At 36.7% G+C, this 72089-nt stretch overlaps 1 protein-coding gene and 2 pseudogenes across 1 annotated transcript; all 3 read right to left on the reverse strand.

The window, feature by feature from the left end:
- Positions 1–20309: 20309 nt before the first annotated feature.
- Positions 20310–20988, reverse strand: LOC114193250 (annotated as a pseudogene).
- Positions 20989–26041: 5053 nt separating this feature from the next.
- Positions 26042–37853, reverse strand: LOC114194790. Its single transcript, XM_028085204.1, has 6 exons — positions 37307–37853; positions 37014–37162; positions 26933–27037; positions 26724–26787; positions 26320–26450; positions 26042–26137 (listed from the first exon to the last, which is right to left on the reverse strand). The coding sequence occupies exons 1-6, from the start codon at positions 37851–37853 to the stop codon at positions 26042–26044; spliced, it is 1092 nt and encodes a 363-aa protein (XP_027941005.1).
- Positions 37854–55542: 17689 nt separating this feature from the next.
- Positions 55543–56383, reverse strand: LOC114194791 (annotated as a pseudogene).
- Between the last annotated feature and the right edge of the window lie 15706 nt (positions 56384–72089).

Below are 72089 nucleotides of genomic sequence, written 5' to 3' on the forward strand. Positions count from 1 at the left end.
ACAATAAAGTGTAGGCACCCAATTCCTAGACTAAATGATATATTGGATGAATTGCATGGTTCCATTATATTTTCCAAGATTCATCTCAAAAGTGGTTATCACCTAACTAAAGAAGTTGATTAATGGAAAACTGCTTTCAAGACCAAGTTTGAATTGTATGAATGGTTAGTGATGCCTTTTGGCCTTACTAATGAACCAAACACTTTCATGTGACTCATGAATCACATCTTAAGGGATTATATAAGTAAATTTGTTGTTGTTTATTTTGATGATATTTTAGTGTATAGTAAGAGTCTGCATGATCATTTAGGTCAGTCCTCTCCCTTCATAGGGTTAATCATTTGTTTGGTAACATAGATAAGTGTACTTTTTGTTTGATAATGTTGTCTTTTTAGGTTTTGTGGTGGTCAATAAAAGCGGGGTTCATGTGGACCCCAAGAAAATAAAGGTTATCCAAGAATGGCCTACCATTAAAGATGTTGGAGAAATTACGAGCTTCCATGGTTTGGCAAGCTTTTTATAAAAGGTTTATTCCAAATTTCTCTAGTCTTGCTTCACCACTTAATGAGTTAGTGAAGAAAGATGTCACATTCATATGTCCAGGTGCGTGAGGATCTGACTATGGGAGTTGGACCAGTGAGAATCTTGGATTCTCAAGTGAAGCAGCTCAGAGGGAAGGAGATCAGGACGGTGAAGGTGCTCTGGGATGAGGCAACTCAGGAAATGACGTGGGAGATGGAGGATTTCATGAGGAGGACTTATCCTCATCTTTTCGTCGGTAAGTTCTCTTTTTCGAGGAAGAAAAATTTTAAAGGTGGGGGTAATGTAAGACCCGCGAAATTTAATTAATTAAATAAATAAATAATTAATAAATGCGGGAGGCTAGTGCATTTATGAAATTAATTTATGTTATGTATGACGTGGAAAAGTGCTAGCTCAAATGGTTGAGAGTACTTTGATTGTCTGAGAAGACTTGGGTTTGAGTCCTATGTATGCCAATTATGTGTATTTTGTTGTTAATGTTTTAATAATATGTTGGGCCACACTCAGTATGAGATAATGCTTGAAGTGTATGTGTTAGCAAGAAATATGGGTTGGCCTGATGGTTTAGAGTTGACTTAACTTTGGGCATGGTGTGGGTTCGAACTTGGGTGGACTCAAATTTAACTTCTTTTTGCTAAAAGGTTGTGTGGCTGAATATGAATAGTTGATAGAGACTTTAGCAGAAGGGGGTGGCTAAAGGAGTGAAGTAGAGAGGGAAAAAGGAAGTGGTTGCACGGTCAGTCCTTGGTGATCAAAGGAATCCTTCAAATTCAAGTTTTAAGCGGGGGTTTTCAGGTTAGGGGAGCTGAACCTGAATTTTCGTTTTAACTATCGTATGCTGGTGATTCTGATAGGTTTTGTACTCTGAATTTCGTGCTGCACATGAGGGAATTTGGGGTTATGGGTTTTGGGGACTGTTTCATTGAAATTGACCTAATGCATGCATATAATGGGGTTGTGTTCGGGGTATTTTGTGATTATGTAAAGTTGGGTTGTTGGGGCATAACTTCGTGTCCAATTATGTTCATATGCCTATCTGAGTTGTGCTGAGTGAATTGGTATGTTTATGTTGCGTTTTAAGTCTTTGGTGCAATGTGGTATGCGTGAATCAGTGCCAGAACCTGCAGTTTTCGCTCAGGCGAGCTAGGCTCGCCTCAGCGAGACATGCAGGGACTCATAAACCTCTCTCTGCTCGAGCAGTTTGCTCAGGCGAGGTGATTTGGGTTTTGGGCGACAGACCAAATCGCTTAGGCGAGGGTCACTCGCCCAAGAGAGAATCCGTGGGTGTCTCGAGTGCATTGGTTGCGTAACTCGCGTAGGCGAGGTTTGTTTCTTAGGCGAAATCGCATCTCGCTCAGGCGAGAGACTCTCGCTTGAGTGAGAGTTCGAAGAGCATTCTGATGGGAGTTCACTTGCAGCCCAAGCCAGAGAGGTGAGTTTTGGGCGAAACGTGATCTCGCCCAGGCGAGTGTGACTCGCCTAAGCGAGGGTTCGTGGTTGGTTTTGTGTATGGTGCTCGCTCAGGCGAGGTAACCTAGCCTAAGCGAGGTGAACTGGAATGCTTAGGCGAAAGTTAGATGTTTAAGCCTAGAGATGGATGGGTGATAGGTTTAGAAGCAATAAATTGCAGTATTGGATTGATCGAAGATTGAATGGTGATGTGTGATCTATAAGGCTTCTAAGATATCTAGATGGTGAGCTTGCTGGTGTTCCATGGGTTGTGGCCCGGAACGTATCCTTGAGTTGTGGCTCAGGATAGGGGTTAAGCACGTGACATTCTATGGGTTGTGGCTTGGAATGACTTCCCTTGAGTTGTGGCTCGGGATAGCAGATGAACACGAGGAATCTTGAGTTGTAGCTTGGGTTGGCGAGTGTGCTGGTGTGAGTGTGCTGTTTGTGGCTAGTACGAATGTGTCCAGATGGATTGCCCTCCTCAGTGGTTGCTGACAAGTTTGGTAGCCCTGGGACGTTGCTTACATGGTTGTGGCCATGAGAAGAACTCAAGCGAGGTTTCCTGATGTACTTATTATGCATGGTGGTGGCCATGTGGAGGGAAGGTAACGTGACTTCCATTAAGTGCATCGGTGCACATGGTGGTGGCCATGTGATGGAAATAAAGTAAGATTCTGTGGGAAGAGAAAAGATACTTGATATGGTTGTGGCCATGCAGTATATTTTGTATGTTTAGCTCACTCTATCTGTTTGTGTTTGGTGATGATCGTGTACGCGGTACTCATACATATCTTTATAATCAATAATAAAACAACTGCACATAATTGGCATACATAGGACTCGAACCCAAGTCCTCTCACACAATCAAAGTACTCTCAACCACTTGAGCTGGTACTTTTCCACGTCACATTAAACAATAGTTAATGCCATAAAGGCGATTTCTACTCGCATTTATTAATTAATTAATTATTTAATTAATTAATTTTCACGGGTCTTACAATTCCCCCACCTTTAAAAGTTTTCGTCATCGAAAATAGAACTTACCAGCAAAGAGGTGAGGATAAGACTTCCTCATGAGGTCCTCCATCTCCCAAGTCATCTCTTGAGTTTCCTCGTCCCAAAGAACCTTCACCGTCTTCAACTCCTTACCTCTCAGTTGCCTGACCTGAGTATCCAATATGCGCACTGGTCCAACTGGCATAGTCAGATCCTCGCGTACTTGCACCTCATCTGACTCCAAAACATGATCTAGACTTGCAATGTATTTCCTCAACTCTAAGACGTGAAACACATTATGGAAGTTGGATAGGTGAGGTGGTAAAGTGATTTCATACGCCGCTGCACCTATTCTCCGTGTAATCTAATAAGGCCCTATAAACCTCGGAGTCAACTTCCTTGATTTAAGAACCCTTCCGATACCTATGGTTGGCGTCACCCGAAGAAGTACATGGTCTCCTTCATCAAACTTAAGTGGTCGTCTCCTCTTATCTGCATCAGACTTTTGCCTACTCTGAGTTGCTCTCATCCGGTCTTGGATAAACTTGACCTTACTGGTCGTCTGTTGCAGAAATTCAGGACCAAGCACAAAGGTTTCACGATCCTGATACCAGCACAATGGGGTTCTACACCTTCTTCCATACAATGCTTCATAGGGCGCCACACCAATACTGGAATGGTAACTATTATTGTAGGTGAACTCCACCAAAGGTAGCACATCATTCCAGTTTCCCATATAATCCAACACACAAGATCTCAATAAGTCTTCTAGAGATTGGATGGTCCGTTCAGACTGTCCATCTGTCTGAGGATGATACGCTAAACTCATCCTCAACTATGTTCCCAAGGCCGCCTGCAACGATTGCCAAAACTGTGAGGTGAATCTAGGGTCCCGATCTGATACTATACTTTCGGGTACCCCATGCAATCTTACCACCTCTCGCACATACAACTCTGCTAACTTGTCCATCGACCACTTCTAATTCATAGGCAGGAAATGTGCACATTTTGTCAGTCTGTCTACTATCACCCAAACTGAATCATGGCCCTTAGTCGACCGCGGAAGATGTGTCACAAAATCCATAGAGATATTGTCCCACTTCCACTGAGGCACGTCTAGTGGTTGCAGGGTACCTCCCGGCTTTTGATGTTCAATTTTGGCCTTTTGACATACCAAACACTGAGCAACAAAGTCTGCTACGTCTGCCTTCATACCATTCCACCAAAAGGACTCCTTCAAATCCTTATACATCTTAGTCATACCTGGATGTATGCTAAGACGACTTTGGTGACCCTCCTTCAGTATCTGCCTCCTGAAATGAGGCCCTCCTGGTACACACACTCTACCTTTAAATCGTAGAATGTCGTCCTCTCCCATCTAATAATCCTTCCCTTTTTCAGTACCTAACCACCCCACAAACTGTTGTAATTCCAAGTCATGCCCTTGAGCCACACAAATTTCATTCAAAAATTCATTAGTAACTCTTAGCAAGCTACACTGTATCGAGTTTGATCCAAACTGCATCCCCAGGTTCATATCTCGGAGTTTCTCAATCAACTCTAACTCCTTTATCATCATACAAGATATATGCATCTTCTTCCGACTCAAAACATCGGTTACAACATTTGCCTTGCCCGGATGGTAGAGCAATTCGAAGTCATAGTCTTTCAAATACTCCATCCACCTACGCTGCCTCATATTCAGCTCCTTTTGGTCAAACAACTACTTCAAACTTTTGTGGTCGCTGAATACTCGAAATTGAGAGCCGTATAAATAATGCCTCCAAGACTTAAGAGCAAACACTATGGCGGCTAGCTCCAAGTCATGAGTCGGGTAATTCTTCTCATGCACCTTCAGTTGACGAGAAACATATGCCACTGCCCTCTTTTCTTGCATCAATACACACCCCAGACCTTGATATGATGCATCACAGTACACCTCAAACACCTTCTCGGTATCTGGAATCACTAGCACTGGAGCGGTAATCAAACACTTCTTCATTTCCTCAAAGCACTCTTTACACTACTCGGTCCAAGAGAACGACTGGTCTTTTCTTGTCAGTTGTGTCAATGGGTTCACCTTCTTTGAGAACCCCTCCACAAACCTCTTGTAGTAACCTGCTAGGCCCAAGAAACTTCGCACCTCCGTCACTGTCTTAGGCCTTTCCCAGTTAAGTACCATCTCAATCTTAGCCAGGTCTACTACAATACCCTTAGCTGAGATGACATGTCCAAGAAACTGTACCTCCTCTAGCCAAAACTCACACTTGGACAGCTTCCCATACAACTGGTGGTCTCTGAGTATCTTCAACACTACCTTCAAGTGATCGGCATGTTCCTCTCGTGTCCTCGAGTAAATAAGAATGTCATCAATAAAGACAACAACAAACTTATCCAACCAAGGTCGGAAAATTCTATTCATGTAATCCATGAATACTGCTGGTGCATTCGTCACTCCAAATGGCATCACCACATATTCATAGTGGTCGTATCTTGACCTGAATGTTGTCTTTTGCACATCCTCCAGCCGCACTAGAATTTGGTGGTATCCCGACCTCAATTCGATTTTAGAGAACACCCCTACTCCCTTCAACTGATCTAGCAAGTCGTCGATCCTTGGCAATGGATATTTGTTTTTAATAGTCATCTTATTTAGCTGCCTATAATCCACACATAGTTGCGAGCTCCCATCCTTCTTCTTCACTAACAAGATTGGAGCTCCCCAAGGCGACGCGCTTGGTCGAATGAATTGCTTCTCCAGTAACTCTTCAATTTGCTTCTTGTGTTCTACAAGCTCAGCCGGTGCCATTCTGTATGGAGCCATAGACACTGGACCTGCACCAGGAATGAGGTCAATGGTGAAGTCAATTTCTCGACTCGGCGGCAACCCTGGCACTTCATCTGGAAACACATGTACATATTCATTAGCCACTGGTATAGATTGGATCACCTCCGCCGCACTTTTCTTCTTTGGCTTGGCCACCACCATAAAACACACAGCCCCGTCTTGTAACGCTTTCGCAGCTTCCCGAGATGATATCAATTCCAACCCTTCATGTTCTGGGAATACCAAATTACGCCGTCCACAATCAATTATGATGTGATTGTTAGACAACCAGTCCATTCCCAATATCACATCCATTCCCTCCAAGGGCAAGCACACCAAGTTCACCTTGTATCTGTGACTTGCCACCACCATTGAACACCCAACATAGACTGAACTGGTAGCTACCTGGCCCAAGGAAGGAGTTGAAACAAGCAACTCACACCCCAAGTCACGTGTCACCAGACTCAATCGTCCCACACAAGCATTAGAGATAAAGGAATGGGATGCGCCAGAATAAAATAAAACTAAGACATCATGCCCCATAAGTAAACAAGGTTGCAATATCAAGTTACCTGACTGAGTCGCCTCAGTAGATGTCATGGCAAAAACTCTCCCAACGGCCCGAGCTCGTTCTGCTGGCGACGCTACTTTTGGTTTCTTCGCACCAAGGCTCTTCTTCTCAGGGCAATTGTTCGCAAAATGACCTAGTTTGTCGCATATGAAGCACTTGTGACGATCACTGGATCCTCCTACCCCGCTGGTCAGCTGTGGACAATTTCTTTTCAAATGGGGTCCTCCATACTGGTAACAAGTAGGACCCTGAGACGTCTGTGGCCGGCTATACGGCTTCTTCATTTGTCGCGCGTCTACGACATTCCTCTGGTGTCTACTCATAACTGGGCCAAGGCCCTTCTCCAGGTGCTCAGCACTCTTGGCCTGTTCCACCAAGATTGGGAATCTTCTCTCTCGCAACGGTGTTACCACCCTCTTCAGCTCATGTCTGAGTCCTCGCTCAAACTTTAAACATCTCCATTCTTCAGTAATGGCTTGCGAGTAATACCTCGCCAGGTGCTCAAACCTGTTCACATATTCTTGCACCGTCATATCTCCCTGCTGCAATGCAAGGAACTCAGCTTCCTTGTCTTGTTTAGCGATGCCAGGAAAGTATTTCTCCAGGAAACGCATCTTGAAGTTGGTCCAATCGACCTGTTCCTCTCAGGTCCGCATCTGTTGTTGCATCCCCACCCACCAGTACTCAGCATCATCATTCAGAAGGTAGGTGGCAAACAGTAATTTCTGCTCATCCGCGCAGTTCATCACTGTGAATATCTTCTCACACTTGCGAAGCCAGGCCTCCGCTTCATTAGTAGATGCTTTGCCAGTGAACTCCGCTGGCTTGTGGCGTAGGAAGTCCTCCATAGTAGGCACCTAATTGGTGCAATAGCAGTCCTAGGCTACGCTGCCACCAGTGTTTGCATCGCATACACCATCCGATGAATGGCCTCCGCAATGTCATCAGCACCACTATTCCTCCTCCTTCTGTTAGCAGCCATAGCCTGGATACGCCACATTACAATTGTTAAAACCACTTCACTTAGTTAAATAAAACCACTAATATCTTACTTACATACAACTAAATCACACACACAATCAAACGGTAAGCGCACTTCCCAAAAGCCCCAAATTTTTTTTTTTTAAATATTTTCAAAACATTTGCTCAGATACCAATTGTAACATCCTAAGGATATTACGAAAATTTCATAAATAAAATCCAAGATAAAATAAAGAACGCATTTAATAAAACCATTTCCCAAAAAAACACGGGAAATTTAAAACTTTAATATCACTATCATAAACCAGGAGTCAATACTCATAAAACTCGAATAAAACTCAATGGCTCCTGAAATGATTACATAATTATCTCACAACTAAAATATATACAAAAATCCCAAGCTAGCCCCCGCTCCGAGTCTATGCATCTCCTGGCCCACCTGTCACATCATCTTCTCCCGGATAACAAGATATCCGATCATCGCCACACACACACAGATAGGGTGAGCTATGCACAATAAAGTATAAACAAATATATGAAATAAACATGTTTCCCAATCCAAAACAACATAAGTACAAAACTCATAATTTCCACATCACCCAACCATGACCTCATAGTCATTCATGAGTCATATGCATGAACTAGGTCTTGGGACTTCCCTGTGCTCCCACGAAACTAACTCATTCGTGGTCCAACCATATGAGCCTATCCCGCTCATAGTCCTGCCCTACAGACTCCTCGTCTGTAGTAAAACATCCAAGTCTCATACTTGGACCCTGGCACGCACGCAATCACCATACTATGGACTCCTCGCCCAATAGTAACCGACAGGAACATCACAGTTCCTTTCCCATCGTGCGCCCGACACATGCAATCACCATACTAAGGACTCCTCGCCCAATAGTAGCCGACGGGAACTCAACCAGTTCCTTGCCCATCATGTGTCCAACCACCGAGCATATCCCAGACCCCTATTGGACTTAGTCCTTCAAGCCCAAATGCCACACCACATGCATAAAATTCCTATACTTAGGATAAAGTAACCAAATCACACCCACAAGCAACTACAACATGTCAAAATCACATAAACTCGCTTAAACCAGGGACACTCGCTAAAACAGTAGCATCAACTAGTCATCTCGCTTAGGCGAGATCTTCCCGCCTGGGCGAGCCACACATTCGCCCAAAACCACTCTAACACCTCGCCTAGACGAGTCTTCAACAAAACACACAAGAACACACTTCAAGAACTCGCTTGGGCGAGCCACTCTCGCCTAGGCGAGAGTGTCAGTCGCTCAAAACTCAAAACATCTCGCCTAGGGGGGATATCGCGCTCAAAACTTCCAAGTTCTCCTCGCGACCTCGCTGAGGCGAGTGCCTCTCGCCTGAGCGAGATACCTTGTCGCTCAACCTTTTTCCTGGTCGACTAGGCGAGAACCACGAACCAGGACCCAATGTGAGACTCTACAACTCTCGCCTAGGCGAGGAGGACCCGCTTGGGCGAGACTTGCAGGTTCTCGAGTCTGTTCACGCACTCGAATCACTCCACTTTGCCCAATTCGCACCACTAACAATACCAACACATAATTAACACATTACCAAGCACAAATAATGGGCATAATCATCAGAACAGGTCCTATATCATCCATTCATATTAACCAACTCGAGATTAAATCATATCTACCCATTCCATACCAAAACTCTCCCTCTAATCACCAAAACGCATAGCGAGGCTTTGCACACAATCTCAGCCAATCAGATTATGAATCTCATCACATACCACACAATTTCCATGACATACAAATTTACCCAATGCATACACCTAAGATCCCCTAACCTGAAAATTTGATTGAAATTGGGAAGAAGATTGGTTTTCCTTGGTTTGCCAATGATGTGCCACAGACTTCCTCTCAGTTCAGCCCCTTTACGCACCCAAACCTCCTCTCTCAGCCTAAATTTCGTACTCTCTCTATAATAGTTCAACACACTGTCCCATTCTGCTAGGCTTTTCTTTACCCCTTCACATTCATACCACAACTATTAGTTAGCAAAAATAAAGCTTATTATTTGCCCACCAAGGTTTGAACCCATGACCTTCCACTCCTAAGGCCAAAGCACAACCACTATACTAAATCACATTGGTGATACACACAAATCCACATAAGTTTACAATACCAATCACATACTCATACATATCTTTAAAATCAATAATAAAACAACTACACATAATTGGCATACATAGGACTCGAACCCAAGTCCTCTCACACAATCAAAGTACTCTCAACTACTTGAGCTAGTACTTTTCCACATCACATTAAACAATAGTTAATGCCATAAAGGCGCTTTCTAATTGCATTTATTAATTAATTAAATATTTAATTAATTAATTTTCATGGGTCTTACACTTCTCATGAGAGTGGTGGTGGTAATAAGGCTCATGGAGTAATCTTGCAACTATGGAAATGTAGCCGTTTTCAAGAATGATGGAAAATAATTTTGGGATTGTATCAAATTTATGAAATTTTGGTTGATTATATTTTGTTTTTGTAATCATTTGGTAATAATAAATATTATGTTATGGCTTTTTCAACAATAGAGTTACAATCCAAATAGGATGGGTTGCAATTACTTCAAATGGTGTTTTGAAGATGTTAGTGATAAATGTGATGCAAATATTGTGAGACAAAGAAAGAAGATTATAAATATAGAGAAAGCTCTCAAAGTTTTTAGAAAAGTGAGTCCAATTATTGGTATGATTGGTTACTTTTATTGGTGTGATTAATGTAATTATAGTGTATGTGTGTTGTTCAAACTTTCGTGAGTTGTGAATGTATTGAGTGAGTAGAGCATATTATCATGTAATGATTTGTTCTTTAAAATACATTTGAATTGTCATTCCAAAACATGGTAAAGTAAACACAATAGTGGATTCCATACATGTGGCCTCCAATTTTGCAATGTTTTATTGTTGTTGGGCTTGTCATATGTTGGTCTACATGGTTGTGGTGGTGGCTAGGTTGGTTGAGAAGTCTAGGATGGATGAGTTATTTGTTGTGATTATTCAGAACATTGGTTGGTGTAGAGGGTTCTTGACCTCCCAATAAGGGATACATTTTTATCCAATAAGTACACTAGTTCAATTATAGCACAACAAAATCATATCTACAAAGATTTAGTTAATAAAACAGTAACTTATAATCAATTTGAATTTGTAAAATCAACCATAAGTCGTCTCTCAACGAATACGGAATTGATTCTTAACAAATTAGTTCTTATAAAACTATAAAAAAGGGTTAGTGAAATAATAAGAGTAATAAGAGAAATAAAATTGGTGAAAGGTAAAAAAATATAAAAACAATGATAAAGAAAATAGATTGATTCCACTACTTTTTCAAAATAGATTCATCATCAGTTATCTAAAGATTATTGCTCAATTAATTATTATTCTATATTTTCAAATTAATAAATTTAAAGTCTTAATTAATTTGTTGGAGTTCTCACTTTTAACCAAAGTACAATCTCCATTACAAGTAAGAACTTTTAGATTATCCACAGTAAATTCAACCAAAGTATAATTTCAATCCAATTTTACTATCCTAATCATGTCTATTATTTTGTCTCTTCACTAAATAAAAAGCTTAATTAATCAAAGTAAAGTCTCGACTAATTTTAGTTAGAGTAAATACTTTTAATCAAAGTAAAGTCTCAATTATTGGTAAAAACCCATTTAATCACATGAAAGTTTTTAAACAAAATCAAAACAAAATCCCAATTAAATTTAAAAACCCTTCAACTCATGTGATTGGCCTGCATATAATTTAAACACTTCGCTAATTAGCTAGCATGTCAAAATCATTACTTTTTACATGATTCAAAGACAAAAGAAATAGATAAATGAAAACCACAAAAATAATAAAAAGAACAAAGAAATTATTTCATTCTAACATCAGAATCCACAATGAAATTATAATAAAACCAACCTAAGAAGTTTATCACTCCATGGATTGCAAAAGTAACATAAAAATAGAAGAAGTGAGTGGAGAGAGAAAACGAAATTAGGCCCCTCTAGGGGTTTCTAAATTCCGAAGTTCCGAACTTCCCTTTCTGCCTCCCCTTGGTCTCTTTATATAGTCCTTGAATGGACTTGAATATTATCTTTTTTGTTGCTGAAATCTTTTATTTGTCGATATAATATCTTTCAAATCATTAATAGATTTTATCAATTTCAAAAATATCTAGAAGATATTTTCAGTTGATATGAATTATCTAAAAATATCTAAATAATTATCAACAACTAAACTTAACCAAAATTCCAATTCAGCCCCTACAATCTTGCGATCTAAATTTGTAGAGAAATAACAAAAGATAAATAATTTCATTTCAGCACTCTTTTTGGCCAAACTTTGACTGTTTTACCAGACTTTAGTTAGTTGACCCTTTGATTTTCCAATTAAAGCCTTCCACGTGGCAACCCTTTCTCTCTCTCCCCTAGGGTTTGTTGTTGCATGATGAAGTAGTTGCAATTTGCGTCTTGGTTTGGTCATGGAATATGGACAACTTATGTGAGACCATTCTTGGGTCAGCTCTTGGAAGATCAACTATTGTCCATGCAAACAAATCGACGTTCTGCATGAGCATTAGGCCTATGGTCGTTTCTCCTTCTTCATTCATTGTGGATCCACATTCAAGTTTATTCCTTCTTGTAGAGGGAATTTCTTGGTGTCTCCAACCGATGCTAGTCGGACGTCGTTCCTTATTATGGGATCTAGATCTTCACCTACCATGGTAATATTGCCGTTATGCACACGTTCAATGTTATTGGTTGTGACGGAAGCTATAAGTTATATATGTTGCACTGACTATCTACCTTTTAATCAATGTGAATCATCACAATATCTTCTAATGCTAACGAAAACTTCATTACGATGAGGGGTAGATACCAAGACCCCTAATGTGTGTAGTGAGGGTCTTTCTAGCAAGATTTTGTATGAAGTATGTTCTTCGATGACCAGGTACCTGATATGTATCATCTTGGTCAAACTACCTTCACCAAAGGCGATATGTAAATCTATGTATCACCTTGTACACACCATTTCCCTTGAGACACCGTATATTGGCTCGTCATATTGCACCATCGCTTCTTCTGAAAACTACAACTTCTTATATGTCTTCTAGTAGAGGATGTCTATTGAGTTTCCTTGGTCAATAAGAACTTTTTTGACAACACAGTTCTCGATTTCGATTGTGATCACCATGGGATCATCCTGCTCTGGGTCCACACCTTTGAATTTAGCGACTTCCTATCTCAACTCGTACATGCTGGTCAAGGGTTTTATGCTGAGGTTCTTAGTGAAGGGGCCTACTTTTAATGCCACCATCATGTACTGCAGGATAACTTCAGGGTTTAAATTTTTTATCTTCAGTGCTACCTTGCTAAATCTCTCAATGAAGGCTTTCAATGTTTCGCCTTTCTTTTGTCTAATAGGGGGCCTTTAAGGGTTGTAGGGAAGGCCTTGCACATGACTGTCATTGGTCGAGTAGAGGCTCACTTGGGTGACATAGATAGAGATGTGTTAATTAGGATCAGTGCTTCCATCGTATCGGTACATACTGAAGGCTTCCCACTATTTAGGAAGCGGAGTCTCTGTGATGCCATCTATGAAGTGTCTTAGCGCTTTGGTCTAGTTGCTATATTAGTGGTTGTGGCCATTGTCTGAGGGGTGGGATTGTACTTGCTTACTTCTTTACTTTCGCGGGGTGTGCCGGTATACAGCGACGCTTTAAGATCGTTTGGACTTTATCTTTCCTTTTAACATTGACTACTTCAGTCTCGAGCTTCCTTCTAAGCTTCGAGTTCTCTTAGCACAAAGCGTCCATCTCCTCGACATAGTGATTGCACAGTATGCCTCGATCAAATGTTCTGATATAATTAATTCAATCATTGAGATTCTGGTTTTTGTCACTTTTTGTTGATCATTTATTTTGATTTTTGATTTCAATTTGTTTATTTTTATTTTCAATTTCAATTTGCGTGTTGAGTGTTTGAATTCAATATTTGTACTTCCTACAAGTTTCTTTCACTTCATTTAACATATTTGAACAGTTGATTTTCGATTTAGACTTAGAAATCACAAATTTACGATTTGGTAGTTATTCTCGTTACATTCGTTAATTTTGTTAGTTTAAGGATGCTGCTTCATTTTTTTATTTTTACATTCTATGTATTTGTTTGATTTCGTTTAAGTTTCCATGTTCTATTTATGTTTTATTCGAACTGATTTGCATAACCAATTCCTGTTTTGATTCATTCCATAGCTTAAATCAATCATGTTTTGCACATTCATAAAAGTTATTTCATAGCACCTTATGAAGGCTTGACAACACAAGAAGCAATGAAAGCTCTCCTAAGAAGGATTAAAAGAAGCATGACTAGAGGAGAGACTTTTATCCTTCTTCCTTGTCTTTATTTAGTATTTCATTATGTTGATTTCCCTAAACTTGGCTTAGTTAGATCAACCTTAGTTGACTTGTTGACCTTAACTAAGGTTGATTAGATTTGACTTGGCTCAAGTCAACATGTTGAATTATTTGTCATGTGATGAGATGGCCACAAATGGAGACAGATTAGGGTAAGATGGCCACAAATGGAGACAAATTAAAGTGTTCCCACATGGCAAAGCATCATTGGACCACATGGAAATGTGATGAGAGAGAAAAGGCATAAAACATAAAGTAACTTGTACCATGGTGGTACATGTGGTCCTTGCGCCTCCCTTCTCTTGGCTGAGAATCATCTTTGGAGTGCTCATTTCATTCCATTTGTTGATTTATGTTAGCCTACCTTCTAGCTTCTAGAATTAGGGTTTTGTAATTGCTATAACACCCTTTTTGTACTTTTTCTTTTTGCATAGAGGTTCCTAAACTCTCTATTTAAGGGGTTCTCTAAGACATGTGCATTAGTTGATCAACTTAAGTAAAATAATATATTGTTTCAACCATATTACTGTGAGCTCTCCTCCAAGGAGTGGAGTTCTATCTTTGGCCTTATCTTGAGCAATCAAGTGACAACATTCATCACTCATCTCTAAGAAAAAGTTGGCCTTTTAGTCTTCACCTAAGAGTGACGTGTTTTCTTGATGGCAAACCTCTAGCCATGGCCAAGCACTTTTAAGAAGTGCTAGAGGCATCTATCCAAGGTGATGCAAAGCTCTCTTCTTTTGGGCCATAATGGAGTATCTTTAATAATTAGGAATATTTAGACCTTATATTAAGGGTCAAGTAGTGTAGGTTTCTTTTTAAGCCTTGTATGAAGGGTCAAGTAGTGTAGGGTTTAAAATAATCTTGCTTAAGTATGGAGCATCATGTGCACTAGTTTAAGCAACTCTTGGGGTGATTAATTAAGTTAATAAAGCATAGCTTAGCGAAAGTCGTCCCACATGCCACATGGTAAACCCTTAATGGAGAGTTCTCTTATAAAGGTAGTGGCTATGTGTCATTGTCCTAGTGGAGAGACGTTTCATATAGCACCTTTTCACATGGCAACACATGAGTGATGCGTTTTTCATGAGGGTGAGACTAACACATGTCAAGCTCTCCTTCATGGACCATTTGTGGGCCACTTTAACAATTATTCATCCATTGGGCCTACTGCCCAATTCAATCAGCCTCAAATTTCATTATCAATATCACCTATTTGGGCCAAGACCCAATGTCCTCCAATAGGCCAAATATCTTGCCTCCATTTTGCCAGCAACAATGTCTCTTATGCATAATAAGCAAGCAACATCTTTTGTGCCTGCATCATGGTTCTTCCAACAGCCCAATTAGTCTTCTCCAAAAAGCTTCAGTGTCACACGTGCATCCCCAAACACCAAATCAACAAACCATCATTTGTTGGCTTTAATTGGAAATAACCCAATTATGTTTTGATGAAGGCATGTGATCTATTTTGCGTATGTGAGGATGGAAGGGCTTCCTCATTCTCCAGAAATGGGTCTATGGCAACAGTAAGGGTTCTTCACCTCTTAAACCCTTTAGGTAGCCATTTGGTTCAGGCTTTTCACCCTTTTACGAGCAATGTCCACACCTTCTAGAATCCTTAAACCCTTGTACAAGGTTACCAAGTCGTTAGGGTTTTACTTTTTCCTATTTTCACTTTCGTTTATCTTTGTCATGGTTGACTTCTTATAAAAGGGAGCCCACCAAATTGTAATTTTTAGCTTTTGATGAATGAGAGCGTGGAGTTTCCCCTCGTCATAGCTCAACCCTAACCATATATGAGGTTTTTACATCGTCAGGTTATCTTGAAATGGTGAGAGCTTGAGCGTTGAGTGTCATGAGGTGTTAAATGGAGGAAACCTCGTTTCCACCAAGAGAGAACAACGTCGCTTCCATTGAGAATAGAGTCTTTCGCCGTGAGAATCATCGATTTTCACCGATAGATCGATGATTGGAGGCCTTACGAAGATTTTCACCTAGTTGACCTTTGTTGGGTCATTAGGACTTTAACTCACAATGAAAACAATTTTCACACACTCAAGCTTCGTTTTGAAATTTTTATTGAGAAGTCTTTGTGAAAGTGGACAATGGAATCTAGCTAGGAAAGGCCTAGTTCCTGAGCCTATCCAAGTGACTCATCACCCTTTGCTGGAATATCTATAGAAAGCTTTCACTTTCATTTCTTTTTAGAAATTTCACCCCAAAATCTTTCGAAAATTGTTTTGAGCAAATTCCTTGAAAAAGAAATATGATTTTTATAGTAGTTTTCATTTAGGTAGCCATTTGGAGAATGAGATGCATCATAGATTGGAGAGTGACATTCCTTTCTTTGGTGAGGACATAAGTGCATTATCATATTTGGCTTGGGAGAGGAAAATTGAAGAGTTGCATCCTTTCTTTTCTAGAAGTAGTAAATATTACATTTTTAGTTTGTGCATTTCTAGGTTAGTAGGACATGTTAGAGAGTGGTGGGAAGATTAGCAATATATAGTGGATAGAGCAAGAAAACCCCCAATTGAGGATTGTAGTGGTTTAAGAACATGCATGAGACATAATTTTGTTCTTGCTTCATTTAGAATATCCCAAGAGCAAATGTGTGAGATTAGAAAATTCATTACATAGGAAAATCATCCATTAAACATAAAAATGAACTTTCTAAAAGGGTATGAGTTTAAAGAAAAACTTGAAGGGCTCTTGATTGAGAAAATGCTCTTGAGGGAGAAAGAGGATTGAGAAAGAGAACAAGTGTGGGTAGAAAAATTAAGAGCAAATGAAAAGGAAATTAATAAATTAGCTGAAAGAGAGGACAAACAAAGAGAACAAGATGAGACAGAAAAGGAGAAGAAATACAAAAAGAAAAGGAGATTGAGGAGAGAAGAAGAGCTTGTGAAGAGAAAGAAAAGAGTTGGAAGAGAAAAAGAAGATAATGAGAGAAGAGAAAGAGAGGAAATCTTACTTAAGGAGGAAGGGCTAATAACAGTACCTCCAATTCACCCCTGAACAAAGACAAGAATGATAAAGGGAGTCTCGATTTCCTTAAACTTTTTTCTTTATATTAGACCTTCCTTTTCAATTTTAAATTTCTCTTTTGAAAATTTTTCAATTACACCTCTATTCTTCTATATTTTAAACTCTTCCAATATTTCCTAGCAACACTTTGAGTTAATGTTACCTAGATTACAATTAAGTTAGTAGATATCACTATAAGGACCTCTTAGACTTTAATGGAAATATTTTTCATAATACAAGGTCGTCTAGGGAACTTTTTAGAAGCTTTTCTCATGGGAAATTAAGTTGATTTTAACCCTCTTTGATGCTTATTGAAAAAAAAATTGATTCGGGAGGCAACAAAGCGTCCTAAGCTATAGGCTATGAGAAACATTCTTGATCTAAGGACAGATCCTCTTCAAGAGGACGAGGATGATAGAAATCACCCAAAGTCCTTATAGCTTGGGCCAATGTTTAAGCTCATTTTCATTATTTTTTTAAATAATTAAATAAATGTTTTGGGCCTTGTACTTTTAGGCCATTATTATTGACTTTATTTTGCTATCAACCTAATGTTTAGGCATTTTAATGTGTATGCCACTTTAACAAATATTTATCCATTGGGAGTAGGCCCAATTTAATGAGCCTCAAAGTTTATTATCATTTTCACGTGTTTGGGAGACCCAATGTCCTCCAGCAGGCCAAATACCTTGCCTCCATTTGGCCAGCATCAGCGTCTCTTATGCATCATAAGTGAGCAACATCTTTTGGGCTTGCATAATGGTTCTTCCAGCAGCCTAATTAGTCTTCTCCAAACACCAAATCAACAAACCATCATCTATTGGCTCTAATTGGAAACATCCGATTACATTTTGATGAAGGCATGTGATCTATTTTGCGTATATGAGGGTGGAAGGGCTTCCATATTCTTCAGAAACAGGTCTATGGCAAAAGTTAGGGTTCTTCACCATCAAACCCTTTAGGTAGCCATTTGGTTCAGGCTCTTCCTCCTCCCATGACGAATGCCCACACCTCCTAGAATTCTTAAACCCTTGTACAAAGTTTGTACAAGGTTACCTAGCCGTTAAGGTTTTTCCTTTTCCCGTTTTCAGTTCCATTTATCTTTATCATGCCTGCCTTCTTCTTCCTATAAAAGGCAGGCCACCAAACTATAATTTTCAGTTTTGATGAATAAGAGTGTGGAGTTTTTCCCCTTTTTGTCATAGTAACCCTAACCTTAGATGAGGTTTTTACCTCGTCGGGTTGCCCCAAACAGTGAGAGCGTGAGCGTTGAGTGTCGCAAGGTGTTGAACGGAGGAAACGTCGTTTCCATCGAGAGAGAACCATGCCGCTTCCACTAAGAATCAATTTCCGCCGCGAGACTCATTGATCTTCCACGATAGATCGATGATTGGAGGCTTCACGAAGATTTTCTTCTAATTAAAACTCGAATCCGACATTGAATTGTGAGTCCGTCATCGTCAAATCAAACATCATATTTCACAAAACCTAAAAGAACCTACATCAGCACCTCTGCACCAATTTTCAATTCTTTTGTTTTCACCATGATTTTGTGTTTTAGTTCATTTTATTGAGTTCTAAATAAATTTTCTAGTTGCTCTAATAGATTGAAGCACGTTCATGGCATTCGCATTGTAAAAATCATACCTTAGTTCATTTAAGCATTCTCACAAACACCTGTGATAGATTAGGGTTTCATATAGGCATTTGATCAAACACTTTCTAAATTCACTTTTTTGCACCGTGTCATTTCATTCCAAAACTTAAGATATCTTCCATATCATCTATTCATGCATTCTAAGCATTCAAATGATCATTCCTTTCATTAGAATGTCTAATTCAAAATGAAGAACACTTTGTTCATAGTTTCACACGCATTTTTTATGTTATTTGCATGGTTAGTAATAACTTCATTAATCATCTTCATTGCATTGTTAGTAAAGTTAGTACTGTATATTTCCTCCACCAAATTCAGATTTACACACTCACATTCACTCAAAATTCTGGTCTTTCCTTGGATTACTTTGGTTTTACACTATCTTGTATCATCGAGGAAATATTTTGCATAATATTAGGCCACAATAAGGTTTATCAATGTCAAACAAATCGGTTTTGGAGTGTTCTACAACTATATTTCCTCCACCAAATTCAGATTTACACACTCACATTCACTCACCACCCGTGACTCCAAAGGTAGCCTACAAATGACACTAGGAGACAACCTATTGCAATGATGCTCACCATCGACCACACAAACACATGCCTTAAAACACCACTTCAACAACTCTCACTTCATTTTGGACTTCTCCTGCTTTCCTCCAAACACCTATAACGATGCCACCGACGACATTTAGAACAACCACGATTAGATCTTTCACGCTCCCTCCCCTTTCCCCTTGTTCATTTCAGATTTCCAATTTTCATTCACAGTAAACAATTTTGCCCTTTTATGTTTTTTGCTCTTTTTATTTTTCACTTTTTTGCCCTTTTACATAACACCAGCTGATGTCATATCACAGTTGTCAACAGGATGTTACTTGCTACATGAGTGTCAAAATAATGTTTTCCTTCTCCTTCACGTTCTTATAATCATTCTTAACACGGGACATATATTCTAAAACTACACTTCAGAATTTTGTCTTTCTTGCATGGTAGTGACAAGAATTGGATTTTTGTGTTGAGTTTTCTTTTCTTGACATTTCTTTGTTTCCCTCTAGACAATCCGTTATAGATGAAGTTAATTGATGATATGCCTTAAAAATGGATGATGAATAAAAATTTCATAAGATGTATTGAGATTTTTTTTCAATTCAAAGGTTATTTTACTGTTGAACTCCAGTTGTAATTTGTAGATGTGATTTTCTGTTAAAATTAATGACTATTTTACTGTTGTTCATGAAAGAACCCACTATTTAACAAAAATAGGATAGTTTAAATTCAACAATTGAATCTTATTATTATACATTACTCACCTCATAAGAAATATTTTATTGTTAATATAGCTTATGTAATATCATCCACAACAGCAAAAAGTTACAAGAACATATGCTTACATTAAATACTGTGCAAACACCTTTCTTTGGTGCGCTAACAAATTACTTTGGCCCTCAAAGTCTTACTTATACCATTATGAAACCAAAGTAAATGTTGCTATGCTAGCTAATATTGTACTTAATAATCGGACATAGTTAAACAACAACAAAAAAGAGCAACTCCGAAGCATGTTTAAGTACCAAACCATGTTTCCTTCTAGAGTCATTCTTTTAAATAATTCTAATAGAAGAGTATGTACCAGCCACAAACCCATTTTTCAATTAAAGGTAAAAAATTGGGGCAGAGTGACAACATCTAGGTGTTCACATAAGCTAAAGAAGGTAAGTTGAATTCTATGAGCGGATAAAAAATTTCTATCATGGCTGAAGTTGGTGAGACTTACACAGCAACCTTTACTTTTGAAACAGATGCATTTGCATACAAAGGGTGGAGAACATGGCCTTCTTTAGGCTCAACATGCACCCATTTGCGACCAGTCAGCTTGTTCCGTTCAAACTTCACCAATCCCTCTTTCAATGCAAACAGAGTATGATCTTTCCCAAGTCCCACATAGTTTCCTGGATGAAACGAGTACCACGTTGTCGAACAATGATATTTCCAGGTATCACCCTCTGCATAATAAGAGAAGAGTTACATCATGAATGAAGAAGTCAATGAACCATGTTCAGAACATCCAGATTCAGTTCACACTTCCTCTACCTGCATGGCAATAATTAGAACTCAAAAGTGTAAAACAAATACCTCCCCACCAAATTTCTTCACTCCAAGGTTCTTGGGTTTTGAATCCCGTCCATTCTTTCTAGAACCAGCAGTCTTTTTGGAAGCCCAACGCCTGAACACCATACTCAACCTTCTCCAGACACATCTACAATAATGGGTCAAAAATCATTAGTCTAGCCTACTTTAGAAAGACATCATACAGTAGCCAATATAGGATAATGAGGCTATACCACTGGTGCTTCTATACACAGGAACATTTGTCACAAGTTCCTTGACATTCAATCTTCTGCAAAATGATGCTGCAAAATTCATGGTGTTTTCTATGTGGCAGAGACACAACCTGGGATAAATTATAACATTGGAAATTTTCAAAATCTGTGAAACAGTTCAATTACGACTGGTGCGCTTGTAGTAACAAATACCAAACACCAGAATGAATCAGTTGAGGCAAGATCAGATCATCAGAAAAAAGTTGGCCATACAGTTCCACTGTCATGTGATCATTAAACGTATTTACATTTAATAAGCAGACAAGAAACTATAATGAGTACAGGCTAATCTCATAAAACAATGAAACTTATTATTTAAAGAAATCAATCATCTGCAGGCACAGGAATACCTCCATGTCATCCCCATCAGTTTCTCTACTTGAAGTACACTATACATAATAAATAGCATAGTAATCTAGATTCTATTCATTAGCAACTAAAATATGTTAAATCAAAGTTTCAGTTAAAATATGACAGATTGTTGCTTTGATTAAATTATAACAAATTAAGTAGTTATTTAGTTACACAACTCAAGAAATCTAAATTCACAAAATCAAAATTAGCAGTGCTGATGTATATACTACAACTGATAAAATTGTTTACAAAACTAATATGCAGCATAAAAAGTAGAGAATGCCAGAGTGTGGCATGGGGTGACACCAGATAATCTTAAGTATGTTTTAGATCCAAATAAGAATTATGCCACAACTGTTTTTGAGACTCTCAATATAGTAATTGAAAATTTTTCCCTCAAGGCTATGCATGCTGCCTTTAAATACTTGCTTACACTGAAGGAGGCTTAACGACTCAATAAAAGGAATTGCCCTTTACATTGTGCCTTTCCATGCCTTTATCACCTATAATCTCAAAATTCTCCTGCTCACAATTTTCAGTCTCCAATATTTGTTTTGGTTTTCATGGATTTTCAACTTATTTCAAAATTTAAATGACAAGGATTTCTTTTAATTTGATACCCTTTTGGGACTCCTAGACTCTATTTATTTTTCTTCATGACCAGATAAAAGGATATAGTTCCATGGTCCTTCTAGGGCCTTTCTCTGTATATCCCTTTTTCTTTCAGTTACTCAGTCATTCCTTGAATAGGAAAAAGTCTTAACCATCAAACCTTGTGTGAGCTTGCTCAGATTCTATTCCATGGCTATTCTAACATTTCTCAGTTGAATTGGTGTTTTTAACAATGCATCCAAAGGAATATTTTAGGTCTTCCTAATTAATGCTTTTAAATCACTTATATGACTCCTCAACTTCAGCACAACATACAATAGGAATAAGATGCACCAGTAACAACAATCACTACAAAGAATGTAAAGGCTTTTATTATAATATGCACACATCCCATTCTTCCATCTGGCTTCTTACCATTGGTCTTCCTAAAGAATCAATATAGCTTAAAGTAACCTTAAGGTTGTTGATGAAACCTTGAGAAAGACACTAATGTCCTTAATTAAATTAACTTCTAATTCTAAATTAATATTCATTTCATTTCTCCAATAAATTCACGTAAGTGCTCTGCACAGTGCTACTTTTTACAAAACTACTGCTATTTCATAGTGATCCTATCATCCACAGCTTAAAACAAAGAGAACCCAAACATCTTAACAGAACAACTGGATAAAAAAAGCGAGATATGAATGAAAAGAGACAGACCACACCACATGAAGGATTTAGAATAACAATAAATAACAGTCATGAAAGCCTTAGGACAGGAATCCAACATCTTAAACATAGAACAATACGTAAATTCAAAGATCGAAACTTAAAAGTGCTTGCAGCTACTTCAAATTTCTAACTCAACGGGGCATAAAAATTGAAAATGTAAAGGGAAATAAGTTTACGAAAACGATTTAATTTACAGTTTGTTTCTTCATCCACACCAGAGAGGGAAACAAAAGCTTCCTCCAATCAATCTTATCCTTGATTGTCTACTTCAAAAGCTAAAGCACTAGAAAATTATTCTAGGTCAAAAGAAAAAAAGAAAAAAAAATATATATATATATATATATATATATATATATATATATAATTGACAGTAATTCAAGCTTAAATAAAACGTTCTCATCAATAAACTACATACACAACACATCATTGGGAATTAAGGGTGCCTTTCTCTACTGCAGACTCTCCCATAAGGATCTTCCAAACCCATTTTCCAATACACACATTGATTCATAGGAACAATCACTCTTCATATGTTCGTATATTTACAGCTAGCTATTGGCACATAACAATCCCCAATTTTATATATGGAAGGTTGAATACGGTGATGCAACAAAAGAAACAATCGAAAGTTACGGAAGTTTAACCTCTGAACGGACCGAAAAACAGTGATGCAGCGGCACAGTGACGGCGCAAGGGGCGAAGCAGTTGGTTGATCAGAGATGGAGGCATAGGATAGAATCAAACCTCTTTTAATTTCTCATGCGATTTTAGTCTCTTTATTTTTACTTTACTTTACTATTTTAACTTTTAAAATTCGTAATTTATTATTTTTAAACAATATTCTTTAGTTGTGTATCTTTTTAATATTTTAATTTTATATTTTAAATCACCATTTAGATTTTACCATCTGTTCAAATGTTCATGTTCCAAATTTCGATAAAAAGATTACTATTTTACTAGTGGGTTGTTAGGGAAAAATAAATATTTTGGTTTGAGTCTTACATTGCATCATCATCATCACTTACAAATCTTGAATCATCTTCCAAGTGATGTTACTGCATAAATCACATGAGCCTTCTTCATCTTTTACTTTTTCTATTCTTTTTAATTGTCTAATCATCTTTATCCTGTTCCAAATCCATTTTATGATTGTTACATAATCATCTTTGTCTTAAATGTAAATTTTCACGCTTGTACCACCTCGGGAACCGGTATGTGTGCTGCTGTCAAGCTCCAGCACCGAAGAATAAGAAATGTAATGGTTTCGTGTTGAGGGACTCAGTGAGAAGATCTTGCGGAGATAAGAAAATGTTTTGAACGAAGAGAAGGGGACTAACCACACTAGCCTCTCCCATTCCATCTCATGCGAGGCTTTTGGAGTTGGGGGCCTTTCGTGGGTAAAAAAAATGGGACCGATCACGGCTGGCCCACGAACTGCGAGTAAAATGACAGCCCAAGCACAGACAATTGGTAATAAAGAGTGTCTCCTGCGTTTTTCTCTCCCAAATCTTTCCATCTTTGAGGACATATATTTTATTTTCATATATTTTTTCCTGCCTTCTCAAGAAAAAAAAATTCATTTTCTCTTTTTTATTGTACAAGAGTAAGCATTTTGGAGTTCACATTCATATAGAAATCCTTAGAAAATTAAAATCAAACTGTAACTTTATCTTAAAAGCTATTTGCAAAATCTCGTAATTCACTAAGGGAAGTAGTAATGCATCCACTTCAATTACCTAGGCTGAGAAAAGAGAACCATATTCCTAGTTCAAAAAACTGTTCAAATTCTAGTTTTATATTGTCTCAAAATAATCCAATGCTCGGAATCACCCAAGAGGTATGAATTTGAAAGACATAATAGTCTTTTATTGTCTAATTTATTCTCTCAAAGAGTTTATATTCCAACAAACTTTATATACCTCTGGATAACGACGCTTGTTGGCTTACATTTCAAAACATTGAACAAATTCTTTCCAACCATATTAACGCAAATAAATTGCTATCATCATTAGTTTGGTAACACTTATGAAAATGAGTCTAAAGTAGACGTAAATTGATATATCTTCCATTTTCTTAAATTTTATCCATTGTCCTTTGTTTTCACAATCAAAAATACAATAGTTATTAAACCTTTTTAATTAACGTACAAAATATTTTTTTTTATATTCTTTAATTTAGAGCATTTGTTAACTACCCTTCGCTGGAATCATAATATACAATTTTCTCGATATGTACCTTAAAGTAGTCATAATTTTTTAAAACCACAAATTGTTAGGGAAGAGATACCTTTTGAAGTGATTTCGTGGACAAAACAATAAGAGTCCAAATTATTATGTGTCCAACTAAATTGTATGGGCGTGTGAAAGATGTTTCTTTTCCACAACAATATGGTCATTGCGGGCTTATTTTTAATATTTAATAATCATTTTAACATAACATTTTGATGCAGTGTGCAAAAATTGAACTACCTTCAAAGACTATAATCTTATCTACAACCGAAAGCAAATATCAATACTCAGTAAAGGTTTTTTAGAGTGAGTGACATCTCACTTCATTTAATTTTCCTAAATTTCAAGTTCTCTTGAACATTTAGCTATACTTGAGCTTTTTTCAACATTAGCAACTTGAATTATCAGCGAATGAAACAAGATACAGTATTTATTCAAGCCTTCTAAGTCATTAACAAAAAAGGTGTGAAATAAGCGGAAAGACAATTAAATTGTGTTGTAACTGCATTGTATCAGCAAATTCAGTAGAGATACAAGTCACTCCAAATTGATGTCACATGATAATAAGAGATGAGTACCACCAGTGTTAATCAATGTAACTACTTAAAATGATAAAGGATAAATGAAAGTATGACTGTTATATCTATGAAACTTATTTTTAACATAATATTTACTCTTAATACAATGGTTCTTTCCTAGGTTGTATTGATTAAGCATTAGATGAAACATGAACAAAGCAAAGGGGCGTCTATTAAATTGATGCCGAGGAAACATGAACAAACCACTGAAGCCCTTCAACTATACAATGATCCTGAACAAATGCATTCATGTAATGTAAGAAAAATGACATCAAAGGACTGAAACGGGATTGGTTTGATTTGAATTAGAATCATGCTACATATTGCCATATGATCAAACATATTCCAACATAAATTAATCACCATTAAATTCAAACATAATACATTTATCTGCATTATCTTCTACTATACAAATCTCTTTCTTAGGTTTGACGCAAGCTGCATGTTTCAGTTCTATGAAATTGGGTTAATAGTAAGGCTTTTAAGCCCTTTCAACAGCATATGAAAAGGGAGAAACTATACATCGTTAAAGATGTTCTAGTATACAAAGATAGAATTTTTCCAATTATTCTCATAAATCAAACATAAAAAGAAAAAGAGAACATCAAAAAGTAAGAAAAGAAAACCACAATTTTTCAAAACTTGGAGGATTCCTCAAACTCGTTCAATCTCTCGTCCTTCTTCCTCCTCAATTCAGCCTCATAGTTTCTCAGCCTCTCGTTCATTCTCTCCTGCACACAGCACAAGTACACCCACATCAAACACACGAAAAAGAAAAAAATCTTTAAAGAGAAAAGGGAAAAGGGTTTCAAAATATTCTATCAAGCCTCCATTAGTTAGCTTCAGAAAGCCATAAAATTGAAGAGGCAGAAGAAGCAACTGGAAAGAAAGAAGAGAGTGATGGTATGCTAACCTTGTAGTTAGATTCAACACGGTGCATAACGTAGAATCCGAGGATGCCTCCAAGGATTGTACCGGCCATGATTCGAATGTAGCCCCATTTCTGAGAAACAGGTCTCATTATCGTTTCTTCACTCTTGATTTCTGCAGAGAATGTGGTTTCAGTTTCAGCGTTTAATGGTACGGGCTTTCTGTTTTGGATATGTTACACCGGCCCAATTTTCAGAATAAACAAGTAATGGCAATAACTTCACCCCATCAATTTTCAAAAAATGACCATTTTTGACCCTTGTAAATTTGATTTTTGAATTATTAATTTCGGAATTTCTCTAATAACATTTTTCGGAATGAAATTTTGAATCAAACAGTTGGGTTAGTCCCACTACTGCAATAAATTAACATTAACTTGGTACTAACCAAGTTGTCCCAAGTGCCACAATGACCAATTCATCAGTCCAAGACGTGACAATGGTAACTCCAACTGGATAATCGCAATATACAACAATTTAGCCACTTTGAAAGGCCTCATAAGATTTATATTGGTAAAGATGAAGGTCAAAAAGTTCAAGATTTTGGTTCTTCGTGTTTCAAAACCACAACAAATCCTAATTTCTCCCTTTACTTACACAATAAAAGGAATTGCCCCTTACATTGTGCCTTTCCATGCCTTTATCACCTTTAATCTCAAAATTTTCCTCCCCAGAATTTTCAGTGTCCAATATTTGTTTTGGCTTTCATGGAATTTCAACTTATATCAAAATTTAAATGACAAGGATTTCTTTTAATTTGATACCCGTTTGGGACTCCTTGACTCTATTAATTTTGCTTCATGACCAGATAAAAGGATATGTTTCATGATCCTTCTAGGGCCTTTCTCTGTATATCCTTTTTTCATCCAGTTACTCGGTCATTCCTTGAATAGGAAAAATTCTTAACCATCAAACCTTGTGTGAGCTTGCTCAAATTCTATTCCATGCTTATTCTAACATTTCTCAGTTGAATTGGTGTTTTTAACAAATGCATCCAAAGGAATATTTTAGGTCTTCTTAATTGATGCTTTTAAATCACTTACATGACTCCTCAAACTTCAGAACATACAATAGGAATAAGATACACCAGTAACAACAATCAAATCACAACAAAAGTATGTAATGGCTTTTATTATAGAATGCGCACATCCGTCTGGCTTCTTACCATTCGTCTTCCTAAAGAATCAATATCCCATAAAGTGACCTTAAGGTTGTTGATGGAACCTTGAGTAAGACACTAATGTCCTTAAATACACTAACTGCTAATTCTAAATTAATATTTCATTTCATTTCTTATCTTATCTAAAAATCCTCCAATAAATTCACGTGAGTTCTCTGCACAGTGTTATTGTTTACAAAACTACAGCTATTACACAGTTATCCTATCATCCCACAGCTTAAAACAAAGAAAACCCAAACATCTTAACAGAAAAACTGGATAAAAAAAGCGAGATATGAATGGAAAGAGACAGAGCACATCACATGAAGAATTTAGAATAACCATAAATAACAGTCATGAAAGCCTTAAGACAGGAATCCAACACCTAAAGCATAGAACAAATACATAAGCTCAAAGATCGCAACTTAAAAGTGCTTGCAGCTACTTCAAATTTCTCACTCAACGGAGCATAAAAAATGAAAATGTAAAGGGAAATAAGTTTATGAAAACTATTTAATTTGCAGTTAGTTTCTTCATCCACACCAGAGAGGAAAAAGAATAGCTTCCTCCAATCAATCTTATCCTTGACTGTCTACTTCAAAAGCTAAAGCACTAGAAAATTTCAAATACAAAATTTAATTGCATCATCTCTGGGCCCTAAGTTTACTCATATTTAATATCTAATGTTAATCCTATCACTCTAAACAACTTCCAAGATTTCTTGCCAATCTGATTGATTTCAATTCCAATTTCCACCAGTTTGTCAGGATATCTTCAGCATACATTGTCTTAAACTGCCATAGCTTGCATCCAATTAACATACTAATTTGGTGGAACTTACATGAAGCTGTCAGGATATGTTTGACCCCAATAATAATTTAGCTGAACTCACATCCCACACACGATATCTGAATGGGAAAACCTAGCAATTCCATATGTATGACCAATCACGAATTATTCTACAATATATATATATATATATATATATATATATATATATATATATATAAATATCAAATGTACCAGTAATTCAAGCTTAAATAAAACGTTCTCATCAATAAAACTACATAGAAATATCACAACAACATCAAATTGGAAAAATAAAAGAGTAAGATATGTCTTTCTCTCAGTCCCACACCCTCATTGGGCATTAACGGTACCTTTCTCTACTGCAAACTCTCCCATAAGGATCCTTCCAAACCCTTTTTCCAATACACATTGATTTATAGGAAACAATCACTCTTCTTCATATGTTCGTATATTTACAGCTATTGGCACATAACAATCCCCAAATTCATATATGGAAGGTTGAATACGGTTGATGCAACAGAAGAAAAAAGAAAGTTAACGGAAGTTTAACCTCTGAACGGACCGGAAAACAGTGATGGCGCAAGCGACGAAGCAGTTGGTTGATGAGAGAGGGAGGCATAGGGTAGAATTAAACCTCTTTTAATTTCTCATGCGATTTTAGTCTCTTTATTTTTACTTTACTTTACTATTTTAACTTTTAAAATTCGTAATTTTATTGTATTTAAAACAATATTCTTTAATTGTGTATCTTTTGTAATATTTGAATTTTAATATTTTAAATCATTAAAATATTTCTATGTAATTTTTTATTATACATAGCAGGTGATCTTCTCCTTTGGAATAACAAAAAGTTAGCTTCCATTTATTAGAAGAATTTAAGCCACTACTTAAATTTGTAATTTGGCCAAAATATTCATGTTCCAAATTTTGGTAAGGACAGTACTATTACACTAGTGGATTGTTAGAAAAAAAATAAATATTTTAGTTTGAGTCTTATCTTGTATTATCATCATTTATATATCTTGAAACCTGTTCCAAGTGACGTTACTTCATAAATCACATGAGTCCTTCATCTTTTACGATTTTTTTCTATTCTTTTTAATTATCTAATTATCTTTATCTTGTTCTAAATCCATTTTATGATTGTTTACATGATCATCTTTGTCTTAAATGTAAATTTTCATACTTATATAATCTTTTGATTTAAATTTGCGTCCAAGAGTAAGCATTTTGGAGTTCACATTCATATAGAAATCCTTAGAAAATTAAAATCAAACTGTAACTTTATTATCTTAAAAGCTATTTGCAAATTATAGTTTTATAGTCTCAAAACAATCCAAATGGTCGGAATCACCCAAGAGGAATAGGCCAAGCTTTGGAGCATAAGAAGTTGGTACACACTTTACCAAAGCATAATGAAGCTGCTGGATACAGAGAATAATCAATGCCATTAATAATTTGTCTCAATTATTCTGTGAGTTCAACAGCTGTCAATCAATGCTGATGTGATGAATCATGTTGGTCTTAACTACACGAAATTTCGATCTCCATTAATTTCATTTCACCATAATTTTAAAAAAACAGCAAAAATCAATTTTAATCTTTGGTGAAAGAGGACCAGAAAGCGATTCGGCAATGATTGTGTTTGCACAAACTCAATGATAAATAGAAGGCATATATCACATAATAGATCTATCTAATTCTGACGTAGTTGAAATGAACGCTAACCTCTCTCGACGCTATCGCTGCCGCCACGCTTGTACCACCTCGGGAACCGGTATGTGTGCTGCTGTCAAGCTCCAGCACCGAAGAATAAGAAATGTAATGGTTTCGTGTTGAGGGACTCAGTGAGAAGATCTTGCGGAGATAAGAAAATGTTTTGAACGAAGAGAAGGGGACTAACCACACTAGCCCTCTCCCATTCCATCTCATGCGAGGCTTTTGGAGTTGGGGGCCTTTCGTGGGTAAAAAAAATGGGACCGATCACGGCTGGCCCACGAACTGCGAGTAAAAATGACAGCCCAAGCACAGACAATTGGTAATAAAGAGTGTCTCCTGCGTTTTTCTCTCCCAAATCTTTCCATCTTTGAGGACATATATTTTATTTTCATATATTTTTTCCTGCCTTCTCAAGAAAAAAAAAATTCATTTTCTCTTTTTTATTGTACAAGAGTAAGCATTTTGGAGTTCACATTCATATAGAAATCCTTAGAAAATTAAAATCAAACTGTAACTTTATCTTAAAAGCTATTTGCAAAATCTCGTAATTCACTAAGGGAAGTAGTAATGCATCCACTTCAATTAAAACTCCACCCAGTTAGATGTCGAGCAGTTCAAATGCGTTTTTTTTTTCGTCATTGTATAAGTTTCTCATTCAAACATTTTGAACACAGAACAAACCTATGATTAAAAGCAAAATAAATGAAATAAAAACATGGCATTTTCTTACATCCAGCACGAGATTTAATGTCGTGAAATTATCATGTGAAGGAAAAGAACAGATACTCATTTTTGCAACCACAAAAAAGATGATTTGAAAAATAACTTAGTTCGGCAAAACTATAAAAGGAAAAGTAATGCGAGTACCAACCACTAAGTAACAATGCACAACAACATCAACTGCATTAATGATAATAATAGACCTGGCTAATACAAGTTCGAAAAACAAAATCATAGCTCCATGAGCAAAGTGGCATCGATCTCCAAAAGTGCAAGACCCTTTTGCAAAATTCTCACACATGTGGAGCAGGGGCACTAGGAACACCGACATTGAAATAGTCAAAAGTAAATCTTTTACCATATTACTTGCCTCCTTTATCTGTTCGAAAGTTCCCTCAAGTTCAATGTTTCTAAGGTTTGGCGACAGATCTGCTTTGAGTTCACACCACCCTTCCCAATCATAGCTCCTGCCAGAGAAACTTCTACACTGATCTTGGCCGTAGAAATGGCGCCAAAGCTACCAGCCAAGGCAGGAGGCTCAATTCGACCAGCCATTCGACCAGCTGATGGAGGTCCCAAAGGTCGATGATCATCAAATGAGGGAGCAAAAGGTTTACCAAGTTCCCATTCACCATGAGCAAAATGTCACTTGTCACCAAATTTGCATCCTTCACCTTAGAGAAAAAAAATAATTTAACCAATAATTATATTATAAAAAATAAAATTAAAATTATGAAATGTGAAAAATCAAAATTTCTTTACATAATATAATATAATATAATATAATATAATATAATATAATATATATATATAATATAATATAATATATATATATATATATATATATATATGATAGCGTTTGTGTTTATGAATTTTTTAAATGTACATAATATTATAAAGTCAAAAAATAAATGAGAAATAAAGTAAAATGAATAAAGAAAACATGAGAAAATAATTATCAATAAATAGGAAAAAAAAAGAAGAGAATATAGACATTTTTATGAGAAACACGGTTAATTTTTAAAATTTTAATAAATAATTATATTATAAAGAATAAAATTAGAATTATGAAATATAGACATAAATGAGAGAATCCTCTCATTTTTATAATATATATATATATATATATATAAACTAACATTTTAATATCTATACTCATAATTATTTAGTTTTCATAATGTGTATGTTCTTATTAGATTTGGCCAAGAAGTTTTCAAGGTAGGTCGACTTCACTATTGACGTGTGGTCGAGTTCTGAATCATCCTCGAGCTTAAAATTTAATAACTATTACAAGTAGACCCAGTTATTAATGAACGAGTTTATGTGTTGTTGTTAGCATATGATTGAGTTTTACTCGGTTTTTCAACTCTATAGGCACTAGATCAACCAATTCTTGGCACATTGTTGGCCTTTCTTAGCATTAGATCGATCCAATATTTTGTTGGGCAGTCCTTTAAAAGCATTTAATTTCTTTGTCCTCGTTAATGAGAGGTTTTTATAGTTGTGATTACTTTCTTATGATATTTGATAGACGTTTTTTCACTTACCTTTTTTGACAAGTGGCATGTTCTGATTGGAGGTTTCCTAATTTTGAGAAGACATAACTCTTAGGCTTCTCTTGCCGCCATTCGCGAAGCATCTTTTATTTTCCCAAATGTTCGAACTAATTTTCATTGCCAATTCCTGCTTTGATTCATTCCATAGCTCAAATCATTCATGTCTTGCACATTCATGGAACCTGTTTCACAACACCTCAACACTATTTTTCAGTTCTTTGGTTTTCACTAGGATTTCGTGATTTAGTTAATTTTGTTGAGTTCTAAATACATTTTATGGTTGCTCTAATAGATTGAAGCACATTTGATGACTTAGGTCCAATCATAGGTGAAATCAAAGTCCTAGTCACTTTAATCATGCTTAAAAGAATACAAGACATGGAGCTTCAAAAGCACCATGGACTTAATGAGCTTCAAATGCTTTTATCATGGCCAAGGAGGATATCAAGATTTGATGAGCTTTCTAATAGTCTATTAGTCTAGTTTAAATTGGGCTATGTATTAGGCCAAGCTTTCAATAAATTGTAAAAACTATAAAACGTAGCTTGGATCATGAATAGGGATGTCAACGGGACGGGTAGGGTACAGTAGTAGTTCCCACATACCCTACCCACTGGATAAATATTTGTCTCGTACCCGTACCCATATCCGTCGGGTATCCGTTATATGGGTACCCGCATAATTTTTTAATAATATCCACGGATATCCACGGGTATCCGCGGGTATTTAAAAATATAAAAATAAATATTTAACAACATATTTTAATATAAATTCAACTAAAATACAATACATAATATTCAAAAATTTTAAACAAAGTCCAAATAACTCATTTAAATAGTGTTGAATGACAGTTTACAAATAAATGATTTTTTTAAATCTAATAGATAAAAAAAATAACTCATTCAAAATCAATATGTTAAAATATTCATCATGTTTTTTTTATTTTTTTTAATTTAAATTAAAGTATAGCGGGTACGGGTATTCACGAGTACGGATACTATGATACCTGTATTTGTCTCGTTAACATGCGAGTATTAAAAATATCGGTACCTATTACCCGCAAGTATTCATTTACAATATCCATTTCCTACCTGTTGCAGGTTTTATCCGTGGATACCCACGGGTATGGATTTTTTTGACGTTGCTAATCATGAATCACCTAACCATTGAAATTGGATCCATCCAAGCGCAATTTCAATAGGCTAGGCTGAGAGCTAGCTAGCATTTTCCTTGCTTTGCACATTTAGCACATGGAGCAAATGAGGGAGGCGTGACATGCCACTTGGCAAGTGATCCAAAATTGGTGGATCTAGGAGTTACAAAAGGTTTCAAATATCCTAAAAAGGTCCTATTGGTCTTCCATCTTTAAGGGAATTGAGCATCAAATTGATTTTGTGCCTGAGGCTAGTTTACAAATAGACTAGCCTATAGGACAAATCTCCAAGAAACAAAGGAGATAGAGACTCAAGTAAAAGACTTATTAGATTAGGGTTGGATTCAAAAGAGTCTTAGCCCTTATGTTCTTCCTATTTTATTAGTACTTAAGAAAGATGGCAAGTGGAGAATGTGTTGTGACTGTAGAGCCATCAATAATATTACAATAAAGTGTAGGCACTCAATTCCTAGACTAAATGATATATTGGATGAATTGCATGGTTCCATTATATTTTCCAAGATTCATCTCAAAAGTGGTTATCACCTAACTAAAGAGGTTGATTAATGGAAAACTGCTTTCAAGACCAAGTTTGAATTGTATGAATGGTTAGTGATGCCTTTTGGCCTTACTAATGAACCAAACACTTTCATGTGACTCATGAATCACATCTTAAGGGATTATATAAGTAAATTTGTTGTTGTTTATTTTGATGATATTTTAGTGTATAGTAAGAGTCTGCATGATCATTTAGGTCAGTCCTCTCCCTTCATAGGGTTAATCATTTGTTTGGTAACATAGATAAGTGTACTTTTTGTTTGATAATGTTGTCTTTTTAGGTTTTGTGGTGGTCAATAAAAGCGGGGTTCATGTGGACCCCAAGAAAATAAAGGTTATCCAAGAATGGCCTACCATTAAAGATGTTGGAGAAATTACGAGCTTCCATGGTTTGGCAAGCTTTTTATAAAAGGTTTATTCCTAATTTCTCTAGTCTTGCTTCACCACTTAATGAGTTAGTGAAGAAAGATGTCACATTCATATGTCCAGGTGCGTGAGGATCTGACTATGGGAGTTGGACCAGTGAGAATCTTGGATTCTCAAGTGAAGCAGCTCAGAGGGAAGGAGATCAGGACGGTGAAGGTGCTCTGGGATGAGGCAACTCAGGAAATGACGTGGGAGATGGAGGATTTCATGAGGAGGACTTATCCTCATCTTTTCGTCGGTAAGTTCTCTTTTTCGAGGACGAAAAATTTTAAAGGTGGGGGTAATGTAAGACCCGCAAAATTTAATTAATTAAATAAATAAATAATTAATAAATGCGGGAGGCTAGTGCATTTATGACATTAATTTATGTTATGTATGACGTGGAAAAGTGCTAGCTCAAATGGTTGAGAGTACTTTGATTGTCTGAGAAGACTTGGGTTTGAGTCCTATGTATGCCAATTATGTGTATTTTGTTGTTAATGTTTTAATAATATGTTGGGCCACACTCAGTATGAGATAATGCTTGAAGTGTATGTGTTAGCAAGAAATATGGGTTGGCCTGATGGTTTAGAGTTGACTTAACTTTGGGCATGGTGTGGGTTCGAACCTGGGTAGACTCAAATTTAACTTCTTTTTGCTAAAAGGTTGTGTGGCTGAATATGAATAGTTGATAGAGACTTTAGCAGAAGGGGGTGGCTAAAGGAGTGAAGTAGAGAGGGAAAAAGGAAGTGGTTGCACGGTCAGTCCTTGGTGATCAAAGGAATCCTTCAAATTCAAGTTTTAAGCGGGGGTTTTCAGGTTAGGGGAGCTGAACCTGAATTTGCGTTTTAACTATCGTATGCTGGTGATTCTGATAGGTTTTGTACTCTGAATTTCGTGCTGCACATGAGGGAATTTGGGGTTATGGGTTTTGGGGACTGTTTCATTGAAATTGACCTAATGCATGCATATAAGGGGGTTGTGTTCGGGGTATTCTGTGATTATGTAAAGTTGGGTTGTTGGGGCATAACTTCGTGTCCAATTATGTTCATATGCCTATCTGAGTTGTGTTGAGTGAATTGGTATGTTTATGTTGCGTTTTGAGTCTTTGGTGCAATGTGGTATGCGTGAATCAGTGCCAGAACCTGCAGTTTTCGCTCAGGCAAGCTAGGCTCGCCTCAGCGAGACATGCAGGGACTCATAAACCTCTCTCTGCTCGAGCAGTTCGCTCAGGCGAGGTGATTTGGGTTTTGGGCGACAGACCAACTCGCTTAGGCGAGGGTGACTCGCCCAAGAGAGAATCCGTGGGTGTCTCGAGTGCATTGGTTGCGTAACTCGCGTAGGCGAGGTTTGTTTCTTAGGCGAAATCGCATCTCGCTCAGGCGAGAGACTCTCGCTTGAGCGAGAGTTCGAAGAGCATTCTGATGGGAGTTCACTTGCAGCCCAAGCCAGAGAGGTGAGTTTTGGGCGAAACGTGATCTCGCCCAGGCGAGTGTGACTCGCCTAAGCGAGGGTTCGTGGTTGGTTTTGTGTATGGTGCTCGCTCAGGCGAGGTAACCTAGCCTAAGCGAGGTGAACTGGAATGCTTAGGCGAAAGTTAGATGTTTAAGCCTAGAGATGGATGGGTGATAGGTTTAGAAGCAATAAATTGCAGTATTGGATTGATCGAAGATTGAATGGTGATGTGTGATCTATAAGGCTTCTAAGATATCTAGATGGTGAGCTTGCTGGTGTTCCATGGGTTGTGGTTCGGAACGTATCCTTGAGTTGTGGCTCGGGATAGGGGTTAAGCACGTGACATTCTATGGGTTGTGGCCCGGAATGACTTCCCTTGAGTTGTGGCTCGGGATAGCAGATGAACACGAGGAATCTTGAGTTTTAGCTTGGGTTGGCGAGTGTGCCGGTGTGAGTGTGCTGGTTGTGGCTAGTACGAATGTGTCCAGATGGATTGCCCTCCTCAGTGGTTGCTGACAAGTTTGGTAGCCCTGGGACGTTGCTTACATGGTTGTGGCCATGAGAAGAACTCAAGCGAGGTTTCCTGATGTACTTATTATGCATGGTGGTGGCCATGTGGAGGGAAGGTAACGTGACTTCCATGAAGTGCATCGGTGCACATGGTGGTGGCCATGTGATGGAAATAAAGTAAGATTCTGTGGGAAGAGAAAAGATACTTGATATGGTTGTGGCCATGCAGTATATTTTGTATGTTTTAAGCACATGGTGGTGGCCATGTGATGATCGTGTACGCGGTACTCATACATATCTTTAAAATCAATAATAAAACAACTGCACATAATTGGCATACATAGGACTCGAACCCAAGTCCTCTCACACAATCAAAGTACTCTCAACCACTTGAGCTGGTACTTTTCCACGTCACATTAAACAATAGTTAATGCCATAAAGGCGATTTCTACTCGCATTTATTAATTAATTAATTATTTAATTAATTAATTTTCACGGGTCTTACAATTCCCCCACCTTTAAAAGTTTTCGTCATCGAAAATAGAACTTACCAGCAAAGAGGTGAGGATAAGACTTCCTCATGAGGTCCACCATCTCCCAAGTCATCTCTTGAGTTTCCTCGTCCCAAAGAACCTTCACCGTCTTCAACTCCTTACCTCTTAGTTGCCTGACCTGAGTATCCAATATGCGCACTGGTCCAACTGGCATAGTCAGATCCTCGCGTACTTGCACCTCATCTGACTCCAAAACATGATCTAGACTTGCAATGTATTTCCTCAACTCTAAGACGTGAAACACATTATGGAAGTTGGATAGGTGAGGTGGTAAAGTGATTTCATACGCCGCTGCACCTATTCTCCGTGTAATCTAATAAGGCCCTATAAACCTCGGAGTCAACTTCCTTGATTTAAGAACCCTTCCGATACCTATGGTTGGCGTCACCCGAAGAAGTACATGGTCTCCTTCATCAAACTTAAGTGGTCGTCTCCTCTTATCTGCATAAGACTTTTGCCTACTCTGAGTTGCTCTCATCCAGTCTTGGATAAACTTGACCTTACTGGTCGTTTGTTGCAGAAATTCAGGACCAAGCACAAAGGTTTCACGATCCTGATACCAGCACAATGGGGTTCTACACCTTCTTCCATACAATGCTTCATAGGGCGCCACACCAATACTGGAATGGTAACTATTATTGTAGGTGAACTCCACCAAAGGTAGCACATCATTCCAGTTTCCCATATGATCCAACACACAAGATCTCAATAAGTCTTCTAGAGATTGGATGGTCCGTTCAGACTGCCCATCTGTCTGAGGATGATACGCTAAACTCATCCTCGACTGTGTTCCCAAGGCCGCCTGCAACGATTGCCAAAACTGTGAGGTGAATCTAGGGTCCCGATCTGATACTATACTTTTGGGTACCCCATGCAATCTTACCACCTCTCGCACATACAACTCTGCTAACTTGTCCATCGACCACTTCTAATTCATAGGCAGGAAATGTGCACATTTTGTCAGTCTGTCTACTATCACCCAAACTGAATCATGGCCCTTAGTCGACCGCGGAAGATGTGTCACAAAATCCATAGAAATATTGTCCCACTTCCACTGAGGCACGTCTAGTGGTTGCAGGGTACCTCCCGGCTTTTGATGTTCAATTTTGGCCTTTTGACATACCAAACACTGAGCAACAAAGTCTGCTACGTCTGCCTTCATACCATTCCACCAAAAGGACTCCTTCAAATCCTTATACATCTTAGTCATACCTGGATGTATGCTAAGACGACTTTGGTGACCCTCCTTCAGTATCTGCCTCCTGAAATGAGGCCCTCCTGGTACACACACTCTACCTTTAAATCGTAGAATGTCGTCCTCTCCCATCTAATAATCCTTCCCTTTTTCAGTACCTAACCACCCCACAAACTGTTGTAATTCCAAGTCATGCCCTTGAGCCACATAAATTTCATTCAAAAATTCATTAGTAACTCTTAGCAAGCTACACTGTATCGAGTTTGATCCAAACTGCATCCCCAGGTTCATATCTCGGAGTTTCTCAATCAACTCTAACTCCTTTATCATCATACAAGATATATGCATCTTCTTCCGACTCAAAGCATCGGCTACAACATTTGCCTTGCCCGGATGGTAGAGCAATTCGAAGTCATAGTCTTTCAAATACTCCATCCACCTACGCTGCCTCATATTCAGCTCCTTTTGGTCAAACAACTACTTCAAACTTTTGTGGTCGCTGAATACTCGAAATTGAGAGCCGTATAAATAATGCCTCCAAGACTTAAGAGCAAACACTATGGCGGCTAGCTCCAAGTCATGAGTCGGGTAATTCTTCTCATGCACCTTCAGTTGACGAGAAGCATATGCCACTGCCCTCTTTTCTTGCATCAGTACACACCCCAGACCTTGATATGATGCATCACAGTACACCTCAAACACCTTCTCGGTATCTGGAATCACTAGCACTGGAGCGGTAGTCAAACACTTCTTCATTTCCTCAAAGCACTCTTTACACTGCTCGGTCCAAGAGAAAGACTGGTCTTTTCTTGTCAGTTGTGTCAATGGGTTCACCTTCTTTGAGATCCCCTCCACAAACCTCTTGTAGTAACCTGCTAGGCCCAAGAAACTTCGCACCTCCGTCACTGTCTTAGGCCTTTCCTAGTTAAGTACCATCTCAATCTTAGCCAGGTCTACTACAATACCCTTAGCTGAGATGACATGTCCAAGAAAGTGTACCTCCTTTAGCCAAAACTCACACTTGGACAGCTTCCCATACAACTGGTGGTCTCCGAGTATCTTCAACACTACCTTCAAGTGATCGGCATGTTCCTCTCGTGTCCTCGAGTAAATAAGAATGTCATCAATAAAGACAACAACAAACTTATCCAACCAAGGTCGGAAAATTCTATTCATGTAATCCATGAATACTGCTGGTGCATTCGTCACTCCAAATGGCATCACCACATATTCATAGTGGTCGTATCTTGACCTGAATGTTGTCTTTTGCACATCCTCCAGCCGCACTAGAATTTGGTGGTATCCCGACCTCAATTCGATTTTAGAGAACACCCCTACTCCCTTCAACTGATCTAGCAAGTCGTCGATCCTTGGCAATGGATATTTGTTTTTAATAGTCATCTTATTTAGCTGCCTATAATCCACACATAGTCGCGAGCTCCCATCCTTCTTCTTCACTAACAAGATTGGAGCTCCCCAAGGCGACGCGCTTGGTCGAATGAATTGCTTCTCCAGTAACTCTTCAATTTGCTTCTTGTGTTCTACAAGCTCAGCCGGTGCCATTCTGTATGGAGCCATATACACTGGACCTGCACCAGGAATGAGGTCAATGGTGAAGTCAATTTCTCGACTCGGCGGCAACCCTGGCACTTCATCTGGAAACACATGTACATATTCATTAGCCACTGGTATAGATTGGATCACCTCCGCCGCACTTTTCTTCTCTAGCTTGGCCACCACCATAAAACACACAGCCCCGTCTTGTAACGCTTTCGCAGCTTCCTGAGATGATATCAATTCCAACCCTTCATGTTCTGGGAATACCAAATTGCGCCGTCCACAATCAATTATGATGTGATTGTTAGACAACCAGTCCATTCCCAATATCACATCCATTCCCTCCAAGGGCAAGCACACCAAGTTCACCTTGTATCTGTGACCTGCCACCACCATTGAACACCCAACACAGACTGAACTGGTAGCTACCTGGCCCAAGGAAGGAGTTGAAACAAGCAACTCACACCCCAAGTCACGTGTCACCAGACTCAATCGTCCCACACAAGCATTAGAGATAAAGGAATGGATGCGCCAGAATAAAATAAAACTAAGACATCATGCCCCATAAGTAAACAAGGTTGCAATATCAAGTTACCTGACTGAGTCGCCTCAGTAGATGTCATGGCAAAAACTCTCCCAACGGCCCGAGCTCGTTCTGCTGGCGACGCTACTTTTGGTTTCTTCGCACCAAGGCTCTTCTTCTCAGGGCAATTGTTCGCAAAATGACCTAGTTTGTCGCATATGAAGCACTTGTGACGATCACTGGATCCTCCTACCCCGCTGGTCAGTTGTGGACAATTTCTTTTCAAATGGGGTCCTCCATACTGGTAACAAGTAGGACCCTGAGACGTCTGTGGCCGGCTATACGGCTTCTTCATTTGTCGCGCGTCTACGACATTCCTCTGGTGTCTACTCATAACTGGGCCAAGGCCCTTCTCCAGGTGCTCAGCACTCTTGGCCTGTTCCACCAAGATTGGGAATCTTCTCTCTCGCAACGGTGTTACCACCCTCTTCAGCTCATGTCTGAGTCCTCGCTCAAACTTTAAACATCTCCATTCTTCAGTAATGGCTTGCGAGTAATACCTCGCCAGGTGCTCAAACTTGTTCACATATTCTTGCACCGTTATATCTCCCTGCTGCAGTGCAAGGAACTCAGCTTCCTTGTCTTGTTTAGCGATGCCAGGAAAGTATTTCTCCAGGAAACGCATCTTGAAGTTGGTCCAATCGACCTGTTCCTCTCAGGTCCGCATCTGTTGTTGCATCCCCACCCACCAGTACTCAGCATCATCATTCAGAAGGTAGGTGGCAAACAGTAATTTCTGCTCATCCGCGCAGTTCATCATTGTGAATATCTTCTCACACTTGCGAAGCCAGGCCTCCGCTTCATTAGTAGATGCTTTGCCAGTGAACTCCGCTGGCTTGTGGCGTAGGAAGTCCTCCATAGTAGGCACCTAATTGGTGCAATAGCAGTCCTAGGCTACGCTGCCACCGGTGTTTGCATCGCATCCACCATCCGATGAATGGCCTCCGCAATGTCATCAGCACCACTATTCCTCCTCCTTCTGTTAGCAGCCATAGCCTGGATACGCCACATTACAATTGTTAAAACCACTTCACTTAGTTAAATAAAACCACTAATATCTTACTTACATACAACTAAATCACACACACAATCAAACGGTAAGCTCACTTCCCAAAAGCCCCAAATTTTTTTTTTAAAAATTTCAAAACATTTGCTCAGATACCAATTGTAACATCCTAAGGAATATTACGAAAATTTCATAAATAAAATCCAAGATAAAATAAAGAACGCATTTAATAAAACCATTTCCCAAAAAAACACGGGAAATTTAAAACTTTAATATCACTATCATAAACCAGGAGTCAATACTCATAAAACTCGAATAAAACTCAATGGCTCCTGAAATGATTATATAATTATCTCACAACTAAAATATATACAAAAATCCCAAGCTAGCCCCCGCTCCGAGTCTATGCATCTCCTGGCCCACCTGTGACATCATCTGCTCCCGGATAACAAGATATCCGATCATCGCCACACACACACAGATAGGGTGAGCTATGCACAATAAAGTATAAACAAATATATGAAATAAACATGTTTCCCAACCCAAAACAACATAAGTACAAAACTCATAATTTCCACATCACCCAACCATGACCTCATAGTCCTTCATGAGTCATATGCATGAACTAGGTCTTGGGACTTCCCTGTGCTCCCACGAAACTAACTCATTCGTGGTCCAACCATATGAGCCTATCCCGCTCATAGTCCTGCCCTACAGACTCCTCGTCTGTAGTAAAACATCCAAGTCTCATACTTGGACCCTGGCACGCATGCAATCACCATACTATGGACTCCTCGCCCAATAGTAACCGACAGGAACATCACAGTTCCTTTCCCATCGTGCGCCTGACACATGCAATCACCATACTAAGGACTCCTCACCCAATAGTAGCCGACGGGAACTCAACCAGTTCCTTGCCCATCATGTGTCCAACCACCGAGCACATCCCAGACCCCTATTGGACTTAGTCCTTCAAGCCCAAATGCCACACCACATGCATAAAATTCCTATACTTAGGATAAAGTAACCAAATCACACCCACAAGCAATTACAACATGTCAAAATCACATAAACTCGCTTAAACCAGGGACACTCGCTAAAACAGTAGCATCAACTAGTCATCTCGCTTAGGCGAGATCTTCCCACCTGGGCGAGCCACACATTCGCCCAAAACCTCTCTAACACCTCGCCTAAACGAGTCTTCAACAAAACACACAAGAACACACTTCAAGAACTTGCTTGGGCAAGCCACTCTCACCTAGGCGAGAGTGTCAGTCGCTTAAAACTCAAAACATCTCGCCTGGGGGGGATATCGCGCTCAAAACTTCCAAGTTCTCCTCGCGACCTCACTGAGGCGAGTGCCTCTCGCCTGAGCGAGATACCTTGTCGCTCAACCTTTTTCCTGGTCGCCTAGGCGAGAACCACGAACCAGGACCCAATGTGAGACTCTACAACTCTCACCTAGGTGAGGAGGACCCGCTTGGGCGAGACTTGCAGGTTCTCGAGTCTGTTCACGCACTCGAATCACTCCACTTTGCCCAATTCGCACCACTAACAATACCAACACATAATTAACACATTACCAAGCACAAATAATGGGCATAATCATCAGAACAGGTCCTATATCATCCATTCATATTAACCAACTCGAGATTAAATCATATCTACCCATTCCATACCAAAACTCTCCCTCTAATCACCAAAACGCATAGCGAGGCTTTGCACACAATCTCAACCAATCAGATTCTGAATCCCATCACATACCACACAATTTCCATGACATACAAATTTACCCAATGCATACACCTAAACTAACAGCACAAAAATTAGGATAAGATCCCCTAACCTGAAAATTTGATTGAAATTGGGAAGAAGATTGGTTTTCCTTGGTTTGCCAATGATGTGCCACAGACTTCCTCTCAGTTCAGCCCCTTTACGCACCCAAACCTCCTCTCTCAGCCTAAATTTCGTACTCTCTCTATAATAGTTCACCACAGATGCCAAAACCCTTCCCTTTTCCTAAGTTTTGGCTTTTATAGGTGCCTTTAAGAGGGTTTTTAAAAATAAAACGAGTTTTGGGCTTTGTGGGTTTTAATTCCTCTTCAATGTTAATCATTTGGTAATTTTCCAACCCCTTGGCTGTCCCATTCTGCTAGGCTTTTCTTTACCCCTTCACATTCATACCACAACTATTAGTTAGCAAAAATAAAGCTTATTCTTTGCCCACCAAGGTTTGAACCCATGACCTTCCACTCCTAAGGCCAAAGCACAACCACTATACCAAATCACATTGGTGATACACACAAATCCACATAAGTTTACAATACCAATCACATACTCATACATATCTTTAAAATCAATAATAAAACAACTACACATAATTGGCATACATAGGACTCGAACCCAAGTCCTCTCACACAATCAAAGTACTCTCAACTACTTGAGCTAGTACTTTTCCACATCACATTAAACAATAGTTAATGCCATAAATGCGCTTTCTAATCGCATTTATTAATTAATTAAATGTACCGTACCTAGCCAAACTCAACCAAGTAAATAGTATACACGTCAAAACCACCTAGTATCTAGTACCCGGACACCACCAACACAAGCCATCTAGGCAGGTAGCCGGTCGAGACCGACTACTTGCCTAGAACGTTAACTAACATCAATGTCCTGCCTTCAATAGACCTCTAGGGCCTGTTTCGGGGCCCTGGCCCACTCATGGCCCAAGTTGGGGCCCAAGTCAAAACCCAGCCCATGCGATGGTCAAACGTCATTTAATGTTCTATAAATACGCGTGGACCCCATCATTTAAAGGTACGCATTCATTAATCACTAATTTGACTTTCTGAGAGTTTTGACTCACTTGAGCTTCGGAGATTCTTCTGCAGGTAACCCCTCCTGGGTTCAAGCCGACATGTATCGAATGGGAAGAGGCCAACTGAAGAGATAGCGGACTACATGGTAAGGTGACACTCGTGCCTAACTTATCTTATTTGTCCTTCTGCAGGAACATTAAATATTTAATTAATTAATTTTCATGGGTCTTACACTTCTCATGAGAGTGGTGGTGGTAATAAGGCTCATGGAGTAATCTTGCAACTATGGAAATGTAGCCGTTTTCAAGAATGATGGAAAATAATTTTGGGATTGTATCAAATTTATGAAATTTTGGTTGATTATATTTTGTTTTTGTAATCATTTGGTAATAATAAATATTATGTTATGGCTTTTTCAACAATAGAGTTACAATCCAAATAGGATGGGTTGCAATTACTTCAAATGGTGTTTTGAAGATGTTAGTGATAAATGTGATGCAAATATTGTGAGACAAAGAAAGAAGATTATAAATATAGAGAAAGCTCTCGAAGTTTTTAGAAAAGTGAGTCCAATTATTGGTATGATTGGTTACTTTTATTGGTGTGATTAATGTAATTATAGTGTATCTGTGTTGTTCAAACTTTCGTGAGTTGTGAATGTATTGAGTGAGTAGAGCATATTATTATGTAATGATTTGTTCTTTAAAATACATTTGAATTGTCATTCCAAAACATGGTAAAGTAAACACAATAGTGCATTCCATACATGTGGCCTCCAATTTTGCAATGTTTTATTGTTGTTGGGCTTGTCATATGTTGGTCTACATGGTTGTGGTGGTGGCTAGGTTGGTTGAGAAGTCTAGGATGGATGAGTTATTTGTTGTGATTATTCAGAACATTGGTTGGTGTAGAGGGTTCTTGACCTCCCAATAAGGGATACATTTTTATCCAATAAGTACACTAGTTCAATTATAGCACAACAAAATCATATCTACAAAGATTTAGTTAATAAAACAGTAACTTATAATCAATTTGAATTTGTAAAATCAACCATAAGTCGTCTCTCAACGAATACGGAATTGATTCTTAACAAATTAGTTCTTATAAAACTATAAAAAAGGGTTAGTGAAATAATAAGAGTAATAAGAGAAATAAAATTGGTGAAATGTAAAAAAATATAAAAACAATGATAAAGAAAATAGATTGATTCCACTACTTTTTCAAAATAGATTCATCATCAGTTATCTAAAGATTATTGCTCAATTAATTATTATTCTATATTTTCAAATTAATAAATTTAAAGTCTTAATTAATTTGTTGGAGTTCTCACTTTTAACCAAAGTACAATCTCCATTACAAGTAAGAACTTTTAGATTATCCACAGTAAATTCAACCAAAGTATAATTTCAATCCAATTTTACTATCCTAATCATGTCTATTATTTTGTCTCTTCACTAAATAAAAAGCTTAATTAATCAAAGTAAAGTCTCGACTAATTTTAGTTAGAGTAAATACTTTTAATCAAAGTAAAGTCTCAATTATTGGTAAAAACCCATTTAATCACATGAAAGTTTTTAAACAAAATCAAAACAAAATCCCAATTAAATTTAAAAACCCTTCAACTCATGTGATTGGCCTGCATATAATTTAAACACTTCGCTAATTAGCTAGCATGTCAAAATCATTACTTTTTACATGATTCAAAGACAAAAGAAATAGATAAATGAAAACCACAAAAATAATAAAAAGAACAAAGAAATTATTTCATTCTAACATCAGAATCCACAATGAAATTATAATAAAACCAACCTAAGAAGTTTATCATTCCATGGATTGCAAAAGTAACATAAAAATAGAAGAAGTGAGTGGAGAGAGAAAACGAAATTAGGCCCCTCTAGGGGTTTCTAAATTCCAAAGTTCCGAACTTCCCTTTCTGCCTCCCCTTGGTCTCTTTATATAGTCCTTGAATGGACTTGAATATTATCTTTTTTGTTGCTGAAATCTTTTATTTGTCGATATAATATCTTTCAAATCATTAATAGATTTTATCAATTTCAAAAATATCTAGAAGATATTTTCAGTTGATATGAATTATCTAAAAATATCTAAATAATTATCAACAACTAAACTTAACCAAAATTCCAATTCAGCCCCTACAATCTTGCGATCTAAATTTGCAGAGAAATAACAAAAGATGAATAATTTCATTTTAGCACTCTTTTTGGCCAAACTTTGACTGTTTTACCAGACTTTAGTTAGTTGACCCTTTGATTTTCCAATTAAAGCCTTCCACGTGGCAACCCTTTCTCTCTCTCCCCTAGGGTTTGTTGTTGCATGATGAAGTAGTTGCAATTTGCGTCTTGGTTTGGTCATGGAATATGGACAACTTATGTGAGACCATTCTTGGGTCGGCTCTTGGAAGATCAACTATTGTCCATGCAAACAAATCGACGTTCTGCATGAGCATTAGGCCTATGGTCGTTTCTCCTTCTTCATTCATTGTGGATCCACATTCAAGTTTATTCCTTCTTGTAGAGGGAATTTCTTGGTGTCTCCAACCGATGCTAGTCGGACGTCGTTCCTTATTATGGGATCTAGATCTTCACCTACCATGGTAATATTGCCGTTATGCACACGTTCAATGTTATTGGTTGTGACGGAAGCTATAAGTTATATATGTTGCACTGACTATCTACCTTTTAATCAATGTGAATCATCACAATATCTTCTAATGCTAACGAAAACTTCATTACGATGAGGGGTAGATACCAAGACCCCTAATGTGTGTAGTGAGGGTCTTTCTAGCAAGATTTTGTATGAAGTATGTTCTTCGATGACCAGGTACCTGATATGTATCATCTTGGTCAAACTACCTTCACCAAAGGCGATATGTAAATCTATGTATCACCTTGTACACACCATTTCCCTTGAGACACCGTATATTGGCTCGTCATATTGCACCATCGCTTCTTCTGAAAACTACAACTTCTTATATGTCTTCTAGTAGAGGATGTCTATTGAATTTCCTTGGTCAATAAGAACTTTTTTGACAACATAGTTCTCGATTTCGATTGTGATCATCATGGGATCATCCTGCTCTGGGTCCACACCTTTGAATTTAGCGACTTCCTATCTCAACTCGTACATGCTGGTCAAGGGTTTTATGCTGAGGTTCTTAGTGAAGGGGCCTACTTTTAATGCCACCATCATGTACTGCAGGATAACTTCAGGGTTTAAATTTTTTATCTTCAGTGCTACCTTGCTAAATCTCTCAATGAAGGCTTTCAATGTTTCGCCTTTCTTTTGTCTAATAGGGGGCCTTTAAGGGTTGTAGGGAAGGCCTTGCACATGACTGTCATTGGTCGAGTAGAGGCTCACTTGGGTGACATAGATAGAGATGTGTTAATTAGGATCAGTGCTTCCATCATATCGGTACATACTGAAGGCTCCCCACTATTTAGGAAGCGGAGTCTCTGTGATGCCATCTATGAAGTGTCTTAGCGCTTTGGTCTAGTTGCTATATTAGTGGTTGTGGCCATTGTCTGAGGGGTGGGATTGTACTTGCTTACTTCTTTACTTTCGCGGGGTGTGCCGGTATACAGCGACGCTTTAAGATCGTTTGGACTTTATCTTTCCTTTTAACATTGACTACTTCAGTCTCGAGCTTCCTTCTAAGCTTCGAGTTCTCTTAGCACAAAGCGTCCATCTCCTCGACATAGTGATTGCACAGTATGCCTCGATCAAGTGTTCTGATATAATTAATTCAATCATTGAGATTCTGGTTTTTGTCACTTTTTGTTGATCATTTATTTTGATTTTTGATTTCAATTTGTTTATTTTTATTTTCAATTTCAATTTGCGTGTTGAGTGTTTGAATTCAGTATTTGTACTTCCTACAAGTTTCTTTCACTTCATTTAACATATTTGAACGGTTGATTTTCGATTTAGACTTAGAAATCACAAATTTACGATTTGGTAGTTATTCTCGTTACATTCGTTAATTTTGTTAGTTTAAGGATGCTGCTTCATTTTTTTATTTTTACATTCTATGTATTTGTTTGATTTCGTTTAAGTTTCCATGTTCTATTTATGTTTTATTCGAACTGATTTGCATAACCAATTCCTGTTTTGATTCATTCCATAGTTTAAATCAATCATGTTTTGCACATTCATAAAAGTTAGGGATGGCAAAATGGGCCGGGCCCGACGGGCCGGCCCGCTAGCCCGTCAGTAAATACATGGGCCGGGTCCAGAAATTCAGCCCGTCAACCCGGGCCAACCCGCGGGCCAAAACGGGCCGGCCCGCGGGCCGTATCATTTAATAAAAAAAACAGCCGTGCACATTTTTTCAGTATCCCTCCCTCACACACACTCTGCGCCCAGACACCTCACACACTCTGCGATTGCGTCTCTTCTTCTCGACTCTTCTCTGCACTCACTTCTCCTCCACCCACAGCGTTCTGGTTCCATTTCAACTTCGTAGCGTTCTGGTTCCATTGCAGGGCTGTTTGTGTTGTGATAATTTTCTTGTTTAATAGATCATTGTTGTTGTATTCTTAATTGCAGGAGAATTTCTTTTGGTAATATAAAATTGGGACATTATTCAGTCAACTAAATTTGAAATGAAAAAAATTAAAATCTAATTGGGCCACAAATTATACAGATGAGAAAAAACTGGCGCGCCGGCCCGCCAGCCCGTCAGCCCGCCAGCCTGCGGGCCGGGCTCAGAAACGCAACCCATTTTACCATCTCGGGCCAGCCCGGCCCGGCCCGTTTAATACGGGCCAAAAACGGGCCGGGCCAAAACGGGCCGGGCTGGCCCGTTTTGACACCCCTAATAAAAGTTATTTCATAGCACCTTATGAAGGCTTGACAACACAAGAAGCAATGAAAGCTCTCCTAAGAAGGATCAAAAGAAGCATGACTAGAGGAGAGACTTTTATCCTTCTTCCTTGTCTTTATTTAGTATTTCATTATGTTGATTTCCCTAAACTTGGCTTAGTTAGATCAACCTTAGTTGACTTGTTGACCTTAACTAAGGTTGACTAGATTTGACTTGGCTCAAGTCAACATGTTGAATTATTTGTCATGTGATGAGATGGCCACAAATGGAGACAGATTAGGGTAAGATGGCCACAAATGGAGACAAATTAAAGTGTTCCCACATGGCAAAGCATCATTGGACCACATGGAAATGTGATGAGAGAGAAAAGGCATAAAACATAAAGTAACTTGTACCATGGTGGTACATGTGGTCCTTGCGCCTCCCTTCTCTTGGCTGAGAATCATCTTTGGAGTGCTCATTTCATTCCATTTATTGATTTATGTTAGCCTACCTTCTAGCTTCTAGAATTAGGGTTTTGTAATTGCTATAGCACCCTTTTTGTACTTTTTCTTTTTGCATAGAGGTTCCTAAACTCTCTATTTAAGGGGTTCTCTAAGACATGTGCATTAGTTGATCAACTTAAGTAAAATAATATATTGTTTCAACCATATTACTGTGAGCTCTCCTCCAAGGAGTGGAGTTCTATCTTTGGCCTTATCTTGAGCAATCAAGTGACAACATTCATCACTCATCTCTAAGAAAAAGTTGGCCTTTTAGTCTTCACCTAAGAGTGACGTGTTTTCTTGATGGCAAACCTCTAGCCATGGCCAAGCACTTTTAAGAAGTGCTAGAGGCATCTATCCAAGGTGATGCAAAGCTCTCTTCTTTTGGGCCATAATGGAGTATCTTTAATAATTAGGAATATTTAGACCTTATATTAAGGGTCAAGTAGTGTAGGTTTCTTTTTAAGCCTTGTATGAAGGGTCAAGTAGTGTAGGGTTTAAAATAATCTTGCTTAAGTATGGAGCATCATGTGCACTAGTTTAAGCAACTCTTAGGGTGATTAATTAAGTTAATAAAGCATAGCTTAGCGAAAGTCGTCCCACATGCCACATGGTAAACCCTTAATGGAGAGTTCTCTTATAAAGGTAGTGGCTATGTGTCATTGTCCTAGTGGAGAGACGTTTCATATAGCACCTTTTCACATGGCAACACATGAGTGATGCGTTTTTCATGAGGGTGAGACTAACACATGTCAAGCTCTCCTTCATGGACCATTTGTGGGCCACTTTAACAATTATTCATCCATTGGGCCTACTGCCCAATTCAATCAGCCTCAAATTTCATTATCAATATCACCTATTTGGGCCAAGACCCAATGTCCTCCAATAGGCCAAATATCTTGCCTCCATTTTGCCAGCAACAATGTCTCTTATGCATAATAAGCAAGCAACATCTTTTGTGCCTGCATCATGGTTCTTCCAACAGCCCAATTAGTCTTCTCCAAAAAGCTTCAGTGTCACACGTGCATCCCCAAACACCAAATCAACAAACCATCATTTGTTGGCTTTAATTGGAAATAACCCAATTATGTTTTGATGAAGGCATGTGATCTATTTTGCGTATGTGAGGATGGAAGGGCTTCCTCATTCTCCAGAAATGGGTCTATGGCAACAGTAAGGGTTCTTCACCTCTTAAACCCTTTAGGTAGCCATTTGGTTCAGGCTTTTCACCCTTTTACGAGCAATGTCCACACCTTCTAGAATCCTTAAACCCTTGTACAAGGTTACCTAGTCGTTAGGGTTTTACTTTTTCCTGTTTTCACTTTCGTTTATCTTTGTCATGGTTGACTTCTTATAAAAGGGAGCCCACCAAATTGTAATTTTTAGCTTTTGATGAATGAGAGCGTGGAGTTTCCCCTCGTCATAGCTCAACCCTAACCATATATGAGGTTTTTACATCGTCAGGTTATCTTGAAACGGTGAGAGCTTGAGCGTTGAGGGTCATGAGGTGTTAAATGGAGGAAACCTCGTTTCCACCAAGAGAGAACAACGTCGCTTCCATTGAGAATAGAGTCTTTCGCCGAGAGAATCATCGATTTTCACCGATAGATCGATGATTGGAGGCCTTACGAAGATTTTCACCTAGTTGACCTTTGTTGGGTCATTAGGACTTTAACTCACAATGAAAACAATTTTCACACACTCAAGCTTCGTTTTGAAATTTTTATTGAGAAGTCTTTGTGAAAGTGGACAATGGAATCTAGCTAGGAAAGGCCTAGTTCCTGAGCCTATCCAAGTGACTCATCACCCTTTGCTGGAATATCTATAGAAAGCTTTCACTTTCATTTCTTTTTAGAAATTTCACCCCAAAATCTTTCGAAAATTGTTTTGAGCAAATTCCTTGAAAAAGAAATATGATTTTTTATAGTAGTTTTCATTTAGGTAGCCATTTGGAGAATGAGATGCATCATAGATTGGAGAGTGACATTCCTTTCTTTGGTGAGGACATAAGTGCATTATCATATTTGGCTTGGGAGAGGAAAATTGAAGAGTTGCATCCTTTCTTTTCTAGAAGTAGTAAATATTACATTTTTAGTTTGTGCATTTCTAGGTTAGTAGGACATGTTAGAGAGTGGTGGGAAGATTAGCAATATATAGTGGAGAGAGCAAGAAAACCCCCAATTGAGGATTGTAGTGGTTTAAAAACATGCATGAGACATAATTTTGTTCTTGCTTCATTTAGAATATCCCAAGAGCAAATGTGTGAGATTAGAAAATTCATTACATAGGAAAATCATCCATTAAACATAAAAATGAACTTTCTAAAAGGGTATGAGTTTAAAGAAAAACTTGAAGGGCTCTTGATTGAGAAAATGCTCTTGAGGGAGAAAGAGGATTGAGAAAGAGAACAAGTGTGGGTAGAAAAATTAAGAGCAAATGAAAAGGAAATTAATAAATTAGCTGAAAGAGAGGACAAACAAAGAGAACAAGATGAGACAGAAAAGGAGAAGAAATACAAAAAAGAAAAGGAGATTGAGGAGAGAAGAAGAGCTTGTGAAGAGAAAAGAAAAGAGTTGGAAGAGAAAAAGAAGATAATGAGAGAAGAGAAAGAGAGGAAATCTTACTTAAGGAGGAAGGGCTAATAACACTACCTCCAATTCACCCCTGAACAAAGACAAGAATGATAAAGGGAGTCTCGATTTCCTTAAACTTTTTTCTTTATATTAGACCTTCCTTTTCAATTTTAAATTTCTCTTTTGAAAATTTTTCAATTACACCTCTATTCTTCTATATTTTAAACTCTTCCAATATTTCCTAGCAACACTTTGAGTTAATGTTACCTAGATTACAATTAAGTTAGTAGATATCACTATAAGGACCTCTTAGACTTTAATGGAAATATTTTTCATAATACAAGGTCGTCTAGGGAACTTTTTAGAAGCTTTTCTCATGGGAAATTAAAGTTGATTTTAACCCTCTTTGATGCTTATTGAAAAAAAAAATTGATTCGGGAGGCAACAAAGCGTCCTAAGCTATAGGCTATGAGAAACATTCTTGATCTAAGGACAGATCCTCTTCAAGAGGACGAGGATGATAGAAATCACCCAAAGTCCTTATAGCTTGGGCCAATGTTTAAGCTCATTTTCATTATTTTTTTAAATAATTAAATAAATGTTTTGGGCCTTGTACTTTTAGGCCATTATTATTGACTTTATTTTGCTATCAACCTAATGTTTAGGCATTTTAATGTGTATGCCACTTTAACAAATATTTATCCATTGGGAGTAGGCCCAATTCAATGAGCCTCAAAGTTTATTATCATTTTCACGTGTTTGGGAGACCCAATGTCCTCCAGCAGGCCAAATACCTTGCCTCCATTTGGCCAGCATCAGCGTCTCTTATGCATCATAAGTGAGCAACATCTTTTGGGCTTGCATAATGGTTCTTCCAGTAGCCTAATTAGTCTTCTCCAAACACCAAATCAACAAACCATCATCTATTGGCTCTAATTGGAAACATCCGATTACATTTTGATGAAGGCATGTGATCTATTTTGCGTATATGAGGGTGGAAGGGCTTCCATATTCTTCAGAAACAGGTCTATGGCAAAAGTTAGGGTTCTTCACCATCAAACCCTTTAGGTAGCCATTTGGTTCAGGCTCTTCCTCCTCCCATGACGAATGCCCACACCTCCTAGAATTCTTAAACCCTTGTACAAAGTTTGTACAAGGTTACCTAGCCGTTAAGGTTTTTCCTTTTCCCGTTTTCAGTTCCGTTTATCTTTATCATGCCTGCCTTCTTCTTCCTATAAAAGGCAGGCCACCAAACTATAATTTTCAGTTTTGATGAATAAGAGTGTGGAGTTTTTCCCCCTTTTTGTCATAGTAACCCTAACCTTAGATGAGGTTTTTACCTCGTCGGGTTGCCCCAAAACAGTGAGAGCGTGAGCGTTGAGTGTCGCAAGGTGTTGAACGGAGGAAACGTCGTTTCCATCGAGAGAGAACCATGCCGCTTCCACTAAGAATCAATTTCCGTCGCGAGACTCATTGATCTTCCACGATAGATCGATGATTGGAGGCTTCACGAAGATTTTCTTCTAATCAAAACTCGAATCCGACATTGAATTGTGAGTCCGTCATCGTCAAAATCAAACATCATATTTCACAAAACCTAAAAGAACCTACATCAGCACCTCTGCACCAATTTTCAATTCTTTTGTTTTCACCATGATTTTGTGTTTTAGTTCATTTTATTGAGTTCTAAATAAATTTTCTAGTTGCTCTAATAGATTGAAGCACGTTCATGGCATTCGCATTGTAAAAATCATACCTTAGTTCATTTAAGCATTCTCACAAACACCTGTGATAGATTAGGGTTTCATATAGGCATTTGATCAAACACTTTCTAAATTCACTTTTTTGCACCGTGTCATTTCATTCCAAAACTTAAGATATCTTCCATATCATCTATTCATGCATTCTAAGCATTCAAATGATCATTCCTTTCATTAGAATGTCTAATTCAAAATGAAGAACACTTTGTTCATAGTTTCACACGCATTTTTTTATGTTATTTGCATGGTTAGTAATAACTTCATTAATCATCTTCATTGCATTGTTAGTAAAGTTAGTACTGTATATTTCCTCCACCAAATTCAGATTTATACACTCACATTCACTCAAAATTCTGGTCTTTCCTTGGATTACTTTGGTTTTACACTATCTTGTATCATCGAGGAAATATTTTTGCATAATATTAGGCCACAATAAGGTTTATCAATGTCAAACAAATCGGTTTTGGAGTGTTCTACAACTATATTTCCTCCACCAAATTCAGATTTACACACTCACATTCACTCACCACCCGTGACTCCAAAGGTAGCCTACAAATGACACTAGGAGACAACCTATTGCAATGATGCTCACCATCGACCACACAAACACATGCCTTAAAACACCACTTCAACAACTCTCACTTCATTTTGGACTTCTCCTGCTTTCCTCCAAACACCTAAAACGATGCCACCGACGACATTTAGAACAACCACGGTTAGATCTTTCACGCTCCCTCCCCTTTCCCCTTGTTCATTTCAGATTTCCAATTTTCATTCACAGTAAACAATTTTGCCCTTTTATGTTTTTTGCTCTTTTTATTTTTCACTTTTTTGCCCTTTTACATAACACCAGATGATGTCATATCACAGTTGTCAACAGGATGTTACTTGCTACATGAGTGTCAAAATAATGTTTTCCTTCTCCTTCACGTTCTTATAATCATTCTTAACACGGGACATATATTCTAAAACTATAACTTCAGAATTTTGTCTTTCTTGCATGGTAGTGACAAGAATTGGATTTTTGTGTTGAGTTTTCTTTTCTTGACATTTCTTTGTTTCCCTCTAGACAATCCGTTATAGATGAAGTTAATTGATGATATGCCTTAAAAATGGATGATGAATAAAAATTTCATAAGATGTATTGAGATTTTTTTCAATTCAAAGGTTATTTTACTGTTGAACTCCAGTTGTAATTTGTAGATGTGATTTTCTGTTAAAAATTAATGACTATTTTACTGTTGTTCATGAAAGAACCCACTATTTAACAAAAATAGGATAGTTTAAATTCAACAATTGAATCTTATTATTATACATTACTCACCTCATAAGAAATATTTTATTGTTAATATAGCTTATGTAATATCATCCACAACAGCAAAAAGTTACAAGAACATATGCTTACATTAAATACCGTGCAAACACCTTTCTTTGGTGCGCTAACAAATTACTTTGGCCCTCAAAGTCTTACTTATACCATTATGAAACCAAAGTAAATGTTGCTATGCTAGCTAATATTGTACTTAATAATCGGACATAGTTAAACAACAACAAAAAAAAGCAACTCCGAAGCATGTTTAAGTACTAAACCATGTTTCCTTCTAGAGTCATTCTTTTAAATAATTCTAATAGAAGAGTATGTACCAGCCACAAACCCATTTTTCAATTAAAGGTAAAAAATTGGGGCAGAGTGACAACATCTAGGTGTTCACATAAGCTAAAGAAGGTAAGTTGAATTCTATGAGCAGATAAAAAATTTCTATCATGGCTGAAGTTGGTGAGACTTACACAGCAACCTTTACTTCAGAAACAGATGCATTTGCATACAAAGGGTGGAGAACATGGCCTTCTTTAGGCTCAACATGCACCTATTTGCGACCAGTCAGCTTGTTCCGTTCAAACTTCACCAATCCCTCTTTCAATGCAAACAGAGTATGATCTTTCCCAAGTCCCACATAGTTTCCTGGATGAAAACGAGTACCACGTTGTCGAACAATGATATTTCCAGGTATCACCCTCTGCATAATAAGAGAAGAGTTACATCATGAATGAAGAAGTCAATGAACCATGTTCAGAACATCCAGATTCAGTTCACACTTCCTCTACCTGCATGGCAATAATTAGAACTCAAAAGTGTAAAACAAATACCTCCCCACCAAATTTCTTCACTCCAAGGTTCTTGGGTTTTGAATCCCGTCCATTCTTTCTAGAACCAGCAGTCTTTTTGGAAGCCCAACGCCTGAACACCATACTCAAACCTTCTCCAGACACATCTGCAATAATGGGTCAAAAAATCATTAGTCTAGCCTACTTTAGAAAGACATCATACAGTAGCCAATATAGGATAATGAGGCTATACCACTGGTGCTTCTATACACAGAAACATTTGTCACAAGTTCCTTGACATTCAATCTTCTGCAAAATGATGCTGCAAAATTCAAGGTGTTTTCTATGTGGCAGAGACACAACCTGGGATAAATTATAACATTGGAAATTTTCAAAATCTGTGAAACAGTTCAATTACGACTGGTGCGCTTGTAGTAACAAATACCAAACACCAGAATGAATCAGTTGAGGCAAGATCAGATCATCAGAAAAAAGTTGGCCATACAGTTCCACTGTCATGTGATCATTAAAACGTATTTACATTTAATAAGCAGACAAGAAACTATAATGAGTACAGGCTAATCTCATAAAAACAATGAAACTTATTATTTAAAGAAATCAATCATCTGCAGGCACAGGAATACCTCCATGTCATCCCCATCAGTTTCTCTACTTGAAGTACACTATACAATAATAAATAGCATAGTAATCTAGATTCTATTCATTAGCAACTAAAATATGTTAAATCAAAGTTTCAGTTAAAATATGAACAAATTGTTGCTTTGATTAAATTATAACAAATTAAGTAGTTATTTAGTTACACAACTCAAGAAATCTAAATTCACAAAATAAAAATTAGCAGTGCTGATGTATATACTACAACTAATAAAATTGTTTACAAAACTAATATGCAGCATAAAAAGTAGAGAATGCCAGAGTGTGGCATGGGGTGACACCAGATAATCTTAAGTATGTTTTAGATCCAAATAAGAATTATGCCACAACTGTTTTTGAGACTCTCAATATAGTAATTGAAAATTTTTCCCTCAAGGCTATGCATGCTGCCTTTAAATACTTGCTTACACTGAAGGAGGCTTAACGACTCAATAAAAGGAATTGCCCTTTACATTGTGCCTTTCCATGCCTTTATCACCTATAATCTCAAAATTCTCCTGCTCACAATTTTCAGTCTCCAATATTTGTTTTGGTTTTCATGGATTTTTAACTTATTTCAAAATTTAAATGACAAGGATTTCTTTTAATTTGATACCCTTTTGGGACTCCTAGACTCTATTTATTTTTCTTCATGACCAGATAAAAGGATATGGTTCCATGGTCCTTCTAGGGCCTTTCTCTGTATATCCTTTTTTCTTTCAGTTACTCGGTCATTCCTTGAATAGGAAAAAGTCTTAACCATCAAACCTTGTGTGAGCTTGCTCAGATTCTATTCCATGGCTATTCTAACATTTCTCAGTTGAATTGGTGTTTTTAACAAATGCATCCAAAGGAATATTTTAGGTCTTCCTAATTGATGCTTTTAAATCACTTATATGACTCCTCAAACTTCAGCACAACATACAATAGGAATAAGATGCACCAGTAACAACAAATCACAACAAAAGAATGTAAAGGCTTTTATTATAATATGCACACATCCCAATTCTTCCATCTGGCTTCTTACCATTGGTCTTCCTAAAGAATCAATATAGCTTAAAGTAACCTTAAGGTTGTTGATGAAACCTTGAGAAAGACACTAATGTCCTTAATTAAATTAACTTCTAATTCTAAATTAATATTTCATTTCATTTCTCCAATAAATTCACGTAAGTGCTCTGCACAGTGCTACTTTTTACAAAACTATTGCTATTTCATAGTGATCCTATCATCCACAGCTTAAAACAAAGAGAACCCAAACATCTTAACAGAACAACTGGATAAAAAAAGCGAGATATGAATGAAAAGAGACAGACCACACCACATGAAGGATTTAGAATAACAATAAATAACAGTCATGAAAGCCTTAGGACAGGAATCCAACATCTTAAACATAGAACAAATACGTAAATTCAAAGATCGCAACTTAAAATGCTTGCAGCTACTTCAAATTTCTAACTCAACGGGGCATAAAAATTGAAAATGTAAAGGGAAATAAGTTTACGAAAACGATTTAATTTACAGTTTGTTTCTTCATCCACACCAGAGAGGGAAACAAAAAGCTTCCTCCAATCAATCTTATCCTTGATTGTCTACTTCAAAAGCTAAAGCACTAGAAAATTTCAAATACAAAATTTAATTGCATCATCTCTTGGCCCCAAGTTTAGTTATATTTAATATCTAATGTTAATCCTATCACTCTAAACAACTTCCAAGATTTCTTGCCCATCTGATTGATTTCAATTCCAATTTCCCCGTGAGCAATCAAATACCAGTTTGTCAGGATAGCTTCATCATACATTGTCTTAACCTGCCCTAGCTTGCATCCAATTAACATACTAATTGGTGGAACTTACATGAAGCTGTCAGGATATGTTGGACCCCAAAATAATTTAGCTGAACTGACATCCCACATACGATATCTGAATGGGAAAACCTACCAATTCCATATGTATGACCAATCACGAATTATTCTAGGTCAAAAGAAAAAAAAGAAAAAAAAAAAAAAATATATATATATATATATATATATATATATATATATATAATTGACCAGTAATTCAAGCTTAAATAAAACGTTCTCATCAATAAAACTACATACACAACAACATCATTGGGCATTAAGGGTGCCTTTCTCTACTGCAGACTCTCCCATAAGGATCCTTCCAAACCCATTTTCCAATACACACATTGATTCATAGGAAACAATCACTCTTCATATGTTCGTATATTTACAGCTAGCTATTGGCACATAACAATCCCCAATTTTATATATGGAAGGTTGAATACGGTGATGCAACAGAAGAAACAATCGAAAGTTAACGGAAGTTTAACCTCTGAACGGACCGGAAAACAGTGATGCAGCGGCACAGTGACAGCACAAGGGGCGAAGCAGTTGGTTGATCAGAGATGGAGGCATAGGATAGAATCAAACCTCTTTTAATTTCTCATGCGATTTTAGTCTCTTTATTTTTACTTTACTTTACTATTTTAACTTTTAAAATTCGTAATTTATTATTTTTAAACAATATTCTTTAATTGTGTATCTTTTTTAATATTTTAATTTTTATATTTTAAATCACCATTTAGATTTTACCATCTGTTCAAATGTTCATGTTCCAAATTTCGATAAAAAGATTACTATTTTACTGGTGGATTGTTAGGGAAAAATAAATATTTTAGTTTGAGTCTTACATTGCATCATCATCACTTACATATCTTGAATCATCTTCCAAGTGATGTTACTGCATAAATCACATGAGTCCTTCTTCATCTTTTACTTTTTTCTATTCTTTTTAATTGTCTAATCATCTTTATCCTGTTCCAAATCCATTTTATGATTGTTAAATAATCATCTTTGTCTTAAATGTAAATTTTCATACTTATTTTATCTTTTGATTTAAATTTGTGTCCAAGAGTAAGCATTTTGGAGTTCACATTCATATAGAAATCCTTAGAAAATTAAAATCAAATTGTAACTTTATTATCTTAAAAGCTATTTGCAAATTATAGTTTTATAGTCTCAAAACAATCCAAATGGTCGGAATCACCCAAGAGGAATAGGCCAAGCTTTGGAGCATAAGAAGTTGGTACACACTTTACCAAAGCATAATGAAGCTGCTGGATACGCAGAATAATCAATGCCATTAATAATTTGTCTCAATTATTCTGTGAGTTCAACAGCTGTCAATCAATGCTGATGTGATGAATCATGTTGGTCTTAACTACACGAAATTTCGATCTCCATTAATTTCATTTCACCATAATTTTAAAAAAACAGCAAAAATCAATTTTAATCTTTGGTGAAAGAGGACCAGAAAGCGATTCGGCAATGATTATGTTTGCACAAACTCAATGATAAATAGAAGGCATATATCACATAATAGATCTATCTAATTCTCACGTAGTTGAAATGAACGCTAACCTCTCTCGACGCTATCGCTGCCGCCACGCTTGTACCACCTCGGGAACCGGTATGTGTGCTGCTGTCAAGCTCCAGCACCGAAGAATAAGAAATGTAAGGGTTTCGTGTTGAGGGACTCAGTGAGAAGATCTTGCGGAGATAAGAAAATGTTTTGAACGAAGAGAAGGGGACTAACCACACTAGCCCTCTCCCATTCCATCTCATGCGAGGCTTTTGGAGTTGGGGGCCTTTCGTGGGTAAAAAAAATGGGACCGATCATGGCTGGCCCACGAACTGCGAGTAAAAATGACAGCCCAAGCACAGACAATTGGTAATAAAGAGTGTCTCCTGCGTTTTTCTCTCCCAAATCTTTCCATCTTTGAGGACATATATTTTATTTTCATATATTTTTTCCTGCCTTCTCAAGAAAAAAAAATTCATTTTCTCTTTTTTATTGTACAAGAGTAAGCATTTTGGAGTTCACATTCATATAGAAATCCTTAGAAAATTAAAATCAAACTGTAACTTTATCTTAAAAGCTATTTGCAAAATCTCGTAATTCACCAAGGGAAGTAGTAATGCATCCACTTCAATTACCTAGGCTGAGAAAAGAGAACCATATTCCTAGTTCAAAAAACTGTTCAAATTCTAGTTTTATATTGTCTCAAAATAATCCAAATGCTCGGAATCACCCAAGAGGTATGAATTTGAAAGACATAATAGTCTTTTATTGTCTAATTTATTCTCTCAAAGAGTTTATATTCCAACAAACTTTATATACCTCTGGATAACGACGCTTGTTGGCTTACATTTCAAAACATTGAACAAATTCTTTCCAACCATATTAACGCAAATAAATTGCTATCATCATTAGTTTGGTAACACTTATGAAAAATGAGTCTAAAGTAGACGTAAATTGATATATCTTCCATTTTCTTAAATTTTATCCATTGTCCTTTGTTTTCACAATCAAAAATACAATTGTTATTAAAACCTTTTTAATTAACGTACAAAATATTTTTTTTATATTCTTTAATTTAGAGCATTTGTTAACTACCCTTCGCTGGAATCATAATATACAATTTTCTCGATATGTACCTGAAAGTAGTCATAATTTTTTAAAACCACAAATTGTTAGGGAAGAGATACCTTTTGAAGTGATTTCGTGGACAAAAACAATAAGAGTCCAAATTATTATGTGTCCAACTAAATTGTATGGGCGTGTGAAAGATGTTTCTTTTCCACAACAATTTGGTCATTGCGGGCTTATTTTTAATATTTAATAATCATTTTAACATAACATTTTGATGCAGTGTGCAAAAATTGAACTACCTTCAAAGACTATAATCTTATCTACAACCGAAAGCAAATATCAATACTCAGTAAAGGTTTTTTAGAGTGAGTGACATCTCACTTCATTTAATTTTCCTAAATTTCAAGTTCTCTTGAACATTTAGCTATACTTGAGCTTTTTTCAACATTAGCAACTTGAATTATCAGCGAATGAAACAAGATACAGTATTTATTCAAGCCCTCTAAGTCATTAACAAAAAAGGTGTGAAATAAGCGGAAAGACAATTAAATTGTGTTGTAACTGCATTGTATCAGCAAATTCAGTAGAGATACAAGTCACTCCAAATTGATGTCACATGATAATAAGAGATGAGTACCACCAGTGTTAATCAATGTAACTACTTAAAATGATAAAGGATAAAATGAAAGTATGACTGTTATATCTATGAAACTTATTTTTAACATAATATTTACTCTTAATACAATGGTTCTTTCCTAGGTTGTATTGATTAAGCATTAGATGAAACATGAACAAAGCAAAGGGGCGTCTATTAAATTGATGCCGAGGAAACATGAACAAACCACTGAAGCCCTTCAACTATACAATGATCCTGAACAAATGCATTCATGTAATGTAAGAAAAATGACATCAAAGGACTGAAACGGGATTGGTTTGATTTGAATTAGAATCATGCTACATATTGCCATATGATCAAACATATTCCAACATAAATTAATCACCATTAAATTCAAACATAATACATTTATCTGCATTATCTTCTACTATACAAATCTCTTTCTTAGGTTTGACGCAAGCTGCATGTTTCAGTTCTATGAAATTGGGTTAATAGTAAGGCTTTTAAGCCCTTTCAACAGCATATGAAAAGGGAGAAACTATACATCGTTAAAGATGTTCTAGTATACAAAGATAGAATTTTTCCAATTATTCTCATAAATCAAACATAAAAAGAAAAAGACAACATCAAAAAGTAAGAAAAGAAAACCACAATTTTTCAAAACTTGGAGAATTCCTCAAACTCGTTCAATCTCTCGTCCTTCTTCCTCCTCAATTCAGCCTCATAGTTTCTCAGCCTCTCGTTCATTCTCTCCTGCACACAGCACAAGTACACCCACATCAAACACACGAAAAAAGAAAAAAATCTTTAAAGAGAAAAGGGAAAAGGGTTTCAAAATATTCTATCAAGCCTCCATTAGTTAGCTTCAGAAAGCCATAAAATTGAAGAGGCAGAAGAAGCAACTGGGAAGAAAGAAGAGAGTGATGGTATGCTAACCTTGTAGTTAGATTCAACACGGTGCATAACGTAGAATCCGAGGATGCCTCCAAGGATTGTACCGGCCATGATTCGAATGTAGCCCCATTTCTGAGAAACAGGTCTCATTATCGTTTCTTCACTCTTGATTTCTGCAGAGAATGTGGTTTTAGTTTCAGCGTTTAATGGTACGGGCTTTCTGTTTTGGATATGTTACACCGGCCCAATTTTCAGAATAAACAAGTAATGGCAATAACTTCACCCCATCAATTTTCAAAAAAATGACCATTTTTTACCCTTGTAAATTTGATTTTTGAATTATTAATTTCGGAATTTCTCTAATAACATTTTTCGGAATGAAATTTTGAATCAAACAGTTGGGTTAGTCCCACTACTGCAATAAATTAACATTAACTTGGTACTAACCAAGTTGTCCCAAGTGCCACAATGACCAATTCATCAGTCCAAGACGTGACAATGGTACACTATGCCAAATTTAACAATAGACAGCGCACTTTAGACAACGCTTATTTAATTAAGCGCTATAAATGGAAATGTGGAACATTAGACGGCGCTTTATTAGATAAATGTTGTCTAAATGAGTATCCATAGATAGCGCTTTTTAAATAAACGCTATTTATATTTAATTATTTTAAAAATAAAATTAAACATTTTAAATAGATCAAACAGAGAGCGTTTAAATAAAAAAGTGTATTCTATGTATTCAAAATAGAGAGCGCTTAAGTATAACAGGACGTATATGTAATAAAGAAAATTTTCCCCCGCGCCATACACTTCACGTTTTCTGTTCTACAACCCTCACGCATCATATGTATTAAAAAAAATATTCCCCTGCGCAATAACTTCGTGTTTTCTCTTCTACAACCCTCACGCAACAGCACCCGCGACTCCTACTGTAGTAGCATTTGCGTTCTCCAACCACAAGAACATAGCCCTTTCCAACCACAATAGCTTTCATTCTTCAAGCGGGTGTTGTCGATTAAGGGTTTGGGAAAGTATTCCGTGTTGCGACAGCGAGTGGGCGCTCTCCATCAATTTTTGCAGCGGCGGACGACTTCTCTCGTATTCTGGCAGCGAACGAACGACGACGACCAACAACCACTACAGTGAGTACCAAACTCTCTTATTTTTCTCCTTCTACCTCCTATTTTGTTCATTCTTTGTTCCTTTTTATCTATTTTGGCCACTGTTGTCGTTGGAAGAAAAACTTGGATACCAAACTTTGTAATTTAGGGCAAAAATTGGAAGAAAAGCATAAAAATTAGAAGGAAGAATGAGAGGAGCGACTAACCATTCTTAGGGGACTCATTATGATCAGAGAAGGGGGAAAAGAAAAGTAATTATATGATCGTACTCTCATGATTAGTGTATAGGAAAGGTGAAAGCTTGATTATATGAAATCAAATATATATTCAAATCAATGCATCCATCTTTATTTGAGAGTACTTAGGTTCATTTTAATATTCATATTCATAGTCTATCCATGCTATTTGACCTGCACTCACATTCTGCATCCACACCACCATATTTCAAGTAGTTTAGGAACTTTATGCAGTTTAACCAAAACGAGTTTCCTTTTTAGAGCTTTCTATGCATATCCACTTAAGTCATACATCGTATATCAAGCTTTGGCATTGCATCTAGAAGTGGACGAGTTGAATTGGTTTGTTGTTGTGAATTGGTTGATTAAACTCATGTTCACACCATTATTCTGATTTTCATATTAGTTTGATCAAGAGATTTATCTCATAGGAATTTCAATGGGTACACATAATTTTATTGCATTTATAATTGCATGATAGCACTTAAAGTTTATTCCATTCACGGTGGGATGCTTAACATATGAATTCAGTTTTGCAGCATAGATTGGATTACTTTCATGCATATGAATTAGTGGGAGGTGCATTCTATATGTGAAAAATATTTATTCATTTAGGTGTTGGAATGTTTATTTAATTGCATATGATTTGTTTTGAACTCATTTTGCATATGCTACGGTCTGGTTTGAATTAATGGGGAGTGCTCTGCTGCTGTAATGTGATAAATTCACTATTGTCTTGTGTTATTTGCCACTATCTTGCACTGATTGAATACTATCATGACATTCCAAGCATTTTCTTATTTAGCTTAGCACTACATCTAGGTTAATCTTCTTCTCAATTAGTTTAATTCATCTTTTCATTTTTCTTCCATCATTTAGCATTCCATTTATCATGTTGATGCATAAATCTGGTTCTGAATTTAATTATTTCTCTGCTGCCAAAATTTGATTCTCTGCTAGCATATAAAATATGGACTTTGATTTTCTTGTCATGTAGTAGCACTTTATCACAACAAATCTAATAATGCATAGTGAGTTTAATATGGTATTTTGTTGTTGTCACGTGCTTAATTGTTATTGCTATATGTTATATACACTCTTTGCTATAATTTCACACGACATTCTTGGTGAAATTAATATTCTGCATTTTATCATGTAGCACTTTGCTATAATTTCATCTATTGTTGTCACGCAGTACTTAAATTCATTTTAATATTTACATCATTAATCCATCCATGCTATTTAATCTGCACTCACATTCTGCATCCACACCACCATATTTCAAGTAGTTTGATAAGTTTATGCAGTTTAACAACTGTGAGTTTCTATTTTAGAGCTTTCTATGCATACCACTTAATTCATATACATGGCATATCAAGCTTTAACATTGCATCTAGAAGTGGATGAGTTGAATTGGTTTGTTGTTGTGATTTGAATCCCGAATCTGTCATGGCTCTTGTATTATGTCTTGATATGAATTGGATTAGGTAGGTTGGGATTGTAGTTAAGTCTAAATTTTGTCCAGTATATTGAACTCATGTTTACACATTCATTCTGAATTTTATATCAGTTTGATCAAGAAATTAATCTCAAAGGAATTCCAATGGGTGCACATAATTTTCTTGCATTCATAATTGCATGACAGCACTTCAAATTTATTCCATTCATGATGGGATGCTTAACATGTGAATTCAGTTCTCCAGTAGAAATTGGGTTACTCTCATGCATATGAATTAGTGGTAGGTGCATTCTATCCGTGAAGAAAATTCATTCATTTAGGTAGCTATCCATTCTTGTTTTGATCATGCATTTAGTTTAACTTTTGATTAAATAAATTATTCATCTTCTTTCTTAATTCTTTTCTTAATTTACTTTTAATTTTATTTTCTCCCATTTTCAAGTTTCATTTCATTTTTAGGAAATCTGTAAAAGGAATGTGGCAAAAATGGTTCCAAATTTCTATGGTAATATTCAAGTAGTACATAAATATGTTTTAAGTTGTTAGTTGTTAGTGGGAAGCGGAGATAATTAAGTTATGACACAATCCAACCATGTGCTTTTTTTGCAATTATAGCCACATAAAGTATTAATTACATCATTAAATTTAAAGTATTATTTCTTATATTTATAAAAGAACACTTTACTTTTAAATTTAATCGTATTTTAAAAGACTAATTAAAATAATAAAATAAACTAATTAAAATAATAAAACGTTACTTTTAAAATTAACTAAAGTACTAATATATATTTAAACTAAAATGTATTAAATACTAATATATATTTAAATTAAAATGTATTCAACACTAATATATATTTAAACTAAAATTTCTTCCGTTAATGTGTTGTTTTTTCATGTGTGAGTTATTAGTTGTAAATACTATATGGATAGTGCATTTAAAAATATAATTTGACCAAATGCTTAAACATTCTAAACATACGAACATAAAGTATTATCTTCTTCCGTTTTTCATTTTTACTAATTGTATTCTTATTCTTGTTTTAAATTTGTAGTTGTTGACTTTGGTACACACAAATCACAGTGTAATTTTAAATAGTGAGTATATTTCTTGATAATGGGGTGATTTTGATTGATTAATGTAATTTTATTTTTGTTTGTTGTAGTATTTTCCTAGTTGCAGATGTCAACAATATTCTGACAACCAAATCATTGAAGTCAGGGAAGATTGATGTTTTTATCTCATTAGTAAATGTTTATAGGTTAGTTGTATATTGCCTTATACCTAAATAGGGAAGGTTAGGAACAATGTTTTGTATGAAGTATTTTGGCCCCACAATCTGCCAAAAATGGGACATGATGGATGAGAACCAAAAATTTTAGCTCTTCCTTATTTTTTCATGTAATAATTTCATACTTTTCTTTAAATATATAAATTTCATTATGTTTTGTGTAACTGTGTGAGAATTTTCAATTCTCCTTCATTTTAGTTACTCTATAATCTGAATCACATTTGGTTAGTTTTTTATTAGTTGTTATAGTTGTCATAAATTTTGTCTACAGGTAACATTATAATGAGAAGGAATGAACAAAAAGTTAAATAATTATAAATAAAAAAAAATCAAACCAATACACAGGGCTTGTTTCAAAAAACGCCATCTATTGATGAATTTAAAAACGCCTCCCATTAATAAAGCGCTATCTATTAATGGAAAAGTGCTCTTATAGATAGCGCTTGTTGAGTCAAGTGTTGCCTATAACAGCCCCGATAGATAACACTTTTTGTAGAAAGCGTTATCTGTTAGAAATTATATAGATAGCGCTTGTCTAAACAAGCGCTGTGTATAAGGTGTCATTAGACAGCGCTTTTTTACAAGCGCTATCTATTAATAGACACCGCTCCAATAGACAGCGCTTAAAAAACGCTATCTATTAATATAAAAAACGCTGTCTATTGACAATTTTGGCGTAGTGGTAGCTCCAACTGGATAATCGCAATATACAACAATTTAGCCACTTTGAAAGGCCTCATAAGATTTATATTGGTAAAGATGAAGGTCAAAAAGTTCAAGATTTTGGTTCTTCATGTTTCAAAACCACAACAAATCCTAATTTCTCCCTTTACTTACACAATAAAAGGAATTGCCCCTTACATTGTGCCTTTCCATGCCTTTATCACCTTTAATCTCAAAATTTTCCTCCCCAGAATTTTCAGTGTCCAATATTTGTTTTGGCTTTCATGGAATTTCAACTTATATCAAAATTTAAATGACAAGGATTTCTTTTAATTTGATACCCGTTTGGGACTCCTTGACTCTATTAATTTTGCTTCATGACCAGATAAAAGGATATGTTTCATGATCCTTCTAGGGCCTTTCTCTGTATATCCTTTTTTCATCCAGTTACTCGGTCATTCCTTGAATAGGAAAAATTCTTAACCATCAAACCTTGTGTGAGCTTGCTTAAATTCTATTCCATGCTTATTCTAACATTTCTCAGTTGAATTGGTGTTTTTAACAAATGCATCCAAAGGAATATTTTAGGTCTTCTTAATTGATGCTTTTAAATCACTTATATGACTCCTCAAACTTCAGAACATACAATAGGAATAAGATACACCAGTAACAACAATCAAATCACAACAAAAGTATGTAATGGCTTTTATTATAGAATGCACACATCCGTCTGGCTTCTTACCATTCGTCTTCCTAAAGAATCAATATCCCATAAAGTGACCTTAAGGTTGTTGATGGAACCTTGAGTAAGACACTAATGTCCTTAAATACACTAACTGCTAATTCTAAATTAATATTTCATTTCATTTCTTATCTTATCTAAAAATCCTCCAATAAATTCACGTGAGTTCTCTGCACAGTGTTATTGTTTACAAAACTACAGCTATTACACAGTTATCCTATCATCCCACAGCTTAAACAAAGAAAACCCAAACATCTTAACAGAAAAACTGGATAAAAAAAAGCGAGATATGAATGGAAAGAGACAGAGCACATCACATGAAGAATTTAGAATAACCATAAATAACAGTCATGAAAGCCTTAAGACAGGAATCCAACACCTAAAGCATAGAACAAATACATAAGCTCAAAGATCGCAACTTAAAAGTGCTTGCAGCTACTTCAAATTTCTCACTCAACGGAGCATAAAAAATGAAAATGTAAAGGGAAATAAGTTTATGAAAACTATTTAATTTGCAGTAAGTTTCTTCATCCACACCAGAGAGGAAAAAGAATAGCTTCCTCCAATCAATCTTATCCTTGACTGTCTACTTCAAAAGCTAAAGCACTAGAAAATTTCAAATACAAAATTTAATTGCATCATCTCTTGGCCCCAAGTTTACTCATATTTAATATCTAATGTTAATCCTATCACTCTAAACAACTTCCAAGATTTCTTGCCAATTTGATTGATTTCAATTCCAATTTCCACCAGTTTGTCAGGATATCTTCAGCATACATTGTCTTAAACTGCCATAGCTTGCATCCAATTAACATACTAATTTGGTGGAACTTACATGAAGCTGTCAGGATATGTTTGACCCCAATAATAATTTAGCTGAACTCACATCCCACACACGATATCTGAATGGGAAAACCTAGCAATTCCATATGTATGACCAATCACGAATTATTCCACAAAATATATACATATATATATATATATATATATATATATATATATATAAATATCAAATGTACCAGTAATTCAAGCTTAAATAAAACGTTCTCATCAATAAAACTACATAGAAATATCACAACAATATCAAATCGAAAAAATAAAAGAGTAAGATATGTCTTTCTCTCAGTCCTACACCCTCATTGGGCATTAACGGTGCCTTTCTCTACTGCAAACTCTCCCATAAGGATCCTTCCAAACCCTTTTTCCAATACACATTGATTTATAGGAAACAATCACTCTTCTTCATGTGTTCGTATATTTACAGCTATTGGCACATAACAATCCCCAAATTCATATATGGAAGGTTGAATACGGTTGATGCAACAGAAGAAAAAAGAAAGTTAACGGAAGTTTAACCTCTGAACGGACTGGAAAACAGTGACACGGACCGGAAAACAGTGATGGCGCAAGCGACGAAGCAGTTGGTTGATGAGAGAGGGAGGCATAGGGTAGAATTAAACCTCTTTTAATTTCTCATGCGATTTTAGTCTCTTTATTTTTACTTTACTTTACTATTTTAACTTTTAAAATTCGTAATTTTATTGTATTTAAAACAATATTCTTTAATTGTGTATCTTTTGTAATATTTGAATTTTAATATTTTAAATCATTAAAATATTTCTATGTAATTTTTTATTATACATAGCAGGTGATCTTCTCCTTTGGAATAACAAAAAGTTAGCTTCCATTTATTAGAAGAATTTAAGCCACTACTTAAATTTGTAATTTGGCCAAAATATTCATGTTCCAAATTTTGGTAAGGACAATACTATTACACTAGTGGATTGTTAGAAAAAAATAAATATTTTAGTTTGAGTCTTATCTTGTATTATCATCATTTATATATCTTGAAACCTGTTCCAAGTGACGTTACTTCATAAATCACATGAGTCCTTCATCTTTTACGATTTTTTTCTATTCTTTTTAATTATCTAATTATCTTTATCTTGTTCTAAATCCATTTTATGATTGTTTACATGATCATCTTTGTCTTAAATGTAAATTTTCATACTTATATAATCTTTTGATTTAAATTTGCGTCCAAGAGTAAGCATTTTGGAGTTCACATTCATATAGAAATCCTTAGAAATTAAAATCAAACTGTAACTTTATTATCTTAAAAGCTATTTGCAAATTATAGTTTTATAGTCTCAAAACAATCCAAATGGTCGAAATCACCCAAGAGGAATAGGCCAAGCTTTGGAGCATAAGAAGTTGGTACACACTTTACCAAAGCATAATGAAGCTGCTGGATACAGAGAATAATCAATGCCATTAATAATTTGTCTCAATTATTCTGTGAGTTCAACAGCTGTCAATCAATGCTGATGTGATGAATCATGTTGGTCTTAACTACACGAAATTTCGATCTCCATTAATTTCATTTCACCATAATTTTAAAAAAACAGCAAAAATCAATTTTAATCTTTGGTGAAAGAGGACCAGAAAGCGATTCGGCAATGATTGTGTTTGCACAAACTCAATGATAAATAGAAGGCATATATCACATAATAGATCTATCTAATTCTGACGTAGTTGAAATGAACGCTAACCTCTCTCGACGCTATCGCTGCCGCCACGCTTGTACCACCTCGGGAACCGGTATGTGTGCTGCTGTCAAGCTCCAGCACCGAAGAATAAGAAATGTAAGGGTTTCGTGTTGAGGGACTCAGTGAGAAGATCTTGCGGAGATAAGAAAATGTTTTGAACAAAGAGAAGGGGACTAACCACACTAGCCCTCTCCCATCAATCTCATGCGAGGCTTTTGGAGTTGGGGGCCTTTCGTGGGTAAAAAAAATGGACCGATCACGGCTGGCCCACGAACTGCGAGTAAAAATGACAGCCCAAGCACAGACAATTGGTAATAAAGAGTGTCTCCTGCGTTTTTCTCTCCCAAATCTTTCCATCTTTGAGGACATATATTTTATTTTCATATATTTTTTCCTGCCTTCTCAAGAAAAAAAAATTCATTTTCTCTTTTTTATTGTACAATAAAAGAAATAAAAATTGATTTCTAAATTATACAATGGAAGTCATTTTTTTCTAAAATATAACTTTTGGAGAAGTTAAAAGTAATATTTGGACTATACAATTTAACCACTTAAAAAGTATACTCAGATCGATTGCTTGAATAAATTATAAAACTCCACCCAGTTAGATGTCGAGCAGTTCAAATGCGTTTTTTTTTCGTCATTGTATAAGTTTCTCATTCAAACATTTTGAACACAGAACAAACCTATGATTAAAAGCAAAATAAATGAAATAAAAACATGGCATTTTCTTACATCAAGCACGAGATTTAATGTCGTGAAATTATCATGTGAAGGAAAAGAACAGATACTCATTTTTGCAACCACAAAAAAGATGATTTGAAAAATAACTTAGTTCGGCAAAACTATAAAAGGAAAATTAATGCGAGTACCAACCACTAAGTAACAATGCACAACAACATCAACTGCATTAATGATAATAATAGACCTGGCTAATACAAGTTCGAAAAACAAAATCATAGCTCCATGAGCAAAGTGGCATCGATCTCCAAAAGTGCAAGACCCTTTTGCAAAATTCTCACACAGGTGGAGCAGGGGCACCAGGAACACCGACATTGAAACAGTCAAAAGTAAATCTTTTACCATATTACTTGCCTCCTTATCTGTTCGAAGTTCCCTCAAGTTCAATGTTTCTAAGGTTTGGCGACAGATCTGCTTTGAGTTCACACCACCCTTCCCAATCATAGCTCCTGCCAGAGAAACTTCTACACTGATCTTGGCCGTAGAAATGGCGCCAAAGCTACCAGCCAAGGCAGGAGGCTCAATTCGACCAGCCATTCGACCAGCTGATGGAGGTCCCAAAGGTCGATGATCATCAAATGAGGGAGCAAAAGGTTTACCAAGTTCCCATTCACCATGAGCAAAATGTCACTTGTCACCAAATTTGCATCCTTCACCTTAGAGAAAAAAAATAATTTAACCAATAATTATATTATAAAAAATAAAATTAAAATTATGAAATGTGAAAATCAAAATTTCTTTACATAATATAATATAATATAATATAATATAATATAATATAATATATATATAATATAATATAATATATATATATATATA

This window comes from Vigna unguiculata, chromosome 8 (genome assembly GCF_004118075.2).
Source record: "Vigna unguiculata cultivar IT97K-499-35 chromosome 8, ASM411807v1, whole genome shotgun sequence".
In the NCBI taxonomy this organism is placed as follows: domain Eukaryota; kingdom Viridiplantae; phylum Streptophyta; class Magnoliopsida; order Fabales; family Fabaceae; genus Vigna; species Vigna unguiculata.

What these genes read in the sequence shown, in the direction of transcription:
- LOC114194790 (XM_028085204.1), bottom strand. Translation starts at nt 37,853, where the DNA reads ATGGACAAGTTAGCAGAGTTGTATGTGCGAGAGGTGGTAAGATTGCAT. An exon ending in AGGAGTTGAAGACGGTGAAG is followed by an intron (nt 27,038 to 37,013) that starts GTTCTTTGGGAC and finishes ATTCCATGAAAG; the next exon opens with CCAAAACAAATATTGGACAC. An exon ending in GGGGCAATTCCTTTTATTGT is followed by an intron (nt 26,788 to 26,932) that starts GTAAGTAAAGGG and finishes GCGATTATCCAG; the next exon opens with TTGGAGTTACCATTGTCACG.